General features: G+C 45.2%; 2 protein-coding genes and 1 long non-coding RNA gene across 3 annotated transcripts; all 3 read left to right on the top strand.

Annotated features, from left to right (window-relative positions):
• Positions 1–19030: 19030 nt before the first annotated feature.
• Positions 19031–35549, top strand: LOC310747060 (uncharacterized protein). Its single transcript, XM_083581345.1, has 4 exons — positions 19031–19064; positions 20100–20154; positions 22143–28860; positions 29998–35549. Exons 3-4 carry the CDS (start codon positions 22310–22312, stop codon positions 35216–35218), a joined length of 11772 nt encoding a protein of 3923 aa, XP_083437471.1. The 5' UTR covers positions 19031–19064; positions 20100–20154; positions 22143–22309; the 3' UTR covers positions 35219–35549.
• Positions 35550–39636: 4087 nt separating this feature from the next.
• Positions 39637–50176, top strand: LOC310747234 (uncharacterized protein). Its single transcript, XM_083581572.1, has 3 exons — positions 39637–40011; positions 40907–40994; positions 41948–50176. Exons 1-3 carry the CDS (start codon positions 39757–39759, stop codon positions 49540–49542), a joined length of 7938 nt encoding a protein of 2645 aa, XP_083437698.1. The 5' UTR covers positions 39637–39756; the 3' UTR covers positions 49543–50176.
• Positions 50177–60548: 10372 nt separating this feature from the next.
• LOC310747202 lies at positions 60549–63294 on the top strand. The gene is made up of 3 exons (XR_014540894.1): positions 60549–60906; positions 61007–63073; positions 63167–63294. It is a non-coding gene; the product is annotated as an uncharacterized lncRNA (long non-coding RNA).
• The last annotated feature ends 8795 nt before the right edge of the window (positions 63295–72089 follow it).

The raw sequence follows: 72089 nt of genomic DNA, 5'->3' as shown, positions 1-72089 counted from the left end.
GCATCTTGTCACTCATCAGTGACAGGAGGCTTGCTTGTTTTCTATATCTACTTATAGAGATAGTGCTTTTACTAAATGTTGTTATTTTCTGAAACACCACTGAAGTTTTGGGCAGGTGATCTAATGACATTAATTTGGATAGGTGCAGGGGGAGATAACTTACCTCTGCAAAGTCACTGTGCCAGAATCCTTTTAGATAGAAAACATGTTTGTCTCTACTTGAATCCGGCCACAAGATTGTTATGCTCCTCAAAGAGACTACAAGTGGGTGACAGGTCCCAGATTTCCAAGGCGAGCAAACCCCAACAGGAAAATAATACCCTAAAGTGAAGCCATTGGCTTGACAGGGGGACAGGATGAAGTGTTATGTTCAATCATTTATGGAAACACATTTCCATAATTATGAAAATTAAGAGAAGATTATGAGCACTGCCCGGTTCCAGTTTTATGACACACACTAGATACAAGGTTTGCTGTGTAGTTTGGAATTGCCAGTGCAAGTTGCAATAAGACACTGGTGAGGAGGACTCTGGAGGTTTGAAAGTCCCCTCCAGATTTTATTCTTATTGAGCTTTGTTCCTGAGTCACTTGCCCCAAACCAAGCTTCCATGGAGGTTAGATTGTATCTGGTCTTCACTGAGCATTAGTTCTTATTAGTTTGTGCGGAAATTATAAAATCATGAGAATTCATCCTGTTTTGGGGTGGCTAAGAAATTTGATTCAGTTCCCACTTAAATGCAAATATTGCAAATCCACACTTTCCAAAGCAATGTGAGAACTAAAACACAGACATCCCCTAAAATTCAGAATTTTATCCTACTTTTGATACAGTTCTCCAACGAATGTCCAGAAAAATGCATAGGTTTGCAGAAATGTGTATAAAAACGGAAAGACCACTGAAGATAACGCACACAAAATTACTTACCAAAATGTGTACACACAAATTTATTTGCAGAAAAATTTATTAGGAGAATTTTGCACTAAAATGCTGGTGAACTTTCATGAGTTTTTAAGAAAAAAAAATATTTACAAATTACTGCAGAAATGTAAATGCCTGAATTTAAAATTTGGAAAATTAGCAGATCATTCCATTCCCAGCCCTGGCCTGCTTGCATGGTGCTTATATATCTACACATTAAAAATTAGTTGATCCCGGATTTAAGGCTGTGTGGAGATAAACTTTCGAACCAAAGCAATGTTTCAAGATGAAGCTGGAAAGCTAAGAGTTTTGGAATGACACAGTTAAAAATGCCGTCGCCATTTTGGGAGGCATTGTTGGAGCTCTTGGGTCTGGGAGGAGAAAGAGAGAAATAGAGTTGTTTACATATTGTGGATCAACTTCTCGGTGGGACTTAAGAGCGACAAATGCCAAATTTATGATGGAAAGAGTGATGTTATCTACGAAGGAGATATATGGAAACCATCTGGACTTAGTGGAGGAACGGGAAATCCACACAGGATTATTATTTTGCTTATCGGCTTAAGGGGACTAACAGAAGAGATTGTAAAGGAAAAATAGAAATTATATGAACAAGATACGACGTGGAAACACCAAGATAAGACTGGATAGAATTATGAATTTTGTTATACTGATTGGGACTGATTTGGACATTAACGCAGTAATAAGAAGATGATCTGAATCCCCCTTTGGATCTTGAAGTATGGGTTCCCCCAACAAAATTTAAAATTTTGGCTTTGTAATTTGGAATTTATGTGATGTGATTTAATTTGATGTGATTGGCCAGTTAATAAAAATTATTTTTTAAAAAAATAATAAAAATTAGTTGATCCCACACTTTTCAATTCATTTCCTTATCACTTTCCTAACAGCCAACAGTACAGGTTTATTTTAAAGTGGATATGTTGCACTAGGGCAGCAGAACATTTTGATCTATTTTAAATGCACAAACCTGTAGTTCTGCAATGTGATGGAATCAATACTGACAGTACCTCACTCCTGTGCCCCCCCCCCACAGTTCTGAAACCACCTATCAGCTCCCCGGTCGCCGCCAGCGGCCACCAATCACACTCCCGTGCTGCTTGGTATAATCCTGTTTGTGGGTTTCCCACAGGGATCTGATCGAACGGGCTGCTGGATTAGATGGGCCATTGGCCTGATCTGGCAAGCCCTTCTTGTAAACCATACGGTGGCATTTGGGTGAAGGACTATATAAATAAAGAGAATGAAATTATTATTATTATTATTATTATTATTATTAATAATAATAATAATAATTTATACCCCGTCCATCTGGCTGGGTTTCCCCAGCCCCTCTAGGTGGCTTCCAATAGAATATAAAAAACACAATAAAACATCAAACATTAAAAAATTCCCTTAAAGGGGCTGCCTTCAGTTGTCATCCAAAAGTCAGATAGTTGTTTATTTCCATTACATCTGATGGGAGGGCATTCCACAGGGCGGGCACCACTACCGAGAAGGCCTTCTGCCTGGTTTCCTGTAACCTCACTTCTCGCAGGGAGGGAACTGCCAGAAGACCCTCGGAGCTGGACCTCAGTGTCTGGTTTGGATGATGGGGGTGGAGACACTCCTTCAGGTATACAGGTCCAATGCCATTTAGGGCTTTAAAGGTCAGCACCAACACTTGGAATTGTGCTCAGAAACGTACTGGGGGCCAATGCAGGTCTTTCAGGACTGGGGTTATGTGGTCTCGGCAGCCACACCATGGACACATCATGTAATCTTTATAGTTGTTATAAGGTTTGAGTATGATCTTTATTTTGCTAATTTTTTGTATCCAACTCTCCTTGTGAGAAATGCTTTATATTTCTTTGACTACTGAAGGAAGGGCTTATGCAAACCCTTCCTGGAAGTTGGATTCCTTCCATAAAAGTAAAACCCACACATTTTCCATCCTCACTTTTCCCCCAGTTGAAGGGTCATATTCCCTTTCTATCTGGGCCATCTCTTCAATACCATGATGAAATTGCTGCTGATCTTGTTTCCCTTGGAGGTCATTCAGAAATGTAAGGATGCTCTCTCTGGGAAGATCAGAAATGCCAGTTTGGTCAATTAAATGGGTTGCATCTGACGGTACCCAGTGAAGTTTATAGAAGTAAGTTAATCACCCTTGTTAACATCACTGTGTCTATTCTGAGTATGCTTAACCTTAGGCACAAGCCAGACCGGATTTTCCCATCCTGGTGCCCTTCAGATATTTTGGATTACAGCTCCTGTCATCTCCAGATGGCCCAGCTGCACCCCTATCTGGATAGAGATAGCCTAACTACTGTTAGGCATACAAGGGAAAAAGAATTGGGAGGGAGGAGGGAGAAGCAAATTTCAAGTTACAAGCCAGAAGCTAACACACTGTTAGATAGCTTTGTCTTTGCAGATTCTGCCTGTCTAGCAGAAGAGCAACTCCTCAGACATGGTTCTGGTTGTCTTGCCCTTGATAAAGAGCAATGCCTCCCTGCAGCAATCTCTCCCCCAGATCAGACTTAGAGGCCGAACAGGTGACAACACCCAGGCCAGGAGGACAGTTCCTACAGCTCTTCCTTCAGACAGCTGTAGTGGCAGTTAAAATACCAGGGGCAGGGCCAATACACAAAGACGTCTCCCTCTCCTCCATATCTGAATTTCTGAAGGGGGCTTGTAAGCCTCTTTTATTCACAGACATATGAAAATACATAGACAACTTCTTTGTTAAAATCCGCTGTATTCGGGGGCCACCAGGGGGCGCATTGGAAGATGGCCGACAATAACATCTCTCCGACCCACACGACGTAATTAAGAGGCTGATATGGGAGTATGCAGCCTCCCTTCGTTGCCCCAAGGGAATGGGGAACGCTGCCTTGCCTGCTGTGCCCATAATTCACCCCCGGATTCGAAAGAAGGGGGTGAGGGCACTAGGCACAAAGCCCTCGGGTGGGTCTGGCTCTCCCGGACACTGTCTCTGATTGCGCACTGGTTTGCATCAGCTCGAAATATATAATTGGAAATGAAGCAAATGCACATATTTCAAGTGAAGAACGGGAGTGAAGACAGCTAACTGAAGTGACCTCTGTGAAACGAGAGCAGCGGGTTGGATTTAACGGAATACAACATGAAGAAAATACACCAGGTTCAGTATGCCAGAGCGGGACTGGATGGGAGGGGACTTTTTTTCTTTTCTTCTATGTGATTAACCAATAACCCCTCCTCAAAAAGAACCGTCAAATAACCGACCTAAGCAGGATGATTAAAAACTGTGTGGAAATGATTTACTACCAAAAGTTTGGCTTGTGAGATCGAGAAAAAGAACAAGGGCTTTTGATGGCGCAGCAACAAAAAGGGAGTTGCCATTTTGACAAGTCCTGTCGAAAGATTCATGTTCAGGAGGAGGAAGCTTTGTTTTCATATTGGATTCCTGGTAGAACCTCCTCGAGGACTGAGAAAGAGGGACAGACCTGTGAAAAGTGAATGAGTAGACAGCAAGAATGTTTTTCTTTATGGAAACGATGAAATACGGCAGCTGTCTGAAATATGACCCTTGGACGAACGGAAAAATCCACACAGGAATACAAATTTGTTTCAACCAGCTTATGGAGACAATCAGAGGCCACAAAGACAAAGAGAAAGGAAAAATATATGAAAACAACTAGAAGAGATGTGGAAAACAGCAAGAAAAGATTGGACAGAATTGTGAACATTATTTGGACAGATTTGTGGACTTTTAAAGCAGCAGCAATAAGAGGATTGGATCCCTTTTGGAACTTGAAATATGGGTACCCCCAACAAAAATTTAAAATTAGGCTCTGTAATTCGGAACTTATGTGATTTGATTTGATTTGATTTGATTGGTCTGTTAATAAAAATTACTTTAAAAAAAAATTTGCTGTATTCACTGCAACTACACAGCCCTACTTGCCTGTGATCACTTTCCAGACAATCTGTCAAAACTTACGGGAAGTGAAATGACACTGTGGCTACAGTTTGTTAATCATAATCATGATCATAATCATAATCATAATTTATTTATACCCCACCCATCTGGCTGGGCTTCCCCAGTCACTCTGGGCGTTCCAAAAAAAATAATAATGTTATTCTTGCAGCCATCTTCAAAGGTATTTTTTCCTCCTGATATGGTGCAATAGCAAGTGCGGAGTAGTGTAGTGGTTAAGGTATTGATGGAGGACCCAGGGTTTGAGTCCAGGAGGGAGTGTAAAAAGTCCCAGAGAGACCCTTAACATTTCCTGCCAGGGCTCTGGGTTCACCTTCTACAGCTTCCCCATGCACTGGGTGAGGCAGGCTCCCAGAAAGGGACTGGAATGGATCGCCTTAATATACACTGACGGGAGCAGGCAGTTTTATGCCTCCTCAGGGAAAGGACACTTCACTGTCTCAAGGAACAACCCTTCAAGCAAGTTGGAACTGCAAATGAATAACATGAAACCAGATGACACAGCTGTCTATTACTGTGTAAGAAGCTTCTTGCATTACCATAGCAATATATCACCCATCAAAAACCTTAGTGTGGTAGAAACTGGCTTGAATAGGTGAAATGATGGCAGAGGGAAGTTTTATATTTACTGTATTTTTCCTTGTATGAAATGTATGAAGTGTATAAGACGACCCCTATTTTGGAGGACTCAAAATTAAGGACATGTGGGGAGATTGCCCAGAGTTATTCAGCTTTTTTATGGGGGGATTGCCCAGAGTTGTTGAGCTATTGGGGGGGGTGCCAAATACCACTCACCCAACTAACCACCGCTGCCAATCTTACAACTCGCCAAAGTTACCCATCATCTGCTCACCAGCCACAAGCAACCGCCAACCACAGATTGTTAAAGGTATTTAGCTGAATCCCTGATCTGGACCTTGTTTAGCTATAAATGAGCTTTCCATCCCAAGAATAAGTTTCAGTGCTTTACTACAGAACAGTCTTAAAACTATCTACATATAAACATTGCTAAGAACAAAGTAACACATTGCAATCAAGCAGCAGGCAATAAGGTTCAGTCCTTTAATTACTTTTATAAAGTTCAGGAACCTCTCTCTGATCCCAGAGAGAGACTGAAATATGCTGGGAGCTTGTCGCAACATGCTGGGCTGGTAATCTCTCTTCTGGCTTCCAACAACAAAGAGAATCTGACTTCTCAGGTTTCAGCTGTCTGCTGACCATAACTGCTTAACTGTATTAGCTGTATAATAAAGGCTCCTGCCTAATGTAAACTTTTCATTACAAGCATTTTAAATACAATACATTCAAACACACATTTAAGTACATTAAAATGTTGTGTCTTTAACAAAGATGATTTGGCCAATTGGGGGCAAAGGGATAAAGCTCCCTATCCCAACACACATACCCTAATGGTACATCAGTCAAGAGTGCACTGGCTATTGGTGAAAGATGGCTTGCACCAGTAGCAAACTATATGGTTAACATCTCATGTAGTTTTTGCCCTAACTCCCACATGGAGCAGTGATCAGATGTGGAAAAACTGTTTGTACTGAGGGTGATCCTCTGAGACGAAACCCTACATAAGTAATTATCTTCCCCTGAAATTATCTGAAATGCACTCGCTGCTCAAAGGAGAAGCTTCTAGAAAAGCAACCAGGAAACAAGTCTGAAAGTTCTTTACTTATAACCCACCTCACTGTGTGCCATTCCGACTAGGGGTGAGAGGCACATGAGGTTTGGTCAGTTTGGGTGCTGATAATTTCCCCCTTACCTTGTATATTTCTGGCTTGAAATCAGTGGACATTTACTGGCACATTCAAGGCATGTTTTGGTAGCCTTAAAGATAAGGCTGATACACTTAGATATATTTATATATTTAATTAAGGATCTTGGCTGACTGTAACTTTTTCAAACTTTCTGATGCCAACAATGGCACTGTAGATGGGCAAAGAAGGACCTGCTCTGGTTTGCCATCAGATGGTGTGGTTAGTACTTCTGCTTCTGCTACCTCCTCTAGCGTGCAAAGCAAATGCTATGAAGTGCCGTCCAACTGATCCCCTCCCTGTTCCCCATGAGTGGTACCAGCCAGGAGACCTCCTCATTGGTGGGATTTCCTCTCAGATCATTTACGTTTTCAACCCAGTTTCCTTCAAGGTACACCCTTCACAAGAGCTGAAATCTGATGTCCCACTGTAAGGATCCCCTCCATCCTGCGTCACGTGAGCTTTGAAACCTAAGCATTTGTAATGCAAGGAAAGAGAATTTTGGTGTGGAGTGTCCACATCATCACATCTCTTTCTCATGCTGTGTGCATGTGTGAAGAGGAAGCTAGTAGTTAACAGTTACATAGGAAGCTGTCTAAGTAAACCACTGGTCCATCTACCTCAGTATTGTCCAGCAGTAGCTTTCCAGGGTTTCAGGCAATTCTGATTATGCATACAGTAGGCCAAAATATGCATTAAAATACACATGCTAATGAAAATGGCATAAAAATGAATTGTGTTAGGGGAAATTGGTTTATAAAATGTGTGCGTTCAGGGAAATTGCATAGAAAATTTTGTACATTTGGATAAATTTGCATCAAAATGCTCATGAATTGTCTTGATGGCTTAAAAAAAAAACCCAACACATTGCAGACAGATGTGAAAATGTGGAGAAATGTGTTAAAACTAGAAGAAGGAAAAACTGAGAGAAACCAAAATTGACAGCTTCACCCATCCTTATGAGTTGATTATCAACTAAACCATTGCAGAAAGCCCACAGTTGGTAAGAGGGCAGGTAGACTGGATCTAAGGCAGGTGAGGTTGGGTTGATTGTGGGAGCAGACTGAAGCCATGGGATGGGCTGCGAGGACTGTGCATGAGCCTTATTTTTATGCACATCTTATCCTAGTAAATGCATGTTTGTATATATTACATTAAGGGATGTGGGTGGCACTGTGGGTTAAACCACAGAGCCTAAGACTTGCCAATCAGAAGGTCAGCGGTTCAAATCCCCGTGACGGGTTGAGTTCCTGTTGCTCAGTCCCTGCTCCTGCCAACCTAGCAGTTCGAAAGCATGTCAAAGTGCAAGTAGATAAATAGGTACTGCTCCGGCGGGAAGGTAAACGATGTTTCCGTGCACTGCTTTGGTTCGCCAGAAGCGGCTTAGTCATGCTGGCCACATGGCCCGGAAGCTGTACACCGGCTCCCTCGGCCAATAAAGCGAGATGAGTGCCGCAACCCCAGAGTGGGCCACGATTGGACCTAATGGTCAGGGGGTCCCTTTACCTTTACCTATATATTACATTGCAAAATTCGGAGAGGTGTGAATTTTAGCAGCATTTTGGTTTGTATATTGTTTCAGAAAGTGCAAATAAAGTAAGTTTGCCCTTCCCTAGTCGTGATGCTTGTAGGAGTTTGTTTCAAAAATAGATTGTCTTATTTAAAGCCAATGTTAGCCAAGCTTGCAACATCTGCTTCCAAATAAGCACTTCTCTCTGTTGGCAGTGTGATAACAAAATTCTACCAGCATGTCCTTGCCTTGGCATTTGCTGTGAAAGAAATTAATGAAAATCCCAGAATCTTGCCCAATGCTACATTGGGGTTCCACATCAGTGACAGCTACTACGATGCACAGAGGACTTACCGCACCACTCTGGACCTGCTCTTCAAATCACAGAAATTTGTGCCCAACTACAAATGTGGCAGGCAGAAAAACCTCATGACCGTCATAGGGGGGCTTGGCTCTGATATCTCATACCGCATGGCAGATATCTTGGATAGCTATAAGATTCCACAGGTAAGCTCTGTGCATGGGGATTTACGGAAATTGCAATCGCTTCATGCTATTCTGGAAGTGGTTTTTGTTGTTCAGAAAGGCAGGAGAGGATAGACTACATGGGCTTGGCAGAAATGACGAGCAGAATCCGAAACCAGGGAAGAGAAGCAGCGCAAGAAGAATGGAAAAAATTCAAGGACTATTTAAAGAAATATTACAAAATTAATGAAAGTTAGAATGATGTTGGACTGGAAAGTAAATGGTTACTATTAGCAATGGTTAAGACAAGGAGAATAAGGAAGATTAGTTTAAATCTAAATCAAAATAAGGGAAGATTTGCTGAGTAATTGATAAGAATTTGGAATACAGAAAAGGGAGGCACGAGGAAGTCGGGGAAGAAAGGTATAAGAAATTAGGATATGAAATGGTACATGTTTTTTGTTTTGTTTTTGTCTTTGTATGTTTATGTATGTTATGTTTATATGGAAAAAATTCTCGAATAAAAATATTATAAAAAAAACACACAAAAAAAACAGAAAGGCAGGAGAGCTACACTTAATTTGCCTGATATTAAAAAGTGAAATGGGACTTAGCCTAAGGAAGGGAACAGGATGGGAAAATATATTTATTTATGTAATGCAATTCATATATTTATTTAATACAGTTTGTATGCTTACTCATAAATATCTCAACGCAGTTTACATAAAATATACATTAGAACTAATGATTTAAAAAGTTAGTTGATAAAAAAACCAAAGTACGCATAAAATCCGTTATTATAAATATATTTGCATATTAAAATACATATCTGGGTAATATACAGTCAATAATTTCTTCCAGATATCTTTCCAATGACTAGTTTAAAAATTTTACATTTTCACAGGCTGAGAAAATTCAGACAAAATACATCTTTAAAATTCAGGTTTTCTGAATTCATATCAGGTTTAGCTGGAAAAATATTCATTGCCCAGACTGAAAGCCCTCATATGCAGATTCATTCAGGCATTCCTCCTAAAAAACCTCTTAAATCCCTACATTTTATTTCAGCTCACTTATGGCTCATTTGCCCCAGAGGAGAGTTATGCAATGCAGTCCCACTCCTTCTACAATATGGTCCCCAACGAAGCCCGCCAGTACATTGGGATTGTCCGCTTACTTCAGCATTTCAGATGGACATGGGTTGGGTTCTTCACTGTCAATGATGAGAGTGGAGAGCGTTTCTTGCAGACCCTGGAGCCATTGCTTTCCCAGCATGGAATCTGTTCAGCTTTCACAGAAAGGATTACACAACAAGCCCGGTTAAATGATATGTTTGAAATTAACAACCAGGTCCAGAGTATTTATAAACCTTTCACATTTAACAAAGTCAACACATTTGTTCTCTATGGAGAAACACTGTCCATTATGTGGCTGAGCTATTTTATTCTTCTGGGAAATCCTGAACGTAATAATGACACATCTCACGAAAAGGTGTGGATTCTGACAGCCCAGATAGATTTTGCATTAACTAGCCTTCAAAGAGGCTCAGATCTGCAAGTGTTCCAAGGGGCTATTTCATTCACAATTCATTCCCATGAACCACCAGCATTCAAGACATTCCTTCAGACTATAGAGCCTTGCTGGGCAGAAGGAGATGGTTTTATCAAAGATATATGGGAGCAAGTCTTTGACTGCTCATTTCATTGTCCAAAAGAGGTCGATGAACCATGTACTGGAGAGGCTAGGCTGGAGAGCCTTCCTGCGCCTCTTTTTGAAATGCGCATGACTGGTCACAGCTACAGCATCTATAATGCTGTCTATGCTGCTGCACATGCACTGCATGCCATGGACTCATCTACACCCAAACACAGAGCAGCTGTGGAGGCTGAAAGAGTTGCACTCCACCCTTGGCAGGTAATGTCTACACTATATAATTGTGTTTTTATTTGCCATGAAAAGGCTAATACAATATGCCTTTTTCCTAATGGTAAAATTATGTTAGACACACCAAAACATTGATGGAAATATGTGGGTTCACGTTTTCTCCTTTTCTTGGGGCTTGGAGAAGGGAAGCCGTAACTTTCGAGCATCCCTCACTGAAAAAAATAGCTTCATTTTCAGGCTAGGTCTTGCTGCATGACAAGAGAAGGTATTTGCCAAACTGAGTTATCCTGTTGAGTGACCTTTACGGAAGACAGGACAAGGGGAGTGTAACTTTGCTCCTCCTGCTTGATCTCTCTGCAGCTTTGGATACCATTGACCAGGGTATCCTCTTGGACCAGCTACATGGAATGAGAACTGGGGGCATTTGGTTACTGGTCCTATCTAGAGAGTAGAATTGCATGAGTGTTTTGTGGGGCCCAGGCAGTTAAGCTGGGGGGGGGGCATGGGGCACTGTTTCATCCTCAGTGGTATTAAGATTGGAGGCAAGATGCTATCAGTATGCTGATGACACTGAACTCTATTTCTCCATGACATGGATAAGGAGAGGTCATGAGAGCCCTGTGGTGGGATGGGAAAATAAACTGAGATGGATGCAATGTGCATGAGTGGCTACCAGTTGCCATATTTCCAAAATTGAAAATCCAGACAGAAATGTTTTTAAGGTGGTTATTTTGTTACGCTTGTTGAGTTTTTTTGTGGTGGGCAAAAGCTCCAAGAAAAATGAAGTTTTAGAATGATTTGCTATGAAAAACAGAGTGAGCCTGAGAGGAGAGGAGAGCCCCACATGGCCCTGCCCATGCCCCAGCACTTCCCCAATGTAGGCGTGGCTGGGAACGGCTCTCCTCCCGTCTCCACTCGCACTGCCCTTTTGTGCTGGCGTCTGGTGTGGTGTAGTGGTTAAGAGCAGTAGTCTTGTAATCTGGTGAACCGGGTTCACTTCCCTGCTCCTCCACATGCAGCTGCTGAGTGACCTTGAGCTAGTCACACTTCTCTGAAGTCTCCCAGCCTCACTCACCTCACAGTGTGTTTGTTGTGGGGGAGGAAGGAAAAGGAAAATGTTAGCCGCTTTGAGACTCCTTAAAGGTAAGGGTAAAGGGACCCCTGACCATTAAATCCAGTCGTGGCCGACTCTGGGGTTGCGGCGCTCATCTCGCTTTATTGGCCGAGGGAGCCGGCGTATAGCTTCTGGGTCAAGTGGCCAGCATGACTAAGCCAAACCAGAGCAGTGCACTGAAACACCGTTTACCTTCCTGCCAGAGCGGTACCTATTTATCTACTTGCACTTTGACGTGCTTTAGAACTGCTAGGTTGGCAGGAGCAGGGACCAAGCAACGGGAGCTCACCCCGTCACAGGGATTCGAACCGCCAACCTTCTGATTGGCAAGCCCTAGGCTCAGTGGTTTAACCCACAGCGCCCCCCGCGTCCTCGAGACTCCTTAGGGTAGTGATAAAGTGGGATATCAAATCCAAATTCTTCTTATGGGAAATTGTTTGATTGCCTGCCCTTGATGGGGTTACAATCCCCCTGAATGAGCAGGTATGCAGTCAGAGGCAATGAGTGTCTGGAACCAGCTTTGTCTCTGGAGACCCAGATACCTCAGCGGGTAGAAGCACCTTTTACCAGCTGTAACTGGTGCATCAGCTAAGACTGTTCTTAGACCAGGAGAGCTTCACCACAATTGTTCAGGCATTGGTTACTTCAAGATTAGGTTACTTCAATGCACTGTATGTAGGGCTTCTCTTGCTTTTCACTGGGAAACTGCAGTTATTGCAGAATACTGCAACATAATTGTAAAGAAGTGAGACTATATCAGGACCTAACATAACATTGACATGTGGCAGGTACCATCACTTTGCTAACTATGGCACCTGCTTAAAACAATTTTGTTAAGGCATGCCTATCAAGACCCATTCAAATCATTGGGAATTTTCATGAACTCATGAATTCAATGTCATGAATTTCCAGCGATGCATGTCTAACTCTGGATCCAGCCTATTATTTTGCTCTCCCCTTGTTTCTTTTTCTCTTTCAACTAGCTCCACCTGATTCTTCAAGACATAACATTTAACAACTCAGCTCAGGAAACAGTGTCCTTTAATGACAAAAGAGAAATGGAAGGTGGATTTGACATCATGAGCATAGCCACTTTCCCAAACAACTCCTTCCAGAGAGTTAAAGTCGGAAGTGTGGAGCCCAGAGCTCCTGAAGGAGAAGAACTAATCCTTGATGAGGATTTAATTGTGTGGCCCAGTGTATTTAACCAAGTATGAGTGCTAGGATATTGATTTAAGACCTAGGAATTCTCTCTTCTGTATCACTTGATGATGAATGATCTGTCTCTATAATAAAGACAATACCACCTATTGCATTAAGAAAAACAAAGAGAGCTGTAGCCTTAAAGTGCCTAACAGTGGGAAATGTGCAATATTCTGTTCAAGTGAAATAAAAAATAATATCCTCTTTAACAATAAACTTTGATAGGGGATTTTGAACCAGTTTTTTTTTTTTTTACAAAAGAAAATGAGACACCAATAGACACGCCTCTTTCTATGGAATGAGACACTGGATTAAGTTATTAAATTAATTTCTCTGGTACCCGCATTTTGGAGAAGGTCCCTCAGCTAGAGATGTAAGAGAATCCTGATGAAAATTAAAACAGAAGTGGAAATAACCAATCTGGACTAATTTATCCTACATCCAAATGGAAAATAATCCAGGCTTTTATAATATTGGCTTTTGTATTGTTTTCTACTTGGAAGCAATATGTGATTGATTACTTCTGCCTGCTTCCATTTAGATTGTGTTTGCCTTGCACTGAAATTAATGGTGTGGAATTAATTAAGTGTTTACTTATGTTAAATTCATAACCAGCGTCAATAATTTCGCGAATTACATTAAATAGTGTACAGTGTGACAAATAACATGGTGTTTCGTGGAAACCAAACTGCAGTGCAATGGAAATAGAGCCGATTGTGAGATAGGATAGATAGGAATAGAAATGACTGCCTTATTGCATCCCTAGCCATAGTTTGGTGATAGAGAATCTGCTTTGCATGCAGGTCCCAGGTTAAATTGCTAACAATTCCAGGTAGGGCCAGGAGATGTCTCTGTCTGAAATCTTGGCGAGCTGTTGCCTGTCACTGTGAACAATACAAAGCTGGAGGAACCAAGGGATCGGCTCAGTATTTAGCAACTTCCTATGCCCCTGTGTAAGGGACGCAGGTGGCGCTGTGGGTTAAACCACTGAGCCTAGGACTTGCCGATCAGAAGGTCAGCGGTTCAAATCCCCACGATGGGGTGAGCTCCCGTTGTTCGGTCCCTGCTCCTGCCAACCTAGCAGGTCGAAAACACATCAAAGTGCAAGTAGATAAATAGGGACCGCTCCGGCGGGAAGGTAAACGGCGTTTCTGTGTGCTGCTCTGGTTCGCCAGAAGCGGCTTAGTCATGCTGGCCACATGACCCGGAAGCTGTCTGCGGACAAATGCCAGCTCCCTCGGCCTATAGAGCAAGATGGGCGCGCAACCCCAGAGTCAGTCACAACTGGACCTAATGGTCAGGGGTCCCTTTACCTTTCTATGCCCCTATGTTAGCCAAGCAATAGATGGCAAAAAACAATATCATATTCTGGGAAGCATTAGCAAGAGATGGGTGAGTGTATGCATGAATGAATGAATGAATGTGTAATGTTCCATTTAAGTTCATTATTCCATGTCAACAGTTTGTTTGCTTATTTACTTATTTTGTATGTCAGCTTATGAGCAACAAAATATTTCTTCTTTCTTCTACCCTAAATTCCAATGATGTGTACTGAAAGGTGCCACCCCTTTCTGTGTGTAGTAACTCTTGCCACCCTGGTTATCAGAAGAACAAGAGGGAAAAGGAGAAATTTTGCTGCTATGATTGTGTTCCATGCCCAGAAGGGAAGATTTCAAACCAGAAGGGTAGGTGATGTGTTGCAATTATGCCCTCACTTACCGTATTTTTCGCTCTATAACACGCACCTGACCATAACACGCACATCGTTTTTAGAGGAGGAAAACAAGGGAAAAAACATTCTGAATGAAACAGTGGATGTATCATTTTTGTGCTTCATGCTGTGGCCACAGACATGTGATCTGATGGTGAATTTGGGGTGACCCAATGCAAAAATCCTGAGAATTCCTGTGGATCCATGCTTTGTAACCACGTTTTTGCACCATTGCAGCCCCAGGCAACAGTGGGTGCATGATTTTTCTGGTGCAGGCTGTAGCCATGGACATGCTATGTGATCTGATGGTGAATTTGGGGTGACCGAATGCAAAGATCCTGAGGATCCCTGTGGATCCATGCTTTGTAACCACGTTTTTGCACCATTGCAGCCCCAGGCAACAGTGGGTGCGTGATTTTTCTGGTGCAGGCTGTAGCCATGGACATGCTATGTGATCTGATGGTGAATTTGGGGTGACCGAATGCAAAGATCCTGAGGATCCCTGTGGATCCATGCTTTGTAACCACATTTTTGCACCATTGCAGCCCCAGGCAACAGTGGGTGCGTGGTTTTTTTGGTGCAGGCTGTAGCCATGGACATGCTATGTGATCTGATGGTGAATTTGGGGTGACCCAATGCAAAGATCCTGAGGATCCATGCTTTGTAACCACATTTTAAATGGAGAGCGAAGGAAAAACAAAGAAGGGACATGAGGTGGTGTGCAGAGAAGCAGCTGGCTAAGAATGCAGGAGAGGGATTTAACGGGAGGGAGAAAAGAAAGGCAAACGTTTCCCCCCACCCCAGCCATTTCTTTCTTTCTTTCTCTCTCTCTCTCTCTCCCTCCCTCCCTCCCTCCCACCCTCTCTCTCTCTCCCTCTCCCCCAGCAGCACCGGAGCACAGAGAGGAAATAGAAGGAACACAGTCTGCTTTCCTCTCTGCTTGCCTGGAGGGGAGGGGCTTTCCCTGCTCTTTGTTCCGTTTCAGCAAACACAGCAAGGAAACAGAGGCGGGTGGGCAGTAAGACCCTGAGGCAGAATGCAGGAAAGCCGCAGCTTCCTCTTTTCAGATTTCCCTTCTCCGTGAAGCGCGATTTGATTTTTGCCTGATTTTTCGGCTCCAGGGACCACACATTCGCTCAATAACACGCACACACATTTCCCCTTCCTTTTTAGGAGAAAAAATCTGCGTGTTATAGAGGGAAAAATACGGTAATTTTCGTTCAAGCAGCAAATAATCATTTGCCCCTGCAACAATAATGAAGAAACGAGACATGGAATAATGGGCAACTTAATTCACTGGCTAGATCTGTAATAAGTACAGAAATGCTAGGCTCCAATTATTCCTGACCTTGGCTATTCTAGCCAGACTGATGGGAAGTGTAGACCAAAGGCTTCTGGAAGGCACTACCCATAATGTAAGCAGTCTTCTGCAGGAACCTTCAAAACATAACGAAGGTGTTCAGCAGACAACACTGCACACAACCTTAATCGGAAGACCCGGACGTATGGCAAGTTGGGCTCTTTTTATTAAAAAATCAAAGAAAAGCCCCAAAATGAAAAGAGCTCAACGGGAATATAGCAATCTTATATATACAAGTAGCAGTTAGATGATAATGTATGTGAACAGCAGCTTCCATCTTGCTTCCACACATAAAGTTTATTTTATTTATGTCTTAAATATTTTTATATTCCACCATTCCTCTCTTCTGGAACATAGGGTAGCTGACAACCCAGAATCAATAAAACAACCATGCAAAAGAAGAAACTATTAAATCAGAACACTACAATAAAATACAGTAAAATAACAGTGATAATTATCTGTAGTAACAAACTCCGAAGCCAAAATGTACTCCTCATCAGATGTGAATTCCTATTGAAATGAACCTTTCTTCTTCTTTTTCCAGACATGATTAACTGTGTGAACTGCCCAGATTATCAGTATCCAAGCAACAACCAAGATCATTGCATCCCCAAAACAATCAGCTATCTTTCTTATGAAGAACCTTTAGGGATCAGTTTAACGTCAGTCACTGTTTCTTTTTCCCTGATCACAGCTTTGGCACTAATAACTTTTATTAAGCATAGAGATACCCCCATAGTCAAAGCCAACAATAGGGACCTCACATATGCTCTCCTCATATCCCTTCTGCTCTGCTTCCTCTCTTCTTTGCTCTTCCTTGGCCAACCTGGGAAAGTGACCTGCCTTCTCCGACAACCCACTTTTGGCATCATTTTCTCGGTGGCTGTTTCTTGTGTGTTGGCCAAAACCATTACAGTGGTTGTTGCTTTCATGGCCACCAGGCCGGGGTCCAGCATGAGGAAATGGGTAGGAAAAAGATTGACCAACTCCATTGTCCTTTTCTGCTCTTGGATTCAAGCAGGCATCTGTGCCATGTGGCTGTCAACCACTCCCTCCTTTCCAGATTTGGACATGCAGTCACTGACTCAAGAGATCATATCAAAATGTAATGAAGGCTCTGTCACCATGTTTTATCTTGTCCTGGGCTACATGGGACTTCTAGCCATCACCAGCTTCACTGTGGCATTCCTGGCTAGGAAACTGCCAGACACTTTTAATGAAGCCAAGTTCATCACCTTCAGCATGTTGATGTTTTGCAGTGTTTGGTTGTCGTTTGTTCCGACCTACCTGAGCACTAAGGGGAAATATATGGTGGCTGTGGAGATCTTCTCTATCTTGGCCTCCAGTGCTGGTTTGTTGGGTTGTATTTTTTATCCAAAATGTTACATTATTTTGCTGAGGCCTGAGCTGAACAGCAAAGAACAGCTAATGAGGAGACAAAGTTAAGAACTATGCTGCAGTTCCCTTCACAATTTCTTGGGGTAACTCTTCTGGAACACAGTGAAGCTTTTTTTCTGAGTAGACATTTGACTGCACTTTAGCTGTCATGTTAGAATCCTAGAAGTGTAGAGTTGGAAGTCCACTAGAAGTCCATTCCTCTGCAATACAGGAATCTCAGCTAAAGCATCCATGACAGACAGCCATCCAACCTCTGCTTAAAAACCTCCAAGGAAGGAGATTCCGCAGGCTCCTGAGGGAGTCATTTCACAGTCAAACTGCTCTTACTGCCAGAAAATTCTTCCTAAGGTTTAATTGTAATCTCCTTTCTTATAACTTGACGCCATTGGTTCAAGTCCTACCCTCCAGAGCAAGAGAAAACAAGCTCGCCCCATTTTATGCCCCTTTAAAATGTGGGGTTTGGGGAGGGTTGGGTTGTTTTTATTTTGATTATGTATTTTGTAGTTTTATGTTTTGATTTTATTCTGTGAACCACTTTGAGACCTCTGGGTATAGGGTGGTATACAAATTCAAGAAATAATAAAATATTCTTCCATATGGCAGCCCTTTATATAAGTGCAGATAGCTATAATATCTCCTCCTAGTCTGTTCTTTTCCAGGCTAAGCATACTCAGCTCCCTCAAACATTCCTCTTAAGGCTTGGTTTCCAGATCATCTTGGTCATTCCACTCCACACACGTTGCAGGCAGCTTCTCAAATGTGTCTGCTCCATTCACATAATGCTAGAGTACATTATCCTGCAAGAGAGTCACACTGCTCACTTATCCCAGAATGAAGACATTAGAGAGATTATTATTACCTGTGTAATACCATGCAGGAACCATGAATGCATGAAGCAATTGCTTTCCTGAAATTAAGATAAAGCCTAGGGCTTGCTGATCAGAAGGTCGGTGGTTCAAATCCCCATGACGGGGTGAGCTCCTGTTGCTCGGTCCCAGCTCCTGCCAACCTAGCAGTTTGAAAGCATGAAGTGCAAGTAGATAATTAGGTACTGCTCCAGCGGGAAGGTAAACAGCGTTTCTGTGCACTGCTCTGGTTCGCCAGAAGCGGCTTAGTCAGGCTGGCCACATGACCCGGAAGCTGTATGCCAGCTTCCTCGACCAGTAAAGTGAGATGAGCGCCGCAACCCCAGAGTCGTCCGTGACTGGACCTAACAGTCAGGGGTCCCTTTACCTTTACTTACTACAGCATTTTACAGCAATACATGCAGCTGAACTACACACAGTCTTTCCTATCCTAAGGAAATAAATGTTAAGCTAAGATTACAAGTTTCTGGGTCGTGTCCAATACTAACCCACTCAGAGCAGAGCTGTTGATATTAATGGATATGACTAACTTAGGTTTATTGATTTCAGTGGGTCTACTCTAAGTAGAACTAACTTTAAATGCAAACATTGTTCATCTCTCTGGTAGTGTCTATCTAGTTCTTAAAAAAAACAAAAAACCATAGACTCATGTGTTTTTGTATGGAGGTGTATCACTGTGGCTTCCAGAATAACAAAGAAAAAAGCATGTTCTGAAGGACAGTGAAGAAGGAGGCAGCAGCAGCATCCATGGCTGGAGAAAACCCAGGGTGTTCCCAAGGTTCTTTTGTTAGTTCTTTGTGATATTCTTTGGAATGCTGCTCTAAACCACTGCTAACTGCCACTGCCTGGGGAATACATACCATCTCTTGGGTGCAAAGACTGCATTCAGGTCAGTTTCACAAAGATGGAGCTGATTTCCCTCATCAATCACTTTTCCCTTTTGGACTGCTACTTCAACTTGTACACTACTCTAGCCCTGGCTCTATTCATCAGCCTCTTCCAAATGATCCAATGTAGCACCTTTGCATAGTACAAGAGACTTGACCAAGCATAGAGAAGCATCTTGTCCTTTTCAGTCTTACCTGAAGTCACTGAGAATCCCCACTCCCTGGAGGAACAGCTGGGCAGTTGGTTCCCCTCTGAGACTAGCACACCAATGGTGAGTTTCAGTATCCCCTTTGTTCATGTCTGAATTTGACTCAGCCCCACCACCACCACCACATTTGGTTTTCTCAACTTACAACAGCAATATGTACTTACAAATTTATTTAAGAGATTTCCTACCTTTCCTTCAACACAAAGTCAGGGCAGGTTACAGCCATGTAATCAAATAATTTGTTGTTTAGTCGTTTAGTCATGTCTGACTCTTCGTGACCCCATGGACCAGAGCACTCCAGGCACTCCTGTCTTCCACTGCCTAATCAAATAATAGCAAAATCCAAAATAAAACAATTATATGACAATATAGATGATCTCACAGATATGGGGCAGAAAATGAGAAAATGATCATTCATGGGGATGGATTTTCATGCTTTAGGGAAGAAAGCACCAGTGTGGTGCCATGATCATAATGAAAATGGCATTTTAACAGTCTCTGTTAAACTTTGATATTGAATGAACTTCTAAGTGAGATGGGAGGAGTAAAAAATGACCTGAGAGTATTGCATGCTTTGGCCACCAGGAGGAAGTAGCCTTATACAGATCCAGACTGTTGGTCCATCCAGCTTAGTATAGTCGAAGCAGACCAGTGGCAGCTCTCCAGGGGTTCAGACTGGGATTTTTCTTGGTCCTACTTAGAGATACCCTGATGAAACTTGGAACATGCCTCTCTCTGCCTGATGGATCTGTTCCCTGTTTGGTAAGGTGGTATTTCCAACTGGTTGTTCTTCCTTTTGAATAACTTTGCTGCCTCCTCTTTTCCTAGAAGGAACATGTGGAACACAGAAGTCATCTCCAAGCAGCTGTTGGCAAAGAAGAAGGTAAGCCCTTGAGACAGGAACCAGCTCATCCTGGTGATTTGAGAGAGAGAGAGAGAGAGAGAGCGTAAAAACTACTGCTGACATTTGATAATTCACATGGTCTTTTCTTAACATCTATGAAAGTGTACATACACACCCTTGTCATTTGTTGCTTGGGTTTCTTTAATAAGATAACTGCAAGATAATAAAACCCAAATTAAAAATCTTAAAAAAACAACCTTATTTAAAACTGAAATACACCCGGGGAACTCGTAGAGGATCATCTAACAAAAGTACTTAGAGTTGAGTTAGTAAATGCAATCTAGAAGTTGGCTTTCAATGCCCATTACCCCTGACCATTGGACATGCTTGCTAGGGTTGATGGGCACTGGAGTCCAACAACATTTGGAAGGCCACTGCTGCTCTGAAATAAAATCAGTGCCTCTTGGGTCTCCAAATTGGTATATATGTATTCTAATACTTCTAATAAATATATAAATGTGTCACAAGTGCTGACAGGGAAGTATCAGGCCCCTGCAGGTAAAAAAGAGACAACTCTTCCCTGCTTGACTCCTTCAGCTTGAGAAGTTGCAGGAAACTGAACTTCAGATCTGCCTTTCCCCTCTACAGCTCTTCCCAACAGATGGGGACTGCAATGTGGCAGTGAGCTCCTCCTCTGCTTCTGCCAGACTCATTGCTCGACAACATGTAGGACACTCCAAGAGGGGGTGTGAGAGGAGGAGAACCAGCAAGACTGGAATTGTCCTGCTGTGGAATGGTCAGTGTACCCTCCATCCCTTCTCGCCTCCCCTCTTTCTCATTTTGCTTTGAATGTGCTTTATTTCTAAGTTTAAATTTCCTCTTCACATTTCACAAATATTTTCAACAGGAACAAAAACAAACCCTTTACAAATCCAATGTACTTTTCCTTTGACTTCCTTCCCCTCCTTTCTAGTTTTATTTATTTTTATTACTGCATATCCAATTCATATCTATTTACTAATTTCCCCTTATGTTCTCCCTAGCTTTCTCTTACTGCACGTGCTTAAATCAGTCCTGCTAATGTTTTGATTTGTTAACAATGTGTCTTCAGATAGTCAATAATTCCCCGCCCCCCACTCCATTTTAAAAAGTCTTTCTTCTTGGTTTCTTGTTCTTCTGGTAAGTTTTGCCATGTCTGTGTACTTCCTTCCATTTTGGGGCAGAAATTATGGAAGGGACTTCTTCCTCTGACCCACTCCCTCCCTTGATCACTCCACCCTCCTACTTCTAGCACCTCCCACCACCAGGACCCAGGGTCTAAGTCCTTGTCTTCTCTGTCTTCCCTGGGGAGCTTCTGGGCAAGAGGCTCTTGCCACCAGTGGAGAGCTTCATGCTCTGTGTTATGTACTGAGTTGAATAGGATCCAAACTGCAGTAGTCTGATTGGTCCTAGAACAATAGGCTCCAAAAGGCAGCAGTCTGATTGGTCCTAGAACAATAGGATTCAGAATGCAGCAGTCTGATTGGTCCTAGAACAATGCAGCAGTATGATTGGTTGGCAGGAATCACCCAATCATGCTCCAGATAGAAGTGAATCCACAACCTGATTGGCTTACAGTAGAATTCCGGAATTAGCCAATCATGTGCAGCCCATTGTGTAAATAATGTATATAAAGCAGATACCTTGAGGGGACATTCATTCATTCCTCCTCACCACTATGAGCTGAATAAAGAGCATGAAATCACTTTGCGACTCTGAGTATATTTCACTCTGACACCGGGGGGTGGAGAGCAGGCAGGGCAGGGCAGGGCAGGGCAGGCCATGTCCTGGGGGCGGGACATACTGCCCGCAGGGGCGTGGCACACATGGTTGGTATGCTCCCCACACACTCCTCTTCCTCCTCCAGTGCCTGCCACTCCTCCTCATCCAGCCAGCCCCTGACAAAATATAATTGTCTCTATACCAGTTGGCTCCATACCATCCTGGAGGTGAAGGAAAGGTCACCAGTGCCTTCATTTGTCTTACAGGTACCAAACACCAGGAGACAGACCCACAAAATGGAGGCAGTCGCCATTCCTCCATACGCAGATTGCTATGTGACAACGTGACCTGTGCCGTATGTGACAGGGCAGCCAAGGAGGCTGAGGAAGTGCTGCGTGTCTATGGATCAAAACCTGGGCTTCCTGCTTTGCAAATGCCTTCACTTCCCATTGCCTCTTATGTGGGGAGCTCCAGCCTACCAGCCATTTCTGCTCAAAGAGATGACACACTTTTTCCATGGAGCAGCAGTAAACCTGCCACAAACTGTGGCCATCCAGAATTGGGCCCAGAAATAACCCCTTCATCCAGAAAGGAGCAACACATTCCCAAAGGCAAGAGGCAGAAGGAGAAGCCACTCCATTCTGCTCAGCAAGATGTTCCCATCTCCAGGGAGAATGACATAAGTCCCACCTGTTCTGACAGCCATTCCATGTTTAGTATAAATGAATGTTATGACAGCTCTGAGGACAGCAGTGGGGAAATGAGCGATCCCTTTTGCTTCTCTTCAAGCACATCATCAGAGCTGTCTTTCAGTAGTTGGGAAGATTACAGTCCCCTTTCCGACCTGTCCGAGTTATCAAATTTCAGCAAAAAGAGCCACATGCCTTTGAGGCATAAGAAAAATGAAGGGTCCTCTCTGAGTCAGAGGAAGAACCACCAGGGCATGAGATTCCACCATAAAGGAACAAGGCATTTCCCCAGTTCTTTACCTGTGATCTCCCAAGCAAATATCAAATATCCTAGGGTTGAATTTGCTACCGAGGACACTCCCTTTGTAGCTAAGGCTGTGAGAAAGACCTTGGAGTGGCATTTGGTTGTGAAAAGTATTCAACACAAATTGGGTCTTCCATCAATCGTCCTCAGGTCACTCAGGGCCTTTTTGCCTCTTGGTATGGATTTCACTTGCCCGTACCGTCCAAAGAGGGAGCATACTGTGTTGATGAGGCCTCGGCTTCTTCCTTTCATGAGTGGGGCAAAGAGGAGGACACTAGAGAAACACATGAAAAAGATGATTCACATGCAATGCCGGGTGTTGCCAAAGCAAGTCCAAGAGGCCCTCAAGCATATGAAGCTAGATTATCCCCTCACCACAGATATAGCATCATCTGCACACAGGAAAGGAGGCCAAGGAGGAGTCGTCAAGGGTGAGAGGGAAGGGAAACTTCATAGGCATGTTCTACATTTGGAATCCACAGCCAGGGAAACAGCCCTCAAATCTCCCCCTCCTTCCAAAGCAAACCCCCAGACTACAACTGAGAAGAAGTCCTTTGAGGCCAGACATGAGATGCTACTTCGGTCACAGCACACTGTTGCATTTGTCGAAGCAAGGACAAGTTTTCTTCCTGCTAGTGAGGAGCAGTCTTTGGATTCCCATGTGCTTAAAAAGAAGGAGCAGCACCCATGGGACCAGCCCATACTGATACAAGAGATCCCATTCATTGAGCAGGGGACTCGGGAGGATCTGGAATGGCACGTGAGAAAAAAGAGGTTGCAGCATGCTTGGGGGTTGCCAAGTCTTGTCCAGAGATCTCTCCATTCTGTTTTCCCAATTGTCCCCCAATCACAGCAGCACCGGACATTGCAGCACGTGGAGGTGAATGTTCTTCTGGCTGAGCTCTCCTTCCTTAGTGATGCCATTATCCAAGAACTAGAGCAGAATCTGCTGAAAAGAATCATGCTTCACCGATGGCACTTACCACCAAGGGTCCTTGAGTCCCTCAGGCTACTTTCCCCAGAGATGGTGACTGTTGCAGGGAAACAGGATGGAACTAGGATAGGGAGGAGGACAATGCCAAGTCAGCCTTTGATGTACCCCACACTTCAGTCTGAAGCAGCAGAGAATAAGATACTCCACTTGGATGAAAAATGGCTGGACGTTTCCCCAACATTGACCGTGAGTGCAATGAAGCCCAAACTGCTGCCAACGTTTCCTAGAGCTAGAGAAGTTGCTGTTGAGTTCTTAGAAGTCAGGACAGAGTTTCTCTATGCTCAGGTCAGAGAGAATCTGGAACTGCACATTAGAAAAAAGAAGCTACAACATGAATGGGGCTTGCCTAGTCTTATTCAGAAATCCTTGCATGGCTTCAAATCACAGGCTCCCCCACTGCCCAGTCTCCAAAGGGCGAAAGCCCATGTCTACATTCTACTACAGAAACCATCATTCCTTCCCCAAAGCACCTACAGTCAGTTGGATTTCCACATTCAAAGGATGAAGCTACAGAGACAATGGAAGTTGCCTAAGAGGGTTTTGGAATCTATCAAGCTTTTCCGCCCTGCGATTGGGACAGGTCCCTTGGAACCACAAATTACAGAGTACCAAAATAAAAGCTGTGACTCTCTGGGCAGATTCTCCTCTCCCATCCCAGTAGCCAGAGAAGAGCTGGTAGAGGCAAGGCAGGCGACATTTGTGGGTGAGAACATCTTCACACATGGGCCCAAGGCTTACAGGGCACAGCAAATGGTCTGCCCACACCAGGATATGGAGGCAGGAGAAGTCCCTGAGGGAGCTTTTTCTGAATCATCAGCTGCCTCTACAGATCACCCTAGCCTCAGGAGAAGGTCCACAGAATCTGATCTCCAACCCATGGAAAGCTTCAAGATCACACTTGAAGACTCCCTCCAGAAGTTTGCCCCTCTTTATAGCCAAGTGAAGCCCAGAAGCACATTTCTGCCCTTTCTGGAGGGTGAAGCAGTGGATAAGGGGGAGCTGAACATCAGGCACGAGTTTCCAGAGCACCAACCTAGTCAACAGAGTGAAATCTTGAATAGGAAATATGCCATAGCCAGGGCAGCAGTGGAAGACCGCTACTTCTACTGCCCTTGCTATTGGATAACATACAAGCACCCAGGATTGAGTACTGTACACCAAGAAGTAAGCAACAGAAAAACATTTGGGTTGATGCCTGCCTCCCCACAGTCAGCTCAAGTTCTTTCTATGCTGAAGCCCCATAGTTTGGACAAGATGAACCACCACTTGGCCAAGAAGCACAGGGAGATGCAGTTGAGAGATATTCCAAACGTTGCCACCTCATCTTCAACAAGGGAAGATTTCACTTTCTTGGGGGAGTTGCCCAGCATGCACTTGGAACCTTTAGCTACGGTGTTCCAGGAAAGATGCTCCCCATCCCAAATCAGCCAAGTGAAGATTGGGGTCCAGGAGCTGGAGCCCCCAATATTCCAGAATGAAGCAAGGGAGTTGCTTATGACTAGATCCCCACAGCCGATATTTGCAGACACTGCACACAAACCCTCTTCAGAGACATCAGCAACCCGTGCTTCAAATATAAGACTTCCTAAACATTCAAATATGAATCTTTTGGAAGACCATCTCAAGAAAAAAAATATGAAGGCTAAATTCCAATTGACAGAAGTATTCCAGGAGCCAGTGCCAACATTTCTTACAAAGGAAGCCTGCGATCTTCTGGAACTTCACATACAGCGCAAAAGACTCCAGCATGAGTGGGGGCTGCCATCTCTTGTGCAGAAATCTTTGCGTGCCTTTGTCCCCCTTCCACCTGAGCTACAGAGGAGTAAAAAAGCAGGAGCGTCAACACATGTCACTGTTGAGAAACTGGGATATCAAGAGAAAGCGACTGTCCATGTACCACAATCTGTATTAGAGGCCATCCCCCCTCAAAAGGCCCTGCATGTTGTAAGTCCAGATGTCAAGAATGGCCTGGAAGCCCACGTGAGGAGCTGGGCCATGGAGCACCAGTGGGGACTTCCCAAACTGATTCAGGATTCTCTGAGGGCAATTGCTCCCACTCAGCTTGAGTCCCATTTCAAAGAAGAAAAGCATCATACACCGCTCTCAGAAGATCATCGTAAGTCCTACGAGCAAGATGAAATCCCTACTCTTTCTGAGGGAAGAGAGCCTTTGAAGCAACTCACACCCAAAGCAGGAGCCAGGGGTCATCCAAAAGCTACTATCCACCAAGGACATGGAGTGGCAACCACAGGCACAGGTGTGGAACTGACTACGTTTGAATCATCTGAGATGAAGCCACCTTTGCTCACAGAGGAAGCTTGGAATCTTCTGGAATTCCACATTGGAAAGAAGAAAATCCAGCACATGTGGGGTCTTCCCTCCACTGTCCTGAAGTCCTTATGTGCCTTTGCCCTATTTCCCCCTGATCCAGAGAATCATCGGGGAGAAAACATAACAAATATTCACCCCTGGGATTGGGTAGAAGTGAGAACGATAATCAGTAATCTTGCGTTCATCAGCTCGGATATAAAGGAGAGACTAGAGGCTCACGTGAGGAATATAAGCACAAAGCACAGATGGGAAATACCAAAGCGGGTACAGGAATCACTGAGGGCATTTCAACGGCCCAGATCTCTTCCTCAATCTGAACTGCATCCGTTATCTTGTCAATACAAATCTTCCCAGGGGCATACTAATGGTTCCCAGACTGACGATGACAATGAACACTCATCAGAAGATGCCAAGAGAAGGGTAAAAGGAAAGCAAGAGAGGGCAGGAACTGTGCCATCAAACTTTAAAGTAACTGCTTTCCTAAGCCTTGAGGTGAACCTAAATTTTCTCACAAGGGTCACCCAGGACCTGTTGGAATTCCACATCCAGCATAAGAAGATCCAGCATGCATGGGGCCTACCATCCTCTGTGTTGAGGTCATTGAAGGCCTTTGGCCCATACCCCCTTGAGATGCAGATGCAACACACAGGAAGGAACATGACAACGGCAATCCAATGCAATGGGATGCAGGTACAAGTAATTATCCCAAGTCTCTCCTTCCTGAGTCCCAACACAAAAGAGCACCTGGAAGCTCACATGAGGAAGAGGGTGGTACAGCACAGGTGGGGCCTTCCAAAGCGGGTTCAGCAATCACTGGGAGGACTTCTCCGTCACAGACAACCTTTCGGATCAGGAAAGGACAATGTGCGGCCTTACCCCAGCAAATTCTTCCAAGTCCCTACAGCTGATTCCCAAACTGAAGATGACAAGGAAGACTTGGTGAAGGAGGAAATGGGCAACAGAAGGACAGCAGGGAAGGGATGGGGCTTTCCTCAAGGAAAGCAGGGAGCAACCACAGCTGTGAACTTTGAAGAAACTACTTTCTTATGGCCTGGGGCAAAGCTAGCCTTGCTCACAGATGAAGCGCAAGATCTTCTGGAATTCCATATCCGACAGAAGAAACTCCAACACACATGGGGCCTACCCTCCTCTGTGTTGAAGTCCATGCATGCCTTTGCCCCATTTCTCCATGGGTCTCAGACGCATGTGCAAAGCTTAGACAAGAGAATGACTAAGGCAAACCAATGGGTTAAGGTAGAAGTGAAAGAGATTGTCTGGGATCTCTTCTTCCCAAGTCCAGACGCAAAAGATCGCCTGGAAGCTCATGAGAGGAGGAGGGTGGTTAAGCACAGATGGGGCCTTCCAATGAGGGTTCAGCAATCACTGGGAGTATTTCTACATCCCAGACATGCTTTAGGATTGGAATTGGAGAATGCACAGGATTTTTCTCCTCACTACAAATCCTCCCAGGTGGCTAGAGATTCCTCTGAAACAGAAGGTGACAATGAAGACATGAAAGAATTCAAAGTCAAGAGAAGGACAACAGAGAAAATGGAGGTCTTCAACCAATTGAAACAGGGAGCAGACTCAACTATGAACTTGAATGTAACTGCTTTCTTATCGCCTGGAGTGAAACTTGGTTTCTTAACCAATGAGACCTGGGAAATTCTCGAATTTCACATCCTGCGCAAAAAACTCCACCATACTTGGGGCCTACCCGCCAATGTGCTGAAGTCCCTGCATGCCTTTGCTCCATTTCACCTTGAGACAGAGAAACACAAGCAAAGCATGACCATGAGATACCCATGGGAGATAGAAGAAGCCCCTATTATTTCAAGGAGTCTTACGTTCCTCAGCCAAGACTTACAGGAGAACCTGGATGCCCATGTGAGGCGTATGACTACACACCATAGGTGGCAACTTCCAGAACAGGTTTCACAATCACTGAGGGCATTTCGGAATCCCAGAGTATTTTCCCAATATGAGTTGGGTGAAGCAAGGTCTCTAACACCTTTTCATGGCAAATTTCTCCAAGAGCATACTGTTGATTCCCAGTCTGAAGATGAAAATGAAGTCTTGGTGGAGGAGGAAATGGACAACAGAAGAACAGCAGCAGGAAAGGGATGGGTTGTTCCCCAAGGGAAGGAGGGAGTAACTCTACAATCAAACTTTAAAGTAACTGCTTTATCAAGCCTTGAGGTGAACCTAAATTTTCTCACAAGGGTCACCCAGGACCTGTTGGAATTCCACATCCAGCATAAGAAGATCCAGCATACATGGGGCCTACCATCCTCTGTGCTGAAGTCATTGAAGGCCTTTGGCCCATACCCCCTTGAGATGCAGATGCAACACACAGGAAGCAACATGACAACGGCAACGCAATGCAATTGGATGGAGGTACAAGTTGTTATCCCAAGTCTCTCCTTCCTGAGTCCCAACACAAAAGAGCACCTGGAAGCTCACATGAGGAAGAGGGTGGTACAGCACAGGTGGGGCCTTCCAAAGCGAGTTCAGCAATCACTGGGGGGATTTCTGCTTCCCAGACAACCTTTCGGATCTCGTCAGTATAATATGCAGCCTTCCCTAGGCAAATTCTTCCAAGTGCCTACAGCTGATTCCCAGACTGAAGATGACAATGAGGACTTGGTGAAGGAGGAAATGGGCAATAGGACAGCAGGGAAAGAATGGGGCTTCCCTCAAGGAAAGCAGGGAGCAACCACAGCTGTGAACTTTGAAGAAACTACTTTCTTACGGCCTGGGGCAAAGCTAGCCTTCCTCACAGATGAAGTGCAAGATCTTCTGGAATTCCATATCCGACAGAAGAAACTCCAGCACACATGGGGACTACCCTCCTCTGTGCTGAAGTCCATGCATGCCTTTGCCCCATTTCTCCATGGGTCTCAGACGCATGTGCAAAGCTTAGGCAAGAGAATGACTAAGGCAAACCAATGGGTTAAGGTAGAAGTGAAAGAGATTGTCTGGGATCTCTTCTTCCCAAGTCCAGACACCAAAGATCGCCTGGAAGCTCATGAGAGAAGGAGGGTAGTTAAGCACAGATGGGGCCTTCCAATGAGGGTTCAGCAATCACTGGGAGTATTTCTACATCCCAGACATGCTTTAGGATTGGAATTGGAGAATGCACAGTATTTTTCTCCTCACTACAAATCCTCCCAGGTGGCTAGAGATTCCTCTGAAACAGAAGGTGACAATGAAGACATGAAAGAATTCAAAGTCAAGAGAAGGACAACAGAGAAAATGGAGGTCTTCAACCAATTGAAACAGGGAGCAGACTCAACTATGAACTTGAATGTAACTGCTTTCTTATCGCCTGGAGTGAAACTTGGTTTCTTAACCAATGAGACCTGGGAATTTCTCGAATTTCACATCCTGCGCAAGAAACTCCACCATGCTTGGGGCCTACCCTCCAATGTGCTGAAGTCCTTGCATGCCTTTGCTCCATTTCATCTTGAGACAGAGAAACACAAGCAAAGCATGACCATGAGATACCCATGGGAGAAAGAAGAAGCCCATATTATTTCAAGGAGTCTCACGTTCCTCAGCCAAGACTTACAGGAGAACCTGGATGCCCATGTGAGGAGAATGACTACACACCATAGGTGGCACCTTCCAGAAGAGGTTTCACAATCGCTGAGGGCATTTCGGCATCTCAGACCCTTTCCACAATGTGAGTTGGGTGAAGCAAGGTCTCTAACACCTTTTCATCGCAAATTTCCCCAAGAGCCCGAAGCTGATTCCCATTCAGAAGAGGACAAGGAAGACTTGGTGAAGGAGGAAATGGGCAACAGAAGAACAGGAAAGAAAGGATGGGGCTTTCCACAAGGAAAGCAGGGAGCAACCACAACTGTGAACTTTGAAGAAACTTATTTCTTATGGCCCGGAGTGAAGCTTGCTTTCCTCACAGATGAAGCGCAAGATCTTCTGGAATTCCATATCCGACAGAAGAAACTCCAGCACACATGGGCCCTACCCTCCTCTGTGCTGAAGTCCATGCATGCCTTTGCCCCAATTCTCCATGAGTCTCAGACGCATGTGCAAAGCTTAGGCAAGAGAATGACTAAGGCAAACCAATGGGTTAAGGTAGAAGTGAAAGAGATTGTCTGGGATCCCTTCTTCCCAAGTCCAGACACAAAAGATCGCCTGGAAGCTCATGAGAGGAGGAGGGTGGCTAAGCACAGATGGGGCCTTCCAATGAGGGTTCAGCAATCACTGGGAGTATTTCTACATCCCAGACATGCTTTAGGATTGGAATCAGAGAATGCACAGTATTTTTCTCCTTCTCACTACAAATCCTCCCAGGTGGCTAGAGATTCCTCTGAAACAGAAGGTGACAATGAAGACACGAAAGACTCCATGGTCAAAAGAAGGACAGTAAGGAATATGGAGGCCTTTAACCAATTGAAACAGGGAGCAGACTCAACTATGAACTTGAATGTAACTGCTTTCTTATCGCCTGGAGTGAAACTTGGTTTCTTAACCAATGAGACCTGGGAATTTCTCGAATTTCACATCCTGCGCAAGAAACTCCACCATGCTTGGGGCCTACCCTCCAATGTGCTGAAGTCCTTGCATGCCTTTGCTCCATTTCATCTTGAGACAGAGAAACATAAGCAAAGCATGACCATGAGATACCCATGGGAAAAAGAAGAAGCCCATATTATTTCAAGGAGTCTCACGTTCCTCAGCCAAGAGTTACAGGAAAACCTGGATGCCCATGTGAGGAGGATGACTACACACCATAGGTGGCACCTTCCAGAACAGGTTTCACAATCACTGAGGGCATTTCGGAATCCCAGAGCATTTTCCCAATGTGAGTTGGGTGAAGCAAGGTCTCTAACACCTTTTCATCGCAAATTCTCCCAAGAGCCTGAAGCTGATTCCCATTCAGAAGATGACAAGGAAGACTTGCTAGAAGATGCCAAGGTAAGAAAAAAGGTAATAGAGAAACTGGAGAGGAGGCTCAATTATGTTCAAAAGGCAGCAGCTACACCTGTACTGGCTCAAACGACTACTTTCTTATTGCCTGAGGTGACTCTTCCTTTCCTCACGGATGAGGCCCAGAACCTTCTGGAATCACACATTCAGCACAAGAAACTCCATCATGCATGGGGCTTACCTTTCTCTGTGTTGAAATCCCTGCATGCTTTTGCTCCATTTCTCATTGAATCAGAGAAGCACCCACCATACATGGAAGGAGAGAATATAGCCAACGGAGTTTCATGGGACAGACGGGAAGTATACATTATTACTCCGACTCTCTCATTCCTCAGTCCAGACACAACAGAGTGTCTAGATGCTCATGTTAGGAGTGTGACTGCAAAGCATAGATGGGGGCTTCCAAAACATGCTCAAAATATGCTTAGAGCATTTCTGTTTCCTGTGTCACATCAGTTTGGGGAAATCAGGCCTCAAACTCATCCCCACAACTCTACATTTTATCAAGACTCTCATACCCAACTTCTGAGGGAGAATGAGGAGGAGAGACTTCTGGCAAGAACCTCATCTATTACCCATTTTATAGACTGTGTGGCAGAGTTGCCTTTCCTCACTGATGGTGCTCAAGATGTTCTGGAAGTCCACATCCAGCACAAGAAGATCCAGCATCAGTGGGGCTTGCCAGCCATTATTCAGAAATCGGTGCGTGCATTTGCTCCACCCCCCTTGGAGCCACAGGAGAGCCCCCAATCTTCAGTGGGAGTGAGCACTGCTGGAAGGAGACAAAAGAACTTTATTGATGAATGGAGAGCTGGTGCCAAGGAATGGCCTGCGACAACAGAGGTTCCTGTTTCTTCCCAGCACTCGCATTTCTTACACTCGAGATCAAAAGAACACCTGGAAAAACACACCAAGAACCTCAACATAGAGCACCAGTGGCACCTCCCTAAAGTGGCTCAGAAGTCAACAAGGGACTTTATCCCAGAAGCTGATGAAATGGAGGAGAAGGAGGAGCCTTTGACTTATTCTGGCACTCAGACCCTCCAAGTGCCAAACACTCCTTTTCAAACAGGAGCAGAAAAGGAAGCCAGCTCAGGGTCAGAAGATCAACCCGCATACACTTCAGAGCTGTTTTGGAAAATACAGCATAGGATGGTTTCCTGGCCAGATGCCGAAAAGGATAGTGGATCTCTCTATCCTCTTACAAAAGTTCAGCATTTCACAGTAATCCAAGGGACAAGCAGCAGCTCAGAGGGTGAAAGAGAAGCACCGCAAGTGAGTGCACTGCAGATATTTACACTGAATCTACATCATGCTGCACAGTATCCACAAATTCCTGGCAAGACAGAGGAGTCTTGTGAGATATTCAACTGTCCCTGCTCATGTCATTCATCAACATCCACAAAAGGCTCAGCTTCATCATTACAATTAGTTGCAGAGCAAAGGTGGAGGCAAGAGCAGCAAGAAAATTCCCAGGAAAATGGAAAGGAGACAGAGGAAGGGTCCTTTTCTCAGATATCAGAGAATAATGGGCCCCAGGACTCTGTTTCATTCCCAGGAGAAAGTAGAAAAGATCCTTCCATTTCAAAGGAAGCCGAGGTGGATTTTTCTGTTCAGACATCAGCTAATATTGAATGTCAGGACTCTGATTCATCCTCAGGAGACAGAGATAAGAATATTTCCCTCTCAAAGGAAGGCAAGGCTGACTCCTCTTCTCAGCCATCATTGAATACCGAACTCCAGATTCATTCTTCATCCTCAGGAGATAATAAAGATCCTTCCCTCTCACAAGAGGCAGAGGCAGATGCCACTCCTCAGATATCACATAATATTGAATCCCAAGTCTCTGGTTCATCCTTAGGTGAACGTATGAAGGATGCTTCACTCTCAGAACATGAATATTCCCAGGCATATTTTGGGCCTTTGAAGGCAGATGACACTCAACAGTACAACACTCTTGTCTCCCAGCAAGCCTTGGATCCCACCACACAGCCATCCCATACCCTTAACTCTCAATGTTTCCATGAGCATGTGGTGGACCCCGTGCATTATAGCCAGGCAGATCAACAGCACCAGGCAGAATGGGACAGACAAAGCTGTGACAGTGAGGAAAGGAAGCAAATAGCCAACCGAATTATTGAAGATACAGCCACCAGCAGTGACAAAGGGGGCCAAGCACCTGGACAGCTAAAAGGGTGGTCCTCTGAATCCCCTTGCTGTAACCTGAAACCTCCCCCACCCACCCCCAAAAGTGAGGACCACATGGAGCACCAAGGTATCCAAGTATCTGAGAATAGGGAGACCTCAAGTGAAGACTCCCAAGATGATGAACAATCCAACCAGCAGATGTCACATTTATCTCAAAATCAAGATTCGGCAAACACAGAAGTTGAATTCCAAATGCAGCCCACAGATGGTTCCCTGCTACAGACAAGTGATGATATGGGGAAAGAAAGGGAGGAAGGTGGTGCCTACTCATCTTCTGAGTACAGCACAGAATGTGAACTGGAGAGAGTCGGAGACTGGGATGGTGGCGAAGAAATAGGCGAGGAGAGCTCATGTGTGAGAAAGGAGGAAGGAGTCAGTAGTGAAGATGCAGAGGAGATGCCCATGGTGGAGCCCAGAAGCCTGAAATATGCAGATTCTCTGACAGCAGGAGCACCCCAAGTTTCTCCAGAGGATGTTGTGCCTTCCTCAGAGACCTCAGATGAAAGGGACAGCCTAAGCAAAACAAAGGTGTTTGATGTGGCAAGGCAAGCGGTTTCTGAACAATTTGAACACCTCCGTACACCTCAGTCAGTTGCAGATGAAATGACAGAAGCTCTGGAGCTCTCCAGGCCGCTGTCTGTATCTCACAAAAGAGTGGCCTTCTGGGAGGAAAATCATGATTTTGAACAAACAGAGATCTTGGGGAATGACAGGGAAGGAGAAGGAAATACTGGTGGAGAAGCATCCACAATAGATCCTGAAGGTGGGAAACACCAAGGAGCTGGGAGGAAGGATGAGGAGGAGGAAAGAGGAGAAGCAGAAGATGTAAGAGACGGAGGAGGTGAAAGAGAAGGAGAAGTAAGAGATGGAGAAGGAGAAGTAAGAGATAGAAATGGTGAAGAAATTTTGGGTGGGAGAAGAAAGGCATCCCATAAAGAAACTATTGGAGAAAAAGAGTTATCAACCAAACATGAGAGCAAACAGGTAGCTAAGACAACAAGAGGGGAAGAGGCCCCCAGGTTAGACCAAGGGATGGACAAGCAGCCGGTGCAAAAAGGCTCCCACCCTCACTCTGTAGGTGGCATATCTTCAAAACACACTGTGAAAACAGACGGGAAACTGTCTATACTTGGTAAAATCCTGGAGAGAAAAATGCATCTGCGGGATGGGATGAATATCTGGATGCAGAATACTGAAAGGCCAGGGGTCATTTCAGAAGGGAAATCAAAGAAAGGAGGCACCGGCATTGGCCATGCAACAAGTGGCAGGGGAAACCACCCTGGAGAAAGTCAGAGAGAGAGAAAGGATTTGGCCCAGTCCAAATTTAGGAAGAAAAGTGAAAGGAAGATGACTCAAAGCATGTTGTACAAGAGGAAGCAGAGTGGGGGTGCTGGTGAAACAAGGCTCCTTGAGAAAAGAGAAGGGAGATCAGTCCGATGGGATCATGAATCTAAACCCAGAAAAGGGAGAACAAGTTTCAGGAGCTGGAAGCAGAGCATAATGTCAAGGCTCAGAGGAAGCAGCAGGGATAAAAAATCAAGCAGTGGATCGAGAAGCAGGTCAAGCAGTAGGGAACCAAGATCAAGCAGCCGGACAAGGAGCAGGGCAAGTAGCAGAAATCTAAGATTCAGCAGCTGGTCAAGGAGCAGGGGAAGCAGCAAGGGCCGAAATTCAAGCAGCAGGTCAAGAAGCCGGGGAAGAAGCAAGGACCCAAGTTCAAGCAGCAGAAATCCAAGATTGAGCAGCCGGTCAAGAAACAGGTCAAGCAGCAAGGACCCGAGTTCAAGCAGCAGGTCAAGCAGAAATTTAAAAAGTCCAGAAAGCACCGGGACAAGCAGCAAAGATGGAGCAGCAGTTGAGTGAGTGGCAAGGCGTGCACTAAGAACTGAAAACTGAGCATCAGCAGGGCAACCTGAAAGATCTAGTCCCCTTGACAAAGAGGCCAAGGGAAAATGATAAGCTGCTCTGGTGGAGTGTGTAGGATACCTTGATGACAAGGATTTTTTAAAATGCAGCACCATGAATATCAAATGGTGGTGACAGGAAAATAGCACAAGGCTCCACCTTCCACTGATGGTTGTCGAGATGCTGAAGGCTCAGCAAACCTATCACTTACCTTTTTTACCCTGTATGAAGCATTCTTAAATTGTTTTGTAATGTAATACGTTTTTGTCAATAAATCTCTATGTTAGCAGCACTGTGTTGGGGGGTTTGCAGCGCTTAAATATAATAGCCACCTTAGAACATGGGTGGGGAATGGAGACAAATGCAGTCCGCCAAGAACCTCTATTTGGCACTTGCAACCCTCACCAGGTCACACACATGCCCCTCACCGGGCCTTCTTCACACACCCCTTAAGTGTTTTCGTCTGCTTTTCTTTTCCCCAGTACAATTTATTCTTTGTAAAATACATTTTCTAACAAATACAGTACAAATACTAATAGTTCCCCGGAAGGGAATGCAACCATTGTGATGAAAAAGGTTCCCCAATCCTGTCTTAGACAACCACTCTGACTTTACTGTAAGGTAACTGCTATAGGAGGGATGCGGGTGGCGCTGTGGGTAAAACCTCAGTGCCTAGGACTTGCCGATCGTATGGTCGGCGGTTCGAATCCCCGCGATGGAGTGAGCTCCCGTCTTTCGGTCCCAGCTCCTGCCCACCTAGCAGTTCGAAAGCACCTTTAAGTGCAAGTAGATAAATAGGTACCACTTTATAGCGGGAAGGTAAACAGTGTTTCCGTGTGCTGTGCTGGTGCTGGCTCGCCAGAGCAGCTTCGTCACGCTGGCCACGTGACCTGGAAGTGTCTCCGGACAGCGCTGGCCCCCCGGCCTCTTAAGTCAGATGGGCACACAACCCTAGAGTCAGACACGACTGGCCCGTACGGGCAGGGGTACCTTTACCTTTACCTTTTAACTGCTGTAGGCAGCTCTAGGGGAGCAACTGCACATTCACTCCATTCAAGTCTAAGCTGGGTGGTCTTCTACTGGGACTGGCCCATGTGCCTGCTGGTCCTGGTGTTCACCTTCATTGGTTCACAAGACGTTATTGGTGCTCTGGTGCCAACCCATTGAGAGGTGATCTGGCCCTTGGGAATCTTCACAGGCCACACAAATGGCCACGCATATCCCTGATCCTTCTTCACCTTCTTAGCTGGTTTTTGTTCATTTGTTCATTGCCTGGTTGGAATTGTGCCATTGAACTGTACTGATACCTCTTTGTAGCCTGGATGGGGAGAGGTACCCCTGGCTTTTATGAGACTTGTATGATTGCAGCCTATTGTACAAATATAAGAGTTGCATCTATTGTCCTACCCACCACAGGCATGTGGACCCCAGAAGATTGTCCACTAGGCCCTCAAGCTAAAAAAAAAAAATGTTCTCTCCTGTCTTAAATCCCTATTATGTCACAATGTGCTCAGGGGTAGGTTTCATCTGTGCTTTTTCTTAGCAGGGGATGGGGGACACACGGAAATAACCACTATGTGCTGGTTTGGCTCAACTAGTGTTCTGTGACCCATGTAAATAATGCACAAGAAGTCAATTCAGTTCATGAACAGTGGTAAAATTGACAGATGATCCAAGAGTCCTTGAAGCCACTCTGGAACACACTTTTGAATCAGGTGTTGTTGTTGTTGTTTAGTCGTGTCCGACTCTTCGTGACCCCATGGACCAGGGCACGCCAGGCACTCCTGTCTTTGTCTGCCTCCCGCAGTTTGGTCAGACTCATGTTTGTAGCTTCGAGAACACTGTCCAACCATATCGACCTCTGTTGTCCCCTTCTCCTTGTGCCCTCAATCTTTCCCAACTTCAGGGTCTTTTCCAGGGAGTCTTCTCTTCTCATGAGTCTTCTCTTCTCATCAGGTGTAGTTTGTGCAATTCATGTACAGCTTATTAAACTTAAAGATCTCTTGGTGTTTGGGATCTTAGTATTGTTCCTTTGCATGAAATTTAAATTGTAGCCCATTTTGTTTGAGGATAGATAATACTGCCATAGATCTAGGGCACCAGAGTCTGCTAGAGAATGGTAGAAATGAATAAACAGTAGTATTAAGATGCTATTTAGGATACGAAGGGAAAATACAAACTGCAGAATTGTGCCAGACAAGAAATTCCTGGATTAGTTTATGCAAAATGGCCTGGCTAAATGCAGAGACATCAAGGAACAATGGAGACCCAAGTACTGAGTCATTAAGAGTCATTAGCAATGCAAAAGCATTCCCTCTCTCCCCTGCCACAAGCAGTGGAAAGAGACAGAAGAATTGGCAGGTTGCCAAGATGGTGGGGAGGAGGTGATGTCAAAGGAAAACTTGTCCCTTTTGAAATCTAAAGGTGTTCTGGGAACAAAAAGGAGGAAGTAGGCAGAACTCCGTGCAGTGCTGTGTGGAGGAAGCTGTGCTGAGAGACCAGAAACCATGACTGAACTGCTACTCTCAACACAACCTTGAAAGGAGCAATGAGAGACACTTTTGAAGCATAATGTTCTGCACCCCCTCCATGGAATATGTGTAACATAAACCATATTTCTTAAAGACACTAGCCTCTGCTAGTGCCTGTCACCATCATGCAGTTGGGAGAGATCCTTTTGATTTGTTTATAACCCTGAATAATTTGGCACCATCCACAAAACTGGCCTCCTCACTGTTCACTGCTAACTCTAGGACATTTATGAATAAGTGAAAAAGCAGCAGTCCCAGTATAGATTCTTAGAGATCCCAATCCCATGGAAGTCTATACACAACTGACTCAGGCTGAAGGTGGGCCTGGAATCTGACATTGCTTGGCTCTAGAATCTTGTCATGTAATAAGAACAGCTCTGCAGCACGGAGAGCTGAATCTGTAAATTTTGGGTTTTCTCAGTATGCAGTTTTCTCAACTTTAAGTGTAAACTTTTGGGTTTGAAGAAAAGCATCACAAAAATCAGAAAAGGGTAGATTTCAAAGGACATTGTGTTTCAGCTCACTTATTGGTTGAGGAAGTACAAGTTAGGCAAACAGCCCAACTGTTCAGCACCAAATACAGGGCTACAAATATGTGTAAATTAGGTATACCTCTAGAGCTATACAGGACATTCAAAGCTGACTGGTTTCTGTAAACTAACCTGAGAGCTTCAAGTGCAGGTAATAACTGTTGTACAGTGGTACCTCTGGTTACAAACTTAATTCGTTCCGGAGGTCCGTTCTTAACCTGAAACCATTTGTAACCTGAGGTACCACTTTAGCTAATGGAACCTCCTGTTGCTGCCATGCCACTGGTGTGCAATTTCTGTTCTCATTCTGAGGTAAAGTTCTTAACCCAAGGTACTACTTCCGGGTTAGCGGAGTCTGTAACCCAAAGTGTTTGTAACCTGAGGTGTTTGTAACCTAAGGTACCACTGTAATTACAAATTCCTAGCAGCCCCAGTAGCCACCATATTCAATGGCCAGAGATTATGGGAGCTGTTGTCCAACAATATCTGGAGGACCACAGGTTCCTGAATCCCTAAGAAACCCTCTTCACACTCCTATTTCCCTTTGGAAGGCTCCAGATGAACATTTTGATGCAAGGTTTATTGGAGGCTAATGGTTTTATTTATTTATTTATTATTTAATCAATTAATTATTTTATTTATGGCATTTTCATCCCACCTTCTTCCCCACGGGCATCAAAGTGGCATAAATGGTTTTCTCCCTCCTCATTTAATCCCCACAGCAACCATATGAGGCAGATTAGGTTGAGAGGCAAGTATTAACCCAAGGTCACCCAGTGAGCTTCATAGGTGAGTTGGAATTTCAATCCTGGTCTGACACTCTAACCACTACACCACACTGAGGAGAGAGCATGGAAGGAGAGACTAGGTTTGGGCTATCGGTGGGTTAGCACCACCCATCCATTATTTTAAAGCTTCTATTGCTATCCAGAAGAGCTACAACTTTGAAAATGAAAGCTGAGATTAATAGGGTGGTAAATTCTGTGCCAGGCTATCAGATTCCATCCAGTGGGGATGTGGATGTAGGATGCATGCAGAGGACCCTGTGGTGGGCTGAATTCCATTTGAACTCACAAGCACCAAGCCACATGCAGTGGATTGACTTGATCCGGTTCATTGCTAATTTCAGGTTCAAATCAAAAGTGGGGGCGGCAACATGGAATAATCACATGTGCATTTTGATTGCCAAATTTGCACTGATCATAAGACTGCTGGAACCTGTTTACCCATTGCTCTGATGGAATGCAATTAAGTCCAAGCAGGTAGCAGCAGCACCCATAACTGGAAAGAACCCAGGGTGTTCCCAAGGTTCTTTTGTTGGTTCTTTGTGTTGTTCTTTGGAACGTTGCTTTAAGACACTGCTAACTGCCACTGTCTGGGGGGATACATACCATCTCTTGGGTGCACAGACTGCATTCAGTTCTGTTTCACAAAGATGGGACTGATTTCCCTTATCAGTTGCTTTTTGCCTTTGGACTGCTACTTCAACTTGTGCACTGCTCTAGTCCTGGCTCTGTTCATCAGCCTCTTCCAAATGATCCTATGTGGCTCCTTTGTGTGGTGCAAGAGAGTTGGCCAAGCATGGAGAAGCATCTTGTCCTATTCAGTGGAACCTGAAATCACTGAGAATCCCCACTTTTTGGAGCAACAGCTGGGCAGTTGGTTCCCCTCTGAGACCGGCACACCGATGGTGAGTTTCAGTGACACGTTTGTTCATGTCTGAAGTTGACTCACATTGGGGGGTTTTTCAGTTCCCAACAGCAATATTTACTTCCTCATTTATTTAAAAGATCTCCTACCCATCCTTCAGCAGAAACCTTCCCAAGGCAGGGCACAGCCATATAGCATCAAAACCCAAAATAAAACAACTATGTGAGAATACAGACAAGCTGACTCATCCCCACCACATTTGGTTTTCTCAGCTTACAACAGCAATATGTACGTACAAATTTATTTAAGAGATTTCCTACTTTTCCTTCAGCACAAAGGTTCCCAGAGCAGGTCACAGCCATATAATCAAATAATATCAAAATCCAAAATAAAACAATTATATGACAATACAGAATTCGCACACATGTTAACTGGCAAAAGGCAAGGCTGAGAGAATGATAGAAACTACTTAATGAGCATTCATGGGGATGGGGTTCCATGTTTTAGGGGCCTTCAATGGGCAGAAAGCAGCAATGTGATGCCATGGTCATAATGAAAATGGCATTTTAACGGGCCATTTGAGTCTTGCATTGACACAAACTTCGACATTGAATGAACTTCTAAGTGAGATGGGAGGAGTAAAAAATGACCTGACAGTATTGCATGATTTGGCCACCAGGAGACAGGAATGCAGGAAGTAGCCTTATACAGATCCAGACTGTTGGTCCATCCAGTTTAGTACTGTCAAAGCAGACCAGCGGCAGCTCTCCAGGGAATCAGACTGGGATTTTCCCCAGTCCTATTTAGAGATACCAGGGATGGAACTTGGAACATGCCTCATTCTGCCTGATGGCATAGTACCCTGTTTAGTAAGGTGGTATTTCCAATTGGTTGTTCTTCCCTTTGAATAACTTCGCTGCCTCCTCTCTTCCTAGAAGGAACATGTGGAACACAGAAGCCATCTCCAAGCAGCTGTTGGAAAAGAAGAAGGCAAGCCATCGAGACAGGAACCAGCTCATCCCGGTGATTTATTATTATTTTTAAGAGCCAAGCTCAATGTTGACATTTGATCATTCACATGGTCTTTCATGGCATCCATGAAAGTGTACATACACACATTTGTTTGTTGGTTGGGTTCATTCAATAAGATAAGTTCAAGATAATAAAACCCAGATCCAAAATCTTTTAAAAAACAACAGAAAATGTATTCAAAACTTAAAATTATAGGAGGAGACAGAATACACACAGGAAAACTAGCCGAGAATCATCTAACAAAAATACTTAGAGTTGAGTTGAGTTAGTCAATGCAATGCAATCTAGAAGTTGGCTTACAATGCCCATATAATCCCTGGCCATTGGACATGCTTGCTAGGGCTGATGGGCACTGCAGTCCAAGTACATTTGGAAAGCCACAGATTCACTGCTGTTCTGAAATAAAGTCAGTGCCTCTTAGGCCCACAAATTGGTATATAAGTATTCTAACACATCTAATAAATATATAAATATGTCATGAGGTCTGACAGGGAAGTGTCAGGCCCCCACAGGTCGAGAAGAGGCTGGATGCTTGGAATGCAACTGGCTTTTTATTCACAGAAAGTAACCCAGCAAAGTTTCCCTGGCTCGACTCCTTCAGCTTGAGAAGTTGCAGGAAACTTAGCTCCGGCCCCACCTTTCCCCTCTACACTCTCACTCTGGAGCCCTCCCTAACAGACGGTGACTCCAATGTGGGAGTTAGGTCCTACTCTTCTGGTTCTGTATGACTCATTGCTTGGCAGCAGTCAGGACTTCCAGCACCACCCAACTCAGCCCTTCCCCACTGTCCCACCACCAGGACCTGGGCTCTAAGTCTTTGTCTTCCCTGTCTTCCCTGGCGGGCTCCTCATCTGGCCAGTTCCTGACAAAATATGAGAGTCAGTGGGCTCCATACCAACCTGGAGGTGGAGAAAAGCTCACCAGTGCCTTCATTTGGCTTACAGGTACCAACCACCAGGAGAGAGAACCACAAAATATAGGCAGTCGCTGTGCCTCCATCCGCAGATTGCTATGTGACAATACAGCCTGTGCCTTATGTGACAGGGCAGCCATGGAGGCTGAGGAAGTGATGTGTGTCCATGGATTAAACCCTGGGTTTCAAAGAGATGACATCATTTCCCCATGGAGCAACAGTGAACCTGCCCCAAACTGTCACCATCCAGAATTGGGCCCAGAAACAACTCCTTCATCCAGGAAGGAGCAAGTTCTTCCCAAATGCAAGGGGAAGAAGGAAAAGCCACTTCATTCTACTCAGCAAGCTGTTTCCATTTTCAGGGAGTATGGCATGAGTCCCAGCCATCTCAAGAACCATTCCATGTTCACTATGAATGAACATTATGATAGCTCTGATGACAGAAGCTGGGAAATGAGGGACCACTTCTACTCCTCTTCTAGCACATCTTCTGTGCTGTCTTTCAATAGCTGGGCAGATCACAGCCCCTCTACTGAACTGCCGGAGTTATCCTATTTCAGCAAGAAGAACCACATTCCTTTGAGGCATAGGAAAAATGAAGCATCCTCTTCATGTGAAAAGGAGAACTACCAGGGCATGAGATTCCACCCTAAAGCAGCAAGACATTTCCCCACTTTCTTACCTGTGGTCTCACAAGCAAATACAAAGTCTCCTAGGGTTGAATTCGCTACCGCAGACACTCCCTTTATGGCTAAGGCTCCAAGAACCTTGGAGCAGCATTTGGTCATGAAAAGAGTTCAACACAAACTGGGTCTTCCATCAGTTGTCCTCAGGTCATTCAGGGCCTTTTTGCCTCTTGGTATGGATTCCACTTTCCTGCGCCCCACAAAGAGGGAGGCTACTGTATTGATGAGGCCTCGGCTTCTTCCTTTCACGAGTGGGGCAAAGAGCAGGACACTGGAGCAACACATGAAAAAGATGATTTGCATGCGGCATTGTGGGCTGCCAAGGAAAGTCCAAGAGGCCCTCAAGCACATGAAGCTGGCATCTCACCTCACCACCGATACAGCATCGTCTGCACACAGGAAAAAAGGCCGAGGCGTCGCCGTCAAGGGTGGAAGGGAAGGGAAGGTTCACTGGCATGTTCTACACTGGGAATCTACAACCAGGGAAACAGCCCTCAAATCTCCCCCTCCTTCCAAAGCAAATCCCCAGACTACAACTGGTAAGAAGTCATTTAAGGCCAGACACAAGCTAATAGAGAATTCCCAGAGAATAATTGTCCCAGAGGAGAGGAAAGCCCCCTTGCCCAAGCTGACCCTACCGCACAGCAGTTACCCTCAGCGACTTAGCAGGCCAAGGCCAAGTCTCCAGGGGAAGGCAGATTGTGCGGATATGAATGTTAAGTATAAAGGCATTCAATTCCTATGGGGCCCCCCTACACTGTACATTCAACCCCTGAGCAATATAATACCCAGTGCTCCCGAGTTGCTAGCTCCCCCATCTTGGTCGCATCACGCCACTGAGTTTGTCCACACAAGGACACCTTTTTTTCCTGCCAATGAGGAGCAGTGTTTGGAATCCCATGTCATCAGAAAGAGGGCTCAACACCCGTGGGGCCAGCCCAAACTGACACAAGAGTCTTTGCAAAAGTTCCACCTGCCTACAGCACCCCATGCTTCCTCCAAATTGTATTCGGGAGGGGAAGTGAGGGTATCCCCTAGGAGCTCCTTGCCTTTTGCCACCTTGGAGACCAAGAAGCACCTGGAGGGCCACATCAAGGGTAAGGTCATAGAGCAGGGGTGGGGCATCCCCAAGCGAGTCATGGAGTCCCTCCACCACTCCACTCCACTAACAAAGGAGCCCAAAGGCAGTCAAGAGATGTCTGCATCCCACAAGGGGAAGAGGATTCTAGGGAGCCTTCCATTGGGGAAAGCACCAAATTTCTCTGGGATGCCAAAGCCACAGTGCAACCAGCATCAAGTACTGAAAAGACCCATGGACCAAGAGACTCTTGAAATCTCACTGGAGCTTGTTGACCCCATGTTTCAGTTGCCTCAGTCAGCTGGCCACCAAGTCAAGGAACATGACCTTCCTAAAGTTGCCCCACTTGGTTTGAAAGCCCAGCAGCCACAATCCCACGAGGTTCCATTCGCAGAGAAAGACATCACCGTTCATATCAAACTCAACATTGCAAGCAAAGGTTTAGCTCCCAGGCAAGGATTGTCCACACTCTACAGAAAACCTTTATCCTATCTGTACAAGGAGGACGCCCGTCAGGTCCCCTTTTCCACCTTGCCCAGAAAGGGTACCATATTTGACTTCACCTCAGCAGAGATCCCATTCATTGAGCAGAGGACTCGGGAGGATCTGGAATGGCACGTGAGAAAAAAGAGGCTGCAGCATGCTTGGGGGTTGCCAAGCCTTGTCCAGAGATCTCTCCATTCTGTTTTCCCAGTTGTCCCCCAATCACAGCAGCACCGGACATTGCAGCATGTGGAGGTGAATGTTCTTCTGGATGAGCTCTCCTTCTTCAGTGATGCCATCATTCAAGAACTAGAGCAGAATCTGCTGAAAAGAATCATGCTTCACCGATGGCGCTTACCCCAAAGGGTCCTTGAGTCCCTCAGGCTGCTTTCCCCAGAGATTGTGGCTGTTGCAGGGAAACAGGATGGAACTAGGAGGAGGACAATGCCAAGTCAACCTTTGGTGTACCCCACACTTCAGTCTAAAGCAACAGAGAATAAAATACTCCACTTGGATGAAAAACATCTGGATATTTCCCCAAAATTGTCCAGACATGCTTGGCAATGCATGCCAACTTCATTGAGTCAGTTTCTCCCCAAGACCCTCCACAGTCATGGGCTTCTGGAGCCACACAACGACATCCAGCCATCTGATTGGACAGAAGACATGGACCAGGTTGAGTCAGCCATGCAACATGACCATTTGCTGTCTCTCTGGGGCATGAAGGGTCTGGGTGGAACAAGGCACATGTCACCACTGCAGCCTTCCATTCCCAGAACAGCAACCACCTTCATGTTTTCAGAAGCAAAGACACCATTCCTCTTGGAGCAAGTAAGGCAAGCCTTAGAACTCCACATTAGAAAAAAGAAGCTACAGCATGAATGGGGCTTGCCTAGTCTAATTCAGAAATCCTTGCATGGCTTCAAGTCACAGGCTCCCCCACTGCCCAGTCTCCAAAGGGCTGAAGCTCATGTCTACATTCTACTACAGAAACCATCCTTCCTTCCCCAAAGCACCTACAGTCAGCTGGAATTCCACATTCAAAGGATGGTGCTACAGCGACAATGGAAGCTGCCTAAGAGGATTCTGGAATCTATCAAGATTTTCAACCCTGCATTTGGGACAGGTCCCTTGGAACTACAAAATACAGAGTACCAAAATAAAAGCTGTGACTCTCCGGGCAGATTCTCCCCTGCCATCCCAGCAGCCAGAGAAGAGCTGTCCTCTTGGGAAGAGGCAAGGCAGGCGACGTTTGTGGGTGAGAACATCTTCACACATGGACCCCAGGCTTACAGGGCACAGCAAATGGTCAGCCCACACCAGGATACGGAGGCAGGAGAAGTCCCTGAAGGAGCTTTTTCTGAATCATCAGCTGCCTCTACAGATCACCATAGCCTCAGGAGAAAGTCCACAGAAACTGGTCTCCAGCCCATGGGAAACTTCAAGGTCACACCTGACGACCCTTTCCAGAAGTTTGCCCCTCTTTACAGCCAAGTGAAGCCCAGAAGCACATTTCTGCCCTTGGTGGAGGGTGAAGCAGTGGATAAGGGGGAGCTGAACATCAGGTACGAATATCCAGAGCATTTACCTAGTCAACAGAGTGAAATCTTGAATACGGTATATGCAGACTCTGCAGCCTGGCCACACATGGATGAATGTTTCACAGGAATAGACTCAATGAATGTTTCCCTGGATGGAAGTGAGGCTAAAGAGAAACCAGAAATGAACACCTACAAGGAGCATTTGGTGGCAATGGCATCAGTGGATGACAAAATGATTGACCTTACAGCCTCTCAAGATGAGGCTCAGGAGCAACTAGAATCCTACACCAAACATAAGAAAATCTTTCACCATTGGGGCTTATCACAAGTTGTGCAGAAATCCATGAGAGCATTTTGCCCACCTCCTCCTAAGTCCCTTCCTCCTATTTGTCCACAGGTCACCAAGGAAATCATTAGCATGGATCCAGACACTGAAAAAGAAGAAAGTGCCACGGGTGATAGTCTCTTTGTGGAAGATGAAAAGGTTCTCTATTGGGAAGAGCAACAGGCCATGGAGCAAGTTGACGTTAGTACCAAGAAAACACAGAGAGACAAGAAAATGAGCACCATTGATGGAATCCCACAGGAAATTGAGAATGGAGTTCCTACTAAGATAAGCCTATACTCCTCAAAGGACACCACTGGTGAGAGACCACAAATGTCAGCAGAAGATTCTGTGATAAATGAGCCGCTAGAAGTCATGAAGGAAGTTAATAACAGCCCACAGGCCACAGATGCCCTGAACATTTTGGGACCTGAGGCTGCAGATAATACTTATTTGGAGATTCTGCAGGGCACAGAGGAAGCAAATTATACGGGGGAGACCCCACAAAGAGTTGAGGAACTGGTATTTAATACAAAGAGCCCACACGTAGTTAAAGAAGAACTATCTACCAGTGAAAGCTCACAAGCCACAGAAGAAGCAAGGTTCATCGGACTGGAAGCCACAGAAGATGCTGCTAGTGAGATACCACAAGCTGCAGACACTGTATCTGGTGAGAGAAGTCCGTATAACACAGAGGAAGAGAACCTCACTTATGAGAACACACAAGTAGCCACTAGCCCAGAAAGCTCAAAAGAGGATGAAGAAGTGGCCATTGCTATTGGGAGTCTAGAAGCCACTGAAGATGCAAGAGTTGCTGAACAACAGGATAGTCAGGTTTCACAGGTCACAGGGGAGGAGGTGACCATTGCTGGTGAAAGCCCACAGGATCTGGAGAGTGAGAGTGTGACTTCCAGGAGCTCACAAGCATCAGAGGAAATGGATGTCGCTCCTGAGATCCGAACTGATGTTGCAGAGGATGGAGAGGCCCCACAAGCAGAAGAGGAAATTATTTATGAGATTCCCTGGATCACAACTGCAGGAAGCTCCCAAGAAGATGGTGAAACTGGCCTTATGGGTGAAAATCCACAGAATAGAGAGAAAGCAGGCATAGTTCCTGGGAGCCCACCAACACCAGAGGAGAAAGCAGTTGCTGGTGAAAGCCGAGAGGCCACAGATGAAAGGGACAAGAGCTCAGAGATTGCAGAAAAGCAGAGCACTCAGACAGCGTGCCCATCATCCAAAGAGGAAGTAACTGCAGAAAGGGAAAGTCCCCAAGCAGAAGAGGGTGTGCCTGGTGAGCACCCGCCAGTCACAGCTACAGAGAGTCCACAGGCAGAAGAAGGCGTTAGAGTTGCCAATGAGAGGTCTCAGGTGATAGTTCCTGAGGCTGAAGAGGCTGGGTGTGGTAGGAAGCCATTTCAAGACACTAAGCAACATGGGGAAGCCCACCCCAGAAGGCAGCCTGTGACCTTCAGGTGGGGCTTTCTGAAACGAATCCAAGAATTCCCACAGGCATTCTTGCTTCATCTGCAGCCCAGATACCACAGGGGCTATAAACTGACAGGAGGACTTGGAGACCAATCCCAAGCCAAAACGAAATCAGGCCTGCGGAAGAAGCCACCAGTCTTCCGGACTGAACTGCGGCTCCAGGTAGAGCGTGGTGGGAAAATCAGTATTTGTGGGGCTACGAAGAAGCCCCTTCCTTTATTTTCTCCAAAAGCCCATCCCTCTATGGTGATCCCAGAGGGGGGAGGCAAAGGAGGCAGCCAGGAGATGAAACCTGGGAAGTGCCTGGGCAGACCTTCCGATCTTAAAGGAAGGGCATTGAGGCACAAGGCGGTACTGAAATCCACTCTGCATGTACATATGCAGAAGATGGCACCAGAACAGGACTTGGAGATTCCTCTTGAGCCAGAGAAGCATGAACAGAAAGTTCTGTTCCCTGGTGCCACACTGCTCAGCGATTACAATGCAAGCCCTAGATCCAGCCAAGTTCCTGAATCCCGGGGGCTCAGGTCTCTAGACAAAAGCAAAGAGCCAATTCCATGTACTTGCATTGAAAGATTTATTGGGGATAAATGCAGTATTTCGTGGCAGCTCGAATCCAGCCTCCAGGGGATGGTACAGAACAACCAACATCCAGTAGGACCGAGGAAACCTCAGCCTCTAGATATCTCACAAGCTACTGCTTTGCCCTGTGTGTGCCATACTGCAGTTCTTCAAATAGACGCCAAATTTCCATGTGTAATGGGTGCAGATCAAAAGTGTCAGCAGCAACAGGGGGTCCCAAGAGATGCAAAGACCTTCCAGTGTGGGACTGTAGTAAATAATGGAACTCAGGGGTATTTGGATTTGCCTTCTGTGGAAGGCAAAATGGATACTGATTGCCCCAAGCAGGAAGTCTCAGGGGACAATCTCCTTAAGCCTTCTGAAGTAGCAAGAGATCACTTGCTCAGGACCCACATTGCCCAGAGAGCCTTGGGGTCCTTCATCCTTCCTTGCCTTGTCATCTCCTCACACACTGCCTATGAAGACATGGTGGCTGAACTGGTCAAGAAGGCATCCAAAGAACGTCAGGAGAGACTCAGCAGCCAGTTACACAGGAGGAGGGTCAGTTTGGGGATGCCCAAAGAGGAAAGCCAAGGGCTGCCCTTACAGACCCAGGGACATAGAGCTAGTGCAAGGGGGCTGCAAAAGACATCTGCAGTGGCATATACTCAAGAACCAAGGAGCAGGCGGGCCAGCAAATACTCTCATGATATATGTTCAGGCATGGCACCTGCCCCATCTCTCAACACCAATAATAGCTCTCGGGTTCTGCAGGACCAGGAAGACATCCAGTCTGCTGAAGAAAGTAGCAGTGCTTCAAGTGAGAGCTCTGAAGTTTCAGGAGAATCTGAGGCCTCTGGAGACTCGTGTGCATCTTCTTTGGATGCAGACAGTGAATTGCCAGACCCTCCTTCGGATTGGATTCACTTGGAAACCAAAGGTGAGGGTGTAGAAAGAGAGTCTGGGAGCATCTCCATCTTGGTCCCTAAGGATGCTTCTCAGGTGCGGCCAGAGACCCCCTGCAAGCAATGCTACCCGCAAATAGAAGGCCAGTCCCAGTTCAGGAACGTATGTGAGTGGCAGAAAGCAGGAGACTGGGACAGCAACAATGTCCAAGTTGAAGAAGACAATAGAGATCAGAAGGTGGGACAGAGGCCTAAAGATAGATCTTGCCTGAAATCTGGAGCCATCTTGAGACCCCAGGGAAGGCGTGCCTCTTCCAGTTCCCACAAGGATTCTGACAAGAGGATGTCTATTATTGGCTCAGTCCTGGAGAGGATATTGCACCTAAAGTATGGGATGCACATTTGGTTGCAAAGCCATGGCATAAAGAAAGCTGCCTGGAGAGAAAAGAAGAGGCAAACATTCACCACTGCCAATTGCCCTGAGAAAGAGGACATGTTAAAAGGGGCCAAAGAGTTCAGAGATGCTGAACCTGCTATGGAAGGAGGTGCTGTGCGCTAGACAGGTGGGTGTGCACATATTCTGTAGCTCAAACTGATGAAGAGGCCCACAGACCAGAACCCATCTTCCAGAAACATGGTTCATTTCTGGCAGAAAGACAGAGGATCCCATTACAGCCCTGGTATTTCAAGAAGCATCTTCCAGAAGCCCTCCAGAGCACACCATAATGGAAAGAAGAGTATGAGTATGTGGAAACTCCAGCCCATGGGCCTAATTAGGCCAAGCATGTGTACATGCCATTTCCCCCAATCCACATATCAGGTTTGGGGCAGGTACTGACATCTGCTTCCACAACCCTCATTTGCAGTTGGACTGTGACATTCTGTGGATTCCCTCCCAACACACAAACTACAAGAAGGTCCTTTTGAAGGTCAGGGGAATTCCAGGGCTTGCCAAACCCTGGTGAATAGTTTGGGTTTTGTTTTGTTTTATATTTAAGTGTTTTCCTGAGGTTTAAAACATATATGTTTTAATTACCAGCAGCTGCACCCCTCCAAGGTTTCCCAATTTATCCTTATTCTGCTGCATAGCATTCTTGATTTGTTTTGTTTTTAATGAGATGTAGGGGGGCTTCTTCTGTAAGGAATAATGTTGGTTGCTTTTGTTGCTTTAATAAACCTCCATTTTGTTAACATGGGATGCCTTGGCTAGAATTCTTGGGAATGGTCCTGTAGTGGTAGCTCAACCTTCTCCAACCAGATGACCTTCAGTTATTTGGACTACATGTTTGTGCTGCCTGAAGATGATGAGAAATATAGTCCAAGCCATATAGCAGACATGAGGCTGTTCTCCAAGGTAGCCATTTTCCCAACTGACTTTCATCATACCTATCCATTCTCCTAAATTCAGGCGTACTTTTTATCTCTGCCAATGTTTCCCAAGCTTGGTTCTCCAGCTGGTTTTGGACCACAGTTCCTCTCATCCCTGACCATTTGTCCTGCTAGCTAGGGATGGTGGGAGTCGTAGTCGGGAAAAACAGCTGGAGACCCAAGTTTGGGAAACCCTGATCTGTGCGCAGAGATATAGATATACAGTGGACGCTCGGCTTGCAAACGTGAACCATGTGGGATGCACGTTTGCAACCTGTAGCATTCGCAACCTGTAGCATTCGCAACCCGCATCTACGCACATGCGGGTTGCGATTCGGCACTTCTGCACATGCGCAAAGTGTGATTAAGCGCTTCTATGCATGCAAGACCGCCGAAACCCAGAAGTAACCCATTCCGGTACTTTCGGGTTTCAGCAATCCGTAACCTGAAAAAACACAACCTGAAGCATCTGTAACCCAAGGTATGACTGTAACTATAAATATCCCCAACGGTAGAAGCACATAGATACAGAAAGAAACATATTTTCAGCATTTTGTTTTATTTATTGACTCCAAACAACAAATGGGAATGCAATGTACTTGACACCCCAATCCTCAAAAAAGTTGTGTTCTGCATGAGGAAGATCCCGGGTTCAAGTCCCAGCATCTCTAGGTAGAACTCGGAAAGGACTCCTATGTGAAATTCTGGAGAGCCAGCTGCTGGTGTTTAGGGTAGACAATACTAAGCTAGATGCACCAATGGACCGACTCAGCTTCCTAAGTACCCGCATTTGTGCCTTGGACTTAAGCTGAATAAAGACATCTCTGCCTTGACCCATCCCTTCCTCTTGCTCTCAGTCACTCAGTAGATATCACTGGCAAAGATCTAGAGCAGGGAGATTTTTGTAAGTGTCTGTATCATTGTGGGAACTACGCACAGTGATTTCCCTCCATACCAATACCACCGTCAGCCACTGAAAGCTCTGTGTTTCGCTTTTGAGCTCAAGGAGGTGTCTCACATTGACAGAACATTTTGAACACAATTTGAAAAAGAGCTTCTGCAAAACAAAGAAAAAAACTTTTTATTTAAAATGTACAATCTCTTATTAGACAGGGAAACAAAAGACAAGCTTGTCAAAGCCTCTTTGACACACTGGGCAATAGATATAGGACATAATACAGATTTTAGTCTCTGGGGGAAACTTTGGGAAAGCGATTTGAAGTTGACAGCATGTTATTCCTTGAAGGAGAACTACTTGCAAATGATTTGCAGATGGCATTTAACTCCAAGTAGGCTTGCTAAGATGTATAAGACAGAATCAGATAAGTGCTGGAGATGCAATGAGATCGAGGGAATGTTCTTTCATATGTGGTGGACCTATAAAAGGGTAAAAGAGTTTTGGGAAATAATTCATAATGAATTGGGGGGGGGGGATATTTAAAAGTACCTTTCCAAAAAAACCAGAGTCCTTTTTGTTGTGGGTAATTCAGAGTGAGATTCCCAGGTGTCAAAAAAGGTTATTTATGCATGCTACTACTGTGATCCATGTTTCGTTAGCCCAAAAATGGAAAACAGGCAAGGTCCCAACTAAAGAATAATGGCAACTTAAGCTGACGGAATATGTGTAGATAAGTTTTGATGGATGTAATAATGGGATACTGAATGGTTTAGTTTATGTAAAATATGCAGGGTTTTATGACATGCAAAATGAAGTATAGAAAGAGAAGAAGGAAAGTCATTGATATTTAAGGCTGTTTAAATGAGTATTTTAAATTGTAAAACAGAAAATTCCCCAGAATTATTTGGGGAAAGCTACAGCTGTTTAAAGTGGCATGATATAGCTTTAAATATATAGTGCAGATGGGGCCTAAGATATAAGGTATCACTGGGCCACCTTTAAAAGGGAAATGCAATGCTGGATGGATGAGAACAGACTAGGAAAATGTGATTAACAAAAACCAAAAACAAAACAAAGCCTTGAGAGCTGGGGAAAGAGATGTGACAGGGATATATCATATCTGACAATACCTGGAGATTAGATTCATTTGAGAGAGAGGGGGAGAGAGAGAGAGAGTCTGCACAATTCAGTAAAAACCTGAAAGGGTTTTGAGTTCACTGTAGACAAAAGTTTGTGATTTCCCTGAGAGGCTTGATCCCATTATCCAGTGCAGTGAATGACTGCATTTTATTTCTATCAGAACTGCCCTTCTTGTTATGTGCCAGCAGGTGGCAGCATTTCATAACAAAAGCATAGTTTATGGCGCTGTATTTCCACAGAGGTCCAGGTAGATTGTGAGTCCATTTGCCCTATTCCCACAGCTGATTGAAAGCTATGCAAAAGTCCTTGTAGAAGCTCCTACCCATGTCAGCCTGTCCCAAGGCCACCATGCAGATGACTGCCAACCACGGAAGTCAGCTCTAATGGAGCTTTGGTCACATATGCACCAACTCTTCCCATTTACCTGAGACTGCTCTGCTTTCTCACACTTCTTCCTCGTAAATCACTGTCCCAGTCCTGCCTAAGGTGACCTGGGTGATGCCTCGTAAATGGAGATATATGCACAGAAGTGAACCTTGGCTTCCCTTCCTTTCTTGGAATGTGTTTGTTTCTTTTATTCATATCGCAGAATCATAGAATTGCACAGTTGGAAGGGACCTTCAGGATCATCTTGTCCAACTCCCTACAGGTAAAAGGTAAAGGACCCCTGGACAGTTAAGTCCAGTCAAAGGCGTCTATGGGGTTGTGGTGCTCATCTCACTTTCAGGCCAAGGGAGCCGGCGTTTGTCCACAGACAACTTTCCAAGTCATGTGGTCAGCATGACTAAACTGTTTCTGGTGCAATGGGACACCGTGACGGAAGCCAGAGCACATGGAAACGCCATTTACCTTCCCGCCAAAGTGGTACCTATTTGTCTACTTGCACTGGTGTGCTTTTGAAATGCTAGGTTGGCAGGAGCAGGGACAGAGCAATGGGCGCTCACCCCACCGCAGGGATTTGAACTTCTGACCTTCTGATCGGCAAGCCCAAGAGGCTCAGTGGTTTAGACTACAGCACCACCCACATCCAAAGCAGGATATGCAGCTGTCCCCATATGGGAATCGAATCTGCAACCTTGGCATTATCAACACCCCTCTTTAACCAACTGAGCTATCCAGTAACATTGAAATTTTAAAGTTGCATTTTTTATATATATTTTAAGTAAGAGGGTGGGCGAGGGGAGGAGGTATGGGGTGGCATCATGGGATGGGGTGGCATGAGTAAGCGAGCTCTGCCAAGGCAAAGGGTAGGGTAGGTTCAGAGACAACAGGCAGATATCAGCTGGACAGCGCCAGGAGTCTCCTGAAGTCTGGTACCAGCCCTGATTGTAGCCAACCATGTCACACCCTCCAACATTCCTCAGATGAAAATAAGGACATTTCTCAATCCCCCACAACTAACCCTCCTCAAGCCCACATTCCACTCCTGCCCCCAGAGAGAATTTCATTTCCCCCTCTCCCCCCCCTTTTGATAATTTTATTTATTTGGTTTTTCAAATTAGAATTTTACAATCACATATCCAGCATACAACATAAAAACAAGATTCCAAAGAATCTCTTGGACTTCCCTCCTCCCCTTTGTGGGTCCTATTATTAATCATTTCCTCCTGCATCTTTTATAATAATCCAGACCTTTTACATCTCTATTATATCCAAAATTCACCATTTCTCTGCAAGTGTTATTCCAATCCTGCTGACGGTTTTAACTGTTTACAATGGTTTTTAAGGTAAGTTCTAAATTTCCCCCATTCCTCATTAAAATTTTGGTCTTCCTGATTTCGGATCCTTCCGGTCGTTTCGGCATAGTCCAGCAACTTAATCTGTCATTTTCTCTGGTCGGGTCCAGAGAGCATTTCCTATCAGAAGAGGGGCAAGTCCCACCAGTGGCGTAGCGTGGGTTGTCAGCACCCGGGGCAAGGCAAGTAATTTGTGCCCCTAACCCGTGGATTTGCGCCCCCTAACCCTAACCCTCAGATGTTGCGCCCGGTGCAGCCGGCCCCCCCTGCACCCCCCACGCTACGCCACTGAGTCCCACTACCACTACCTCAATGGGACCCAGCACACACACCCTCCACCATCTTGAGAAAACCCCTTAATCCTGATTTGATTTTATTCTTTGGTAGATTTACAAAAAGAAAAACACACACCAATCAATGGATTTTAGAAAGGGGCAAGATTAGACGTGTGCGCAGCGGCAGAGCAAGCTGATTGGGCAGCTGGAGCGGTCTGCGTGCCCTGCGGCTAGGGGCGGAGCCAGCTGCCGTGGGGGCGGGGGCAGCCAGGGCAGGATGCTCCATAGGGCCTCTGAGGAGTCTGCCTGCCTCCTCCCACTTGGCCGCCCTACAACTGAGGGGGAGGCGGCAGGCGGAACGTTTGGGGCAGCGTGGAGCCTGCGGGCGCCCAAGCCACTGCGTCACTCCCAGGAGAGATGTGTGGCTCGGGTGCACTGGGGGCCCCATGGTGAGTGCCGCCCAGCATTTTGTCATACCCCTCAGTGGAGACACGCGGGGTGGACTGCCCCCCACCGCAGCCCCCTTCCTCCACCCCTGTGTGTAGGCACAAAACATTTTTTTAAAGGCTCCTTGCGCTCCGCTCTGCTTCCCCTTTCTTCCTGCCCAGGGCAGCCTTGACCTCTGCCTGTCCCTCAGAGCTGGCACATCACATGGGGCTGGGCCTCGGCGGCAGCATACTCCTCACCTACTCTCCAGAAACCACTACAAGCTGCCCAAGGAGGAGGCCAGCAGAAGCAGCCACGGAGAGGCAACAGGATGGTCCATCACCACTCGGGACAAGCACCCTGGGGTCAAATCAGAAGTCAGGGTGGCTTTCGTAATTCCAGGCGGGATTGTGCCTGGAAAATGGGGACAATTGGAAGGCACGCGGTATCAACAGGAACAGAGTGTGCCCCCCATGCTTACACTTAGTATTTCCCACAAGATCATTGGACGGTAGGTTTTTGTCAAGGCTTCAGTGACTGTGGATGGGGTGGGAGCCACAGTGCTACGCACCCATACAAAAACCAAGATGGGAAAACTGCAGATTTGCACAGTGGGCTGGGCCAAAGTTTAGAGGTCTCAACGCAGAGTGAATTGGTTGATGAACTTCCATCTGTCTTTGTGTTGGGTTCTGATTGCCCTTTTTGGTGCAGCCACCTGTTTCCCTTCCCTCTCCCTGTAAATCTTAAATTAACTGTTGGCTTCAAGTCTGTGTTGCTTTTGCTTCCTCCCACCTAATCGGGGAACCTGGTCAATGTCACCAAGGTTGTATGGTCAAACAGGAGGAGCTGGAGGAAATAATGCACGAAGTGATTGTTGGAGTAAATAGTGCAAAAGATACAGAGACCCTTTCCTCTCTATATATGACAGTGCACACTCATTTGCATTCTCCTGGTGTTCTGTCTGTCTGTCTGTCTGTCCATCTCTCTGAGACATCTAGACATTGTTAAAGTACATTGTAAAAGATGCAGTATTTTTCAGCCACCAGGAGTTGAGGTCCAACATCTGAATACTGACAGATGACCCTGATGGCATGCATTTGACATATCTAGTTCAATAAAATCACCTGTCATTAGCTTCAGAACACTTCCTGGTTCAGGTACCATGGTTCCATAACATCCCCTCAATTTGAAATGTTGTGTGCCCTGTTTATTCTTAGCTTTTTACTATGCTGAGTGTTAGGAGACCCCTCCCATTCCCCTCACGAAGCTACAATTGCCAGTATTCCATGGGGAAAGGGAGGGATGTCAAACCACTCTAGGAATTGTATCTCTGTGAGGGAAGAGGTGTCTCCAGACTACTCTCAGCATCTTTAATGAACTACAATTCCCAGGATTCTTTGGGGCAAACCGTGACTGTTTAAAATTGCATGACCCAGCTTTGAATGTACAGTGCAGACAATGCCTTAGGTACCTTCTAGGGGGACGATGGATATGATTTTCACTGCTCAACAGCTTCAAGAAAAATGCAGAGAGCAAAATGAACCCCTGTATATGAGAGCTCAAACACAGAGGGCACTTCGCGGCACCCATAGAGGAGGTGATGATGATGACTACTGAGGAAGTGGGAGAGACGGGCGGGGGTTTTTTTTGTTGTTTTTTTGGAGATTCACTCATTATCCAAGAAGCTGGGTTCTATAGCCTCTCTCTGTAAGGTTTGAAATAAAAAAGGACTTTAAGAAATTGTTCCTTGTCTTTATACTTTCCTGGGCAACCAGCCGGGAGCCGCTGACAGCATCTTGACACCACTGTGGAAGGACGTGTGGATCCAGAATTGGCCTCCACAGTTACTTGAAGACTCACAGTTAAGATCGTGTTCATGAAAGAAGCTCTTACTCGGCTACGAGTGATCGCCAAAGAACTATAGTGCAGACAATGCCTTAGAGATAAGGGGCCTCTGGGTTACAGGTAGAAGGGAATTGTCATATGGGATGGAGGAGAACAAACCAGGATGATGTGGCAAACAAAATGAATTGTTGGTCATTTGATTTTGAACTTTTCTGTTCTTCTCCCAGAATGCCTGGCTCTGAAAAAGAACACCTTTGGCCCTTTCCCAGGTGCCAAGGTGCAAACAATATTTAGAGAAAGAGAGAGGATGGGGGGAGCGAGTTCTGCCAATGCAAACAGAAAGATGGGGGTGTGTTTGTCTCTAGTGGTCGGCTATCAACTGGCCCATCCATATCACCAGGAACAGAGTGTCGGTTCCATACTCCCACAAGCTCACAGGATGGGATGTTTTTGTCAAGGGTTCAGTCATAGTGGATGGAGTAACAACCACAGTGCTAGTCACCCATACAGAAACCCATTTAGAAGCCAAGATAGGAAAACCACAGATCTGCACTTTTGACTAGGGCAAAAGTCTCAGTTCAAACTGAACTGGGTGATGAATTTCCATCTGTCTTTCTGTTGCATTTCTGATTCTCCCTTTGGGTGATGGCAGTCCCAGTTGGCCACCTGTGTTTCTCCCTTTCTTTCTCTTCCATTGAATCCAAATTTAACTCTCAGCAGGAAGCCTGTGTTTCATTCTGTTTCCTCTCCCTAGAAACTCACCCACACTTTCACTTGAACTTTGATTGTGTTGTGTACCAACTAATCCCCCCGGGTTCAGGGGCGTTTCTTGTTGCTCCGTGGCTGTGCCTTACAGAAATCTGATCATATCCACTGAATCGAGGCTTGGTTAAGAAAACTATCTCTCTGAATTTTCCATGCATCTGATAAGATCTGGTTCAGCAGACTATTGTGATCACTGTACTGCATAATATAACAAAAATAGTTATTCCCCAAAAAACTTTTCTTCTTCTTCTTTTTTCCTTTTGGGAATTATAGTGACAGAACTAAATTGTATAGAAATTTATGTATGCAAGAATGCTATTCGCCCCTAATGGAAAGAAGCAGAAGTCCCAGCAAAGGAAGAATGGATACAAAAACTTATGGAATATGCAGAAATGGTGAAACTCACCGGAAGAATTTGCAGCTGGAGTCAGTCTGGGCCCTGCCCACCCAGGCCAGGTGGGAAAATGGCATGCAAGACAGAGAGCAGGTCAAAACTCACAGTCAAAATTCACATGTGTATACACAACATATACACAGTGGGACTGATTTTTTCTTTCATATGTCAAAAGTTGGAGGGTATGGACAACCATCACAAAAAAGACAGTGCTTGTCATAGTGTACTGAATCATGTGCATGCCAGTCACTGAATATATTTGCAAAAGGTTCTGTGAGAAAGCTCAGATGCAAGGAAATTACTTGAGTCTTGGGTGGAATCTAGACATATATAAAAACCGCTCAGAAATGCTTTTTAAAAAGCTTTTTTAAAAAATACATTGAATTTTCCATAAGGCTCACCATCACCATCGTCACATTGTATATTGCACTTAAAACACACTTAAAACATTTTATTTGCAGCTGTATGGCTGAGTCCTTGCTCTCTGTAGACCCCACCCCTGAGTTCTTTCCTGCACAACAAAATGAGGGGTGGAGAATCACTTTGTTTCCTCCATCCCTGACCCCAAACCTTGTTGGCCTATTTTTATCCAATTTAGGACAGTGCTAAAAAAAATATGCATATTCAATTCCTTTTTCTTTGGGATAGATCTTTTTAAAAAAAAAAAATTAAGTACTCACAAATGCACAAATGTTGAAGAAGCTAAACTCACGCATTTTCTTTACACTTTGAAGCATTATGCATGTTGCTGGCAATATACAAACATGGTGGTGATGAATGAGCAGTAATTTTGGAAGGAGCCTTTGTAAAGGGAGCCTATAATGACCATTTGTTTCCCTCTTGTCTTGCCTCTGCCTCCAACACACAAGCTTGTTACAATTTGTCATTTCTACTGAGCGGAAAAGGAAACGGAGTGTTGACCCTTGCGTCTGTCTTAAGCCTGCTTGAGGCATAAATCTACTTTATGCAAATAAATACTCCACACAATTCTAATGTTTTGGCATTTCTTCCATACCACCCAAGACAACAAATTCCTTTATTTGGATTCTTACTCACGGTGAGTGTGTAAGGTCTGTGTTACACATCACCTAGGTCTTACTGAGACCCTCCTTATTTCTGATCCTCCCTCTTTTCCCACCTAGGTGCCTTGTCTGATATCCAACTTGTCCAGTTCGGATCTGGGACAGTGTCTCCCAGAGAGGCCCTCAGCCTTACCTATAGGGTCACTAAATTCTCTGTTTTGGGTCCTTATTTGCACTGGGTCCAGAAACATTTTTGAAAAGGGCTGGAATGGAAGGGAGCAGTAAACTGGACTAGGTCCAGATGGCACACAAACTATGCCTTGTTTTTACAAGGACAAATCACCATCTCTGCAGATACACCCACCAATTCATTCTCCTTGCAGCCGAAGTCCTTGACAGCTGCAGACACTGAGACATATTTTAGGTAAAGGACCCCTGGACCCCTCAACAACTTTTGTGTCCAAATTTCCACCTTTTGAAATATGGCAACCCTATTTTAGCATGTCCTTCTTCTTAAATAGAGGACAGGACTGAACTGGCTTCCCTTTATGGAAATTGGTCAGACATACCCTTCCTGTTTAAATAGCAGTGTCCTTTGGTACTCTGTGACCTGAATGGGCCTCGTACAATCTGTACAAAAGACAGAGGAGCGAGTGATTAAAAAGAAATATGAGATCCTTTTGGCTCATTCTTCTGAGCATCTTACCTGGTGGGTATTTTCATCCCTACTTTAAAAAACAGAAAGCTTATTTCAACCATAAGAGCATTTATTTCAGAACTCTATAATTCTTGTCCCTTTTCTGCAGGTATCTTATCCAGTACACAACTGACCCAATCTGGTACAGGAGAAGTGAAGCCTGGAGAGACTGTCAAACTGATTTGCTCTGTCTCAGGTGTCCAAGTCAGTGGTTATTACTGGGGCTGGATCCGACAGCCTCCAGGAAAAAGGATGGAATGGTTGGGTCACATTCGGAACACTGCATCTGGAGGAACTTCGTACTACAGTCCAGCTTTCAGCAGCCGAACCAGCATCTCCAGGGACACATCCAGAAATGAAGTGTATCTCCAGCTGAGCTCCCTGACATCTGCAGACACAGCAATGTATTATTGTGGAAGGGCACCACAGTTAAGCAAAGCAATGGAGCATCCATTCAAAAACACATTCCACCATGAATGCCTCTACAGACACCATTAGACCCCTGTTTTGACCAGAGCTCTGGCTAGTCTGTTCATACAGCATTCTTGGAGGGAAGATTTATTGCTCAGGGAATCCCATGGAAGCTATTGAAAACTTGCTTATGTGCATTGCACAGCCCCAGATCTCATTGCCCCATTAATGGTGGATGAGGCCAAAATCTCATCTCACTGAGCATTCTCACTGGGCATTCATCTCACTGAGCGTTATATTGAATGAGGCCAATAGTCCGTCTAGTTCAGTATAGTCTACACTGGCTGGCAGCTGCTCTCCTATCTGTCAGACAAAAGAATTTGGGGGAAAAGTATCCGCTATCCCTCTTGGACTTTGACCAGGATGCCTTTCCCCCCTGTATTTGAGCTCGGCCATTCCTAAGAGGACTGTGTCACTGTTGGCGTTGCTGACGTGGAGCCTGGCATGGCATCAGCAACAATAGAGAGAAGCCTGAAGGATAAATAAGAGCTATAGCTCAGTGGTAGGGCAAGTGATTTGCATGCATCTTCAATCAGGCTGGGAAAGATTCCTTCCTGACACCCAGTATAGAGAGTAGACATCTAGATAGATCAATGGTCTGACTTGGGATGGGGCAGCTTCAGGTTGAATTCTTGGTGCTTGACCTTCCAGTTTGGCAACCCCTGCAGGAGTGCTTCCTTTTATCATATTCACTTCCTAAATGCAGCACCCAATGGCCTTCATGCAAATCTCCAGAGGAAGTTTTTCTGGTTTAAATAGCATTGTCTGATTTTTCACCGTCATTCTCTTTTGTTTTCTACAGAACAGAGGAGGCAGAGGAGCAAGTGAGAAGCAGAGATGAAATCTATTATGTTGGTTATTCTTGATCTCTTGGCTGTTTCACCAGGTGAGGATTTTTATGCATTAGATCTGTTTCAAAAGCAAATTGAACTAATCAGAAAGTGAATGCTACCTTTAACTGTATCATTTCTGCCCCCTTTCTGCAGGTGTCTTATCCAGTACACAGCTGACTCAGACTGGCCCAGTTGAGCTTAAGCCCGGAGAGTCCCTCCAACTGACCTGCACTGTCTCTGGTGTCCAAGTCAGTGGTTATTACTGGAGCTGGAGCCGTCAGCCTCCAGGGAAAAGGATGGAATGGTTGGGTTTCATTCAGCACTCAATAAATGGAGGAAATGCCTATTACAATCCAACTTTCAGCAGCCGAGCCAGCATCTCCAGGGACACCTCCAGAAATAAAGTCTACCTCCAGCTGAGCTCCCTGACAGTTGCAGACACTGCAACGTACTTTTGTGCAAAAGCATCACAGTTTGGCAAAGAGGTGGAGCACCCCAGCAAAAACCACACTCTGACTTGAATGTCTACAGGGACACAGCCAGCTCTCCGTTTCGACCAGAACTCCAAATAAATAATCTGCATGGTCTGGATGGAAGATTATTGTTGACAAACACAAGCAAAATACCCACCACCATGGCAGGGAGGGAGAATGAGTTAACAGTACTTTTTTTCAGGCCTGGGCAGGACTTGTCTGAGGCCCCTGGAGGGAGTCTTGTTAGAGGAAAGTTATATACTCAAACCAAAAAGCAGCTGGTCCCTGGAGGCTGACCTCTCCGATGAAGGGATGTGGGTGGCGCTGTGGTCTAAACCACTGAGCCTCTTGGGCTTACTGATCAGAAGGTTCGAATCCCCATGACAGGGTGAGCTCTCATTTCTCTGTCCCAGTTCCTGACAACCTGGCAGTTTGAAAGCACGCCAGTGCCAGTAGATAAACAGGTACTGCTGCGGTGGGAAGATAAACAGTGTTTCCATGCTCTCTGGCTTCCCTCACGATGTTCCATTGCATCAGAAGCAGTTTAGTCATGCTGGCCACATGACCTGGAAACGCCAGCTCCCTCGGCCTGAAAGGGAGATGAGCTCTCAACCCCATACTTGCCTTTGACTGGACTTAACGTTCCAGGGCTCCTTTACTTTTTACCTTTACTTTAACCCTCGGAGATCCGGGGCAAGTATACTCAGCTGTACCTCTTTTCTGCAGGGGCCAACTTATTTTGTCTCATAATATTCTGTGTAAGCTACTGAACATTTTCCTTAGCATGGCACCACCCTTTCATCTCCAGAGCCCCACCCCAGGATCCATTCATTACTCATGTTCAATGTGCATTCATGCAGACACAGAGACACAAAAATCGGCATACACACAAACTGTTCCACTTTGAGTGCGACATCCCAAATCTACTGAAGTCAGCCCAGCTCCTGTTTTAATTCCCAGATGTCCCTCATCCAATGCCACAGCGAGGCCTCCTCCTCCTCCTCAGCTAAGCCCAACACCCTTACCCACTGCTCTCTTTCATACACATGTACACCCCTGACTTTTATGCTGTTGCTGACTCCCGGAGAGCACACACACACCCATATTCTGGGGCAGACACAAGAACTTTTGACAGAAAACAAGAGGGAAATCCAGGCTTCTAGCACAACTGCCACTGGGTATCAGTGTGCCCCCTCTCACATATGGAGCAAAAGGCAGCAACAAGGACAGAATATCCTGTCTTTGGGCATTCAATGTGAATTTGGAAATTTGCTATTCTGTCAATGGGATGCATTACTCTGTAATTTTCCTTTCTCTGTGTCTTCAATATTTTATATTTCTCAAAACTCACTGGTACCTGCTTTGATTCCTTTTCAAAAGGAGACAGGCATATTTTCAAGTAAATCACTGTACACTTCTTATGTATGGAGTATTCTAAAATATGTAATGACAGCTACCTTATTTTTGGGAAGACCGTTTGTGTCAATAGAATACTAAATTTGCAGCCTTAGCAACTGTGACCTTCTTTAAACCTCTCTGCTTCTTAAATACAGGACTGGACTAGACTGAGTTCTCTTTATGCAAATCTGCCAAACAGGATGCCTCTGTTTAAATAGTCTTCTCCAATGGTGAGACATGGGCCGGTTGAGTCACTTACATTCTGTATAAAAAACAGAGGAGTGAATAAACAAAAACAAAAACATGCAATCTTTGCTAATTTTCCTCATTGTCCTAAGTGCCTCACCTGGTGAGTATTTATGCTAGCTGTAAAAACAAGAATCTGGAACCCAACCCAGAAAGAATCCATGTTAGAGTTCCAATATTTGCCCTCTTTTTGCAGGTATCTCCTCCAGTCCTCAGCTGACCCAATCTGGCCCTGGAATCGTGAAGCCAGGCAAGTCCTTCAAACTGACCTGTTCGGTCTCTGGTGCCCAAGTGAGTGGTTATTACTGGGGCTGGATCCGAGAAACTCTAGGGAAAGATCTGGAATGGATGGGTAACATTCGGCCCACATCAGGTGGAGGAAGCAGCTACTACAATTCAGCTTTCAGCAGCCGAAGCACCATCTCTAGGGACACCAACAAAAATGAAGTCTATCTTCAGATGAATTCCCTAACAGCTGCAGACACAGCAGTATATTATTGTGCAGGAGACACAGCAAAGCAAGACAACGAATCATCCATGCAAAAAACCAGTAATACACCAGCATTAGAGCAAGGAATGAGGGTGGGTGGAGGGAAGATCTATTGCTCAGAGAATCCCATGAAAGCTATTGAAAACTTGATCATGTGCATTGCACAGCCCCAGATCTCATTGCCCCGTTAATGGTGGTTGAGCCCAAAATCTCATCTCCCTGAGCATTATGTTGAATCCGGCCAATAGTCCGTCTAGTTCAGTATAGTCTACATTGGCTGGCAGCTGCTCTCCTATCTGTCAGACAAAAGAATTTGGGACAAAAGTGTCCCCTATCCCTCTTGGACTTTGAACAGGATGCCTTCTCCCCCTGTATTTGAACTTGGCCATTCCTAAATGGTGGCTGTGTTGGTGTTGCTGACATGGAGCCCAGCCTGACATGAGCAACAATAGAGAGAAGCCTAAAGGGTCAATAAGAGCTACAGTTCAGTGGCAGAGCATGTGATTTGCATGCAAAAGGTCCCAGGCTCAATCACTGGCATCTTCAATCAGGCTGGGGAAGTTTCCTGCCTGACACCCAGGATACAGAGTAGACATCTAGATGGATCAATGGTCTGACTTGGGATGGGGCAGCTTCATGTTGAATTCTCAGTGCTTCAGCAGGAGTGCTTCCTTTTATCTTATTCACTTCCTAAATGCAGCACCCAAAGGCCTTCATGCAAATCTCCAAAGGAAGTTTTTCTGGTTTAAATAGCTTTGTCTGATTTTTCACCCTCAGTCTCTTTTGTTTTGTACAGGAGGCAGAGGAGCCAGTGAGGAGAAGAGATGAAATCTATTGTGCTGCTTATTCTTGGTCTCTCGGCTGTTCCACCAGGTGAGGATTTTCAGATTGGAATATTCCTCTGGCAGCCTTGGCAAGCGTGTCTCCTTTAGTTCTTCTGCTTTTTAAATTCAGGGTTGTTCCTCTTTAAATAGCATTCTCCAATGGTGCTATATGGGCTGCGTTGTATTCATTCTGTATGAAAAGCAGAGGAGCAAGGGATTAATAACAAAGATGAAATTTTTGTTACTTTTGCTCATAACCCATAGCATCTCACCTGGTGGGAATTTACTCCTGCTGTAAAAGCAAAAATGCTTAACCCGCATCAAAAAGAACGCAGATTATAAGTTTGATTTTCTGACATCCCCCCCTCCCGGCAGGTATCTGCTCCAGCCCACAGCTGACCCTGTCTGGCCCAGGAGCAGTGAAGACAAGAGAGTCCTTTAAACTAACCTGCAGGGTCTCAGGTGTCGAAGTCAGTCTCTCGTACTGGGGCTGGATGCGGCAACCTCTAGGGAAAGGTCTGGAATGGTTGGGAAGCATTCAGAGAGAAAGAGACGGAGGAAGAACTTACTGCAATTCAGCTTTCAGCAGCCGAATCAGCATCTCTAGGGACACCTCCAGAAATGAAGTGTATCTTCATCTGAATTCCCCAACGGCGGCAGACACAGCGGTGAATTTTTGTGCAAGAGACCACAGAGAACCAAACCAATGAAACATCCATGCAGAAACTTAGTAATATATCCAGTACCAGGGCAGGCATTGGAGGGAAGATTGATTGCCAGATAGAATCCCATGAAAGCCATCAAAAACTTTCCTATTTGCATTTTACTGCCCTAGGTTTCATTACCCTGTTTAAACAAAGGAGCTTTCCTGGATCAGGCCAAAGGTCCACCTAGCTGAGAATTCTCACAGTGCCTAACCAGATGTCTGTGAGAAGCTTGCAAGAAGTCCAACAGTGCTACTTTCCCACCTGAGATTGCTGGCCATTGGCATTCAGAACATTGTTGCTGTTGCATTTATTATCTAGGCTTAATGAGTAGGGCCCATGTCAGGTTACAACAGTTCAAAATTCAGAATTAAAAGCAGTTGAACAGACTCTGTAATCACAAGCACAAGTTTCAGGTGTGAAGGGCCAGGTAATAATGTCAGTGTACTGGAAGAAGCAAAGATCACCAGTGTGAAGCAATGATTCTTCAACATCAACTTCGTTGGACTGGTCATGTTGTTCGGACAATGGGTGATATAATGCAAGGGAGATCGGGGGTAGAGGGTGCGGAGAGAAATTGCCCAATATCAGGCAAGGGTCCAAATAATTTGGGGTGATTGCAGAAGGGAGAAGAGGTTGGAGAACATCCCTTCCCTAAACTTTCTTAACTGATGTCTTAGGATGCAGTCCTATGAATCCAACTCAGAGAGCCTCCACGGAGTGGTACTAATTTCTCTCGCTTTGTTCAGGTGTCTTCAGTGTGCATCTGACCCAGTCTGGCCTGGGAGCGGTGAAGCCTGGACAGTCCCTCCAGCTGACCTGCGCTGTCTCTGGTGCTGAAGTGAGTGGCTGGTACTGGGGCTGGAACCGACAGACTCCAGGGAAAAGTCTGGAGTGGTTGGGCAGCATTCAGAGTGTGGCTGCAGGAGGAAATGGATACTACAGTTCCAGGTTTAGCTCCCGAATCAGTATCACCAGGGATGCCTCCAAAAACGAATTCTATCTTCTGTTGAGATCCCTCACAGCTGCAGACAATGCTGTGTATTACTGTGCAAGGGACAGAGCAGCACTCTGGGGCAAGGCAATGGAGTATCCAGACACAAACTATGCAGAGTCATTCGGCCTCCTACGCAGATTTAATGTTTTATGCTTGATTGTTCACCGTAAAACATTTCTGCTCCACTCTTCTTCAAATGCAGAACAAAACAATTTTGGGAAGGGCAGTAGCTCAGGGGCAGAGCATGCGCTTTGCAGGCAGAAACACCCCAGACTCACTCCCAGGCATCTCCAGGTAGTGCTGGGAAGGAATTCCAGCCTAAAACCTTGGAGAGCTACTGCCAGCCAGGGCTTAGCCACACATACCTTTTACCCCACACTTTCCAAGCACAGGTCTACACTTTAAAGCTATCTTTTTTGAACCAAATGAAAACCCATTCTTTAAAGCAGGTACACAACAAAAAGCAATGTGGGTTTTCCAGGGTTTGTCATTTGCTCTGACTCAGGGTAAAGAGGAGAGAGAGAGAGAGAGAGAGAGAGAGAGAGAGAGAGAGAGAGAGAGATCATATGGCAATAGTGCTAGGTTTCCCCCAAGATTTAAGAGACCACACGTATTGCATGCGTCTGACATCATGCGTATCTCACATGATATCACACACATCTCCCAGCACTGGGCTGGCTGGTGCAGCCTTCCACTAGGCACTGCTGGCCCCCACAGTACTGGCAGATGCAGTGTAGACTGGTGCAACCTTCTGCCAAGTGCTCCAATCCCTGCAGCATCTCCTGGCACCAAAAACACTGGTGCAGCCTTCTGCTAGGCCCCGCTGGTCCCCAGGAGATGCGCCAGGTGTGACTGTCCCTGTGGCATCTTCCAACACTGTGCAGGCCAAAGTACAGGCCCTACCGGGAAAGCACAGAGGAAAGGTAAGTGTGGATAAGCCATCAGTACAAACAGCACAAAACTAGATGGATCGTTAGTCTGAGGATGCTATTTGACCGTGAAATACAAACAGTGCCACTTGGAGTCCTCTCTGCAAGAGCATCCTGTTTTTATCCCCTCTGCTTCTTAACTCAATGCCACATATGCAAATTTCTCAGCCAGGCCCCTTCTATTTAAACAGCATCACCTGAAGTTACTCCATGGCCTGGCTGTGTCTCTCTCATTCTGTACAAAGAGAAGAGACACAGATAGACAGACAGACAGAGAGACATGAGATCCCTATTGGTTTTTTTCATTCTCCTAGGCATCTTCCCTGGTGAGGATTTTTGTTTAGTGGGTAACTGATAATGTCGATCCCAACACAAAGGGATAATGACACAATTTGTTTTCTTTTTTTTGCAGGTATCTTCTCAAGTCCACAGATAACTGAGTCTGGTCCAGGACTGCTGAAGCCCGGAGGGTCCTTCAAACTGACTTGCTCTGTCTCTGGTGTTCAAGTCAGTGATCATTACTGGGACTGGTGCCGGCAGGCTCCAGGAAAAGGGCTGGAGTGGATAGGGTTCATCCGGAGCACAACAAATAAAGGAACAACTCAGCTCAATCCGGCACTCAGCAGTCGAACCACCATCTCCAGGGACACCTCCAGAAACGAAGTGTATCTCCAGCTGAGCTCCCTGACAGCTGCAGACACTGCAATGTATTACTGTGCAAGAGACACAGTGAACCAAAGCAATGAAGCATCCATGCAAAAATCACACTACAATTCTGCCATGTGCACTGGCACTGCGAGCTCTCTGTCTTCAACAGACATCCATTGCCCTAATTCTGGCTGAAAGATGTACTGGAAATCTCTCCCTACACAGTTTAATGTTTAGCACCCAAATCAGTATAACCAGGGATGCTTGCAAAAATAAAATCTAACTTCAACTGAGATCTGTCACAGCTACACAAATCTGAACTAGACGGACAACAGTCTTACTAGATTTCTATGCCAAGATGGCAAACCCGAATGGAAAACTCAGAAACCTAGAGGATAATTTTGTTATAAAAGAATGGGGGGGGGGAATTATTTAGGAGACCATTGTAAGCAGATGGAAACAAGAGCAGGATTTTGACTCACTTGTAGTGTAAAAATTTTATGGACAATATGGTTTGATATAAAATTTGGACTATGGATGAAAATGCAGTTGAATATGTTTAAAATAAGACCCCATGGAGGGGATGGGGGAAGCCTCGAGATTCAGAGAATCCCTTTATATGGATTTGTTTTTTACAGTCTGTGTCCATTTATATTTTGTATCTCTAAAACCAATAAAAATAATTTCATTTTAAAAAAGAAAAGAGGAAGGTAATTTCCTTTGTTCTTAAAACAAAGGTATCCATAGAATCATAAAACTGTAGAGCTGGAAAGGACCTCAAGGGTCATCTAGCCCAACCTGCTGCAATGCAAAAATCTTATCCATGAAAGATGGCCCTCCATCTTCTGCTTAAATACCTCCAAGAAAGGAGAGTCCACAGTCTCTCATGGGAGTCCATTTCACTGCTGAAGAATTCTCCCTCGTGTTCAGTCATAATCTCCTTTCTTGTAGCTTGAATCCATCGGTTCAGGTACAACCTTCTGGAACAGGAGACAACAAGCTTGCTCCTTCCTTCATGTGACAGCCCTTTAGATATCCTTTAGATATATGAAGGTGGCTATTATATCTCCTCTCAGTCTCCTCTTTACCAGGCTAAACAGACCCAATTCCCTCAAACTCATCAGGCTTGGTTTCCAGACCCTTTATCATCTTGGTTGCCCTCCTCAGGAAGGAAAATACAATGTACCATGGACGAATGCTGGAAGAGGATCTGAAGTGGAAGGCAATATTTGGGGAGAGTCATCCCTGCATATGGGTGTCCTCTAATTCCCTTTGCTTCTTAAATTCAGGGCCAGATGAGACTGAACACCCAGTATGGAAATCACCCCACTAGGCTCTTTCTGAATGATGTTCCTGGCTTTATTAGCATTTAGGGAACCCACCTATCAAAATGTGTTCATGTGTGTGGTCTTTTTTTCATTATGCAAATTCTCTCAAGTTCAAATAGCAGCATCCTCCTTCTTTCCATGTCCCTGTAGCTCAAGAGAAAAGCTGCCTCTGTTCCACTACTTTTCTTATTCTGATTAATATTTTCCTCTTCCCAGGATAAAAAATGGCAACCCCCTTTCTCCCCTTCTTCCTCATGGCCCTGCTCCCAGGTAGGCTATCCCCTTTCGCATACTTTGAAATGAAATACACTAGATTTTAGGCAGGAATCTTAAGAGTGCAAAACAACCCTTTCCATGTTTTTTAGGATTAACTGAGCAAATCAAGCCCTAACTCTGCTTCTCCTTTTCTTCTCCCTGCTCTTTCAAACCCTGCAGGTGTTTTCTCCCAGGTCACGCTAAAGCAATCTGGGCCAGAGACCTTGAGGCCAGGAGAAACACTTGAGCTGACCTGTACAGTCACTGGTGTCTCTGTCACAAGCAGTTACCGGTGGGACTGGGTACGGATGAGACCTGGGAAAGGGATTGAATGCATGGGGTATTGGGTGGGGACCACAATGTATGCTCCATCTTTACGCAACCGAATCACCATCTCTGTGGATCCTTCCCAAACCAAGTACTTTCTCAGATTGAGCTCTGTGACAGCTGCAGACAACGCTGTGTATTACTGTGTGAGATACACAGTAGGAGGAACTGAAGCAGAGGCTGGCACAAAAAGGGGGAAGTGGTTAGAAAATAGAAACCCACTTCAAGAACCTTGAGGTGATATGTAACTCAATGGGGTTTGCTTCTCTGTAGGCACAGTTCCCACTCTGGAAAAAATATGGAGTGAATGGGGAGGATGAACCCACTTTAAGGCCTTAGACTGATGTTGATATATCTCTGTCTCAGAGATATGGAGTTTGCTCCTCAGAAGACCTGTCTAGAATTGCACTAACAAGCTGCTCTTCAGAATTCAGAGTGGGATGTTTCTCTCATTCTAGCATCCGGCCTGTTAGTCCATAACAACAGCAGCAGTGCAATCAGATGCTGGGACAACCAAAGGAGTTCGGTTGTTATTACTGATCATCTGAGACTGGCCCTCAGCCAGATCCCCCTTGTCCAAAAGGTGGCAGCAGATTCACCCACCACCCCATGTTCCTTCCTACAGAAAACCACAGCCTCTTAAATCACCAGACTTGCAACCACCTGCAAAGTCCCACAAGAGTGTTTGATACAAAGAGCCCCAAAGCTAAAAGAGCAGCTGGATTTCAGATCTGCTTCTCACAGAAGAACTGAAGTTCTTTATTGGGGGTGAGGGGGGAAGAGATAAATTGGTTCATTTGACCTTTATTTTTTTCATGGCTGAGCCATCCTTTATGCATAACTACTCTCCACAGATAATTCTGAGGATGAGTAATCCCTCTTAGCTGAGCAAGATAGCCTCATCATTCTTTTTGTGTGTGATATAGCCCAATACACACATTTCCCTAGTTCAATACATTTCACAAATAAATGTATTCTTATGCACACTTTACCTTCTCCCCCTCCCCATTCTAGGGATCTGCATTTTTGCCTCCTTCCAGAGGCCATAGCAAATCACAAGCAAAGAGCATCAGCAAAAAGACCAGTTGTTTGGACTTTATGTGGCAGGACCACCTGGTCTGTGCCTTCTCCTTCAACCCCTGGAGGGTGATTCTATCATTTCTGTATGGTTCCATCCCACTCCTTGGGGTATGATATTATATTTAAATGGGTTATATATTTGAATTTCTTTCTCCCAACACTCTTCTAGCAACATGGGAAAGTACAGATGCTAAAACCGTCTGACTCCAAATGATGCTCCTGGTTCATGGCCTTTCAGAGAGCCTATTTACCAATGTGTGCATTTCTCTGAGTGTTTTACATTATGCAAATTTGCTCACTGCTCCCAATTCAAATAGTTGCCTCCTGAGTCTTTCATCTTCACTGCAGCTCAGAAGAAGAGCTGACTTAGTTCCAGTGATTATTTTTTTAAAAAAAACAAGAACCTATTATTTTTTATTTTCTTAGAATAAAAATGGCATTGCTCTTTGCCCCCCTTTTCCTCCTCACACTGCTCCCAGGTAGGTATCTCCCCAAATGCTCACTGTCCCTTACACCCAGGATTATAGTCCTGAATCTTAATTGTATAATGTTAACATGATCTGTGTACTTTTTATTAATGGAGCCATGGTGCGGCTGCTTACGAAGTAGCTTTTCAAGCTTGGAGGGGAGACCCTGCTTAACTCTGGTTTCCCTTGCTTCTCCCAATCCCTTCAGGTGTTTTCTCCCAGGTCACATTGAAGGAATCTGGACAAGAAACAGTGAGACCAGGAGAGACCCTTGAGCTCACCTGTACGGTCACTGGGCGCTCTGTGACAAGCAGCTACTATTGGAACTGGGTACGACAGAGCCCTGGGAAAGGGCTCGAATGGATGGGAGCATGGAGTGGGAGCACATACTATGCGCCATCTCTCCGCGACCGAATCACCATCTCTGTGGATTCTTCTCAAACCAAGTATTTTCTGAGACTGAGCGCTGTGACAGCTGCAGACACAGCCATGTATTACTGTGCAACAGGCACAGTGGGACAGACTGAAGCAGAGGCCTGTACAAAAAGGAGGAAGTGTTTCCTTCTGATACTTCTTGAGTAACACTTTGCTGAGAAAAACAGATCCTGCTTCATCCCAGACAAAATATGTACATTCTCCCTTAACATGGCCTTGGACATTGCTGTCTGACATCTGGCCTGATGATGGCCTAGCCATGCAAACTGTTAGCCATCACTGCCTCTTGAGGGAGTGAATTCAGTGTTGCTATCAAACGACGGAATGGTGACTGCCCACACTTGTGACTCAATACGGGGGTCTCCAAGAGGAGCAGGGGGAAAACAGGAGAAGATCTGCAATGAAGTCACAGCCTCCAACATTTCTCAGATGGAGACATCTTATTATACATCAGGAAACATCTCCCTGACACTTGGTGACTTTTTCATTCAAAATGGGCTTTGCATGGCCGCTTCACTGCTTTGAATAAACATTCACAAACTTTTTATTGATAATAATCAGCTAAACAGTTTGAGGATCTATACAACTTTGTAACATGCAGAAATGAGCATTCTCAGAGAATTCAAAGAATGGAA

Source organism: Podarcis filfolensis (genome assembly GCF_964270895.1).
Source record: "Podarcis filfolensis genome assembly, chromosome: 13".
Classification (NCBI taxonomy): Eukaryota; Metazoa; Chordata; class Lepidosauria; order Squamata; family Lacertidae; genus Podarcis; species Podarcis filfolensis.
The sequence above is the reverse complement of the archived record's forward strand: the minus strand, read 5'-3'. Positions and strand labels throughout refer to the sequence as shown.

Bases quoted from the DNA above. Each gene is read 5' to 3' on its own strand.
- LOC310747060 (XM_083581345.1), top strand. From the start codon at position 22,310: ATGCCTTCACTTCCCATTGCCTCTTATGTGGGGAGCTCCAGCCTACCA. The intron at 28,861-29,997 runs TAGGACAGCAGG...GGAAATGGGCAA, and splicing joins GTGAAGGAGGAAATGGGCAA to CAGAAGAACAGGAAAGAAAG.
- LOC310747234 (XM_083581572.1), top strand. From the start codon at position 39,757: ATGGGACTGATTTCCCTTATCAGTTGCTTTTTGCCTTTGGACTGCTAC. The intron at 40,012-40,906 runs GTGAGTTTCAGT...CTCTCTTCCTAG, and splicing joins CTGAGACCGGCACACCGATG to AAGGAACATGTGGAACACAG. The intron at 40,995-41,947 runs GTGATTTATTAT...TTTGGCTTACAG, and splicing joins ACAGGAACCAGCTCATCCCG to GTACCAACCACCAGGAGAGA.